The 56,499-nt window shown below is 40.5% G+C and overlaps 3 pseudogenes; all 3 read right to left on the bottom strand.

The window, feature by feature from the left end:
• Positions 1-15,242: 15,242 nt before the first annotated feature.
• On the bottom strand, positions 15,243-41,361 carry LOC133773402 (zinc finger protein 567-like; annotated as a pseudogene).
• Positions 41,362-42,410: 1,049 nt separating this feature from the next.
• Positions 42,411-43,168, bottom strand: LOC133773403 (F-actin-capping protein subunit alpha-2-like; annotated as a pseudogene).
• Positions 43,169-47,368: 4,200 nt separating this feature from the next.
• LOC133773404 (interferon-related developmental regulator 1-like) overlaps positions 47,369-56,499 on the bottom strand; it is a 9,779-nt pseudogene continuing 648 nt past the window's right edge.

Consider the following 56,499-nt stretch of genomic DNA (forward strand, 5'->3'; position numbering starts at 1 on the left):
GTGAGTACATGAATTCTTTCCTCCCTGGAACATGCATGAATGATCTTAAGGCTTCTAAAGCAGCAAGACAGCTGCCACCTGGGCCTCTCCTAACACTGGCTCTATGGGGGTCCAGCTATGGTGGAAGAAATCACACCTACTGCCCATGTTGTGAGCAAGCGGAAGTGAGCCAAGTAGAGACACAACCTGGAGGAAGAAATGGTTACCTTCTCCCAACTTTCAACAGCCTCATGATGAGGGAACCATCAGCCCAGCAACCACCAGACTATACATACAAGGACTCCAAGTAAGAACCCCCCTGCCATCCCCCTAATAGTAGGAAATTAATATGTACCATTTAAACCACAACGTTTGGGATGACTTGTTACACGGGATTAGAAAGTGGGACAAATTTCTTTCTGCACCTAGGACTGCACTGTTTTTCAATATAGAAGCATCTAATTAACTGTGTTTAATGCTAGGCCTGGGGCTTATTCTGTGATTCAATGAGTCTGACAGATGTTTATTCGCACATCCTATGTGCTAGGCACTTCTAACACCCTGTTGAACAAAACAAAATGTTCTGCCTTCTCAGAGAGCTTATGTTCCAACAAAGATTAAAACAATCAGAAATACAAGAGTACTTCATGAAGTTTGTGGAAAATGACATCTACATATTTGGTGCAATTTTTTTTTCACATTTTGAAATATATTGCATGCTTCTGGTTTCATTCCTGAGCAATTCACCTTTTTGATAATCAGCTTTGGAATATGACTTGAGCTTAAATTAAGTCTTTTTCTTCACTTGATTCTCTTGGGAGTTGATGTATTGCTTTTTGTGATGACATTTTGAGTCAAACTTACATCTTGACTCTTCTGGTTGTTCCCAACCAGGTCATCACTTGGGGCAACTTGCAGATGCAATTTTTTTTTTTTTTCAAATCCATGCATGTGAACTTCAGAAAGCTCATAGAAAATCCCCTCATGAAAAACCCTTGCCAACAGACAACATGGAAGGGTTATTCTGTAACAGATGGGGATACTTGCTGTCTGCTAATTCTACTTTCTTGGAGGATAACTTATGGACCTGAGAAACAATCTTCTGATCCCTTGGCTCGATCTTCCTTTTAAACCTTGCATTCTTGAGCTATAGTTCCAAACTGCTTTACAAACACCAATTTATCAGCATTCCCTGAGACATTACTAGTGCAAATTTTGTGTGAAAATGAGATTAATGATCAATAATACAAAGTAGATTCTGTCTGATACTGGATCAATCTGAGTGGATCTGGAGGTGTGGTTCAGAGGGTTAAGCAGTATTTGGGACACCAGCTTCCCATATGGGACTTATGGTTTTGAATCCTGGCTCTTTTGCTTCTGATTCAGGACCTGCTAATGCACCTAGGAGGGCAGAAGACAATCCCAGTGCTTGGACTCCTGCCACCCATGTGGGAGATCTGGAATGGGTCCCTGGCTCCTAGCTTCAGCCTGGCCAGTGAGGTCATCCAGGGAGTGAATCAGTGGATAAAAAACCTTTCTCTATTATTCTCTCTCTCTCTCTCTCTCTCTCTCTCTCTCTCTCTCTCTCTGTCTCACACACGTAATTCAAGAAACCATTCCCGGGGCCCGTGCTGTGGCAAAACTGGTAAAGCCGCCGCCTGCATCCCACATGGGTGCTGGGTTGAGTCCGGGCTGCTCCACTTCCTATCCAGATCTATGCTATGACTTGGGAAAGCAGTAGAAGATGGCCAAAATCCTTGGGCCCCTGCATCCATGTGGGAGACCAGAAGCAGCCCTGGATCCTGGCTTTGGACCAGCAAAGCTCTGGTCATTGCAACCCTTTGGAGAATGAACCAGTGTTCTCACTTTCTCTGCCTCTCTGTAACCCTACCTTTCAAATGAATAAATATTTAACAACAACAAAGAAGCCATTCTTCAGGCATGTCCCCACATATAGCCTCAGACAAGGAATTACAAAAACAGTTACAAACACTTATGCAAACACAAAGACAGGACACATAAATCCTTGTAAGCAAGAAATGAAACCTAGTACATTAGAAAGTTTATTGTACTTGTAAGAAAAGTGCAGATCAAATAAAAGCAGATATAAAAGCTTTATATTACATATTTATTTATTTATTTTGACAGGCAGAGTGGACAGTAGAGAGAGAGACAGAGAGAAAGGTCTTCCTTTTTGCCGTTGGTTCACCCACCAATGGCCGCCGCGGCAGGCGCGCTGCGGCCCGCGCACCGCGCTGATCCAATGGCAGGAGCCAGGTGCTTATCCTGGTCTCCCATGGGATGCAGGGCCCAAGCACTTGGGCCATCCTCCACTGCACTCCCTGGCCACAGCAGAGAGCTGGCCTGGAAGAGTGGCAACCGGGACAGGATCGGTGCCCCGACCGGGACTAGAACCCGGTGTGCCGGCGCTGCAAGGCAGAGGATTAGCCTATTGAGCCGCGGCGCCGGCCTATATTTATTATATAAAGACTGACCAATGGGCAGAGATCTCTGTGCCACCCAAAGATGTGAATATTGAAAGGTTTTCACAATTAAGGTGTTCAGAGATAGAAAGAAAATGATAATTGCAAAAAGCCATAACATTAGATTTAACAAAAGTAGATCTGGGCTAAATAGGAGATGAATTAAAAGCAAAATTACATTTAGGCTTGGATAAAAATTGACAACTCCGCATGAGAATCTATGCAGTCTGAACAAAATAGCAAAGCTTAAAAATTTACATGCTGGCATATATAAAACTAGTCCAGAGCAAATTAAATGGGACAATTCGAGGGCTACAATATTAACTTAATTCATAAATACTGTATTTAAAAAACATGCAAAATCTGAATCATTAATCCTAGAGTTTTAAAAAGGGAAATGTTGTGAATTAACACTTAGTAGCCTTTATCAATTCAGTGTCTCATGATAACAGATTCAGGTATTTGAGTATTCAGTCTTAAACACAAATGGTTTTGATTATCCAAGGACCAAGAGACAGCAGGAACAGAAACCAGCATAAAACCTAGAGAGAAGGCAGAAGGTAACAGAGAACCCTACTCCTTTCAACTTATTTCACTCTACATTCCTACTTCCCTAGCCATCCCAAACCAGAATGCACCTTTTCGCAATCAACAGGTAGATACTTCTATGACCCTGGAAACTGTTTGCAAAACTGCTCCTCACTTGAGCTAGCACTGAGGCACAGCAGATTAACCACCGTGAGGCCAGCATCCCATACGGGCAATGGTTCGAGTTCCAGCTGTTCCACTGCTGATCCAGCCTCCAGCTAATGTGCCCAGCAAGGCAGCAGATCTCTCCATATTCGAGCCCTCCCACCAACACGGAAGACCTCAATGGAGTTCCGGGCTCATAGTTTTTGCTCTGGCGAGCCCTGGCAATGGCAATCATTTAGGGAGTGAACCGGTGGATGGAAGACCCCCAGGCCCCCATCACTCTGTCACTATCTGTACTGTGCCTTTATGTCTTTTAAATAAATAAAAGCAAAAAAAAAATATTTTTCAAAAGTCAACCATTAAGTGCAAAAAATTTTATTCATCACTTTGCATCCTACCCAAAACACCCCAGAGAAACATAATTTTACTGGTATTAGTCTGCTTTTTGACTATCAGCACCCCCCCCCCCACACACACACACACAACAGACTACAGACAGGCCAGAACCTTGCAGAAGCTGCCACGTGTCAGGTTGTTTCTGATATATTGTCGTTCAAACTTTAAAGTAAAGACTATACAGAAAGTCTACTGCTAACTGTAAGGAAAAGGGGTGCGGAGCAGTGCCTCCTCACAGGGCACCAAGTGTAAGGAAAATGGTGCAGGTCAACAGCAGCCAGAATACAAAGACTCACAGATAGATGGAATTTAGCCAAAGAAAAGAAACTCCCAGAGTTGGACTGAACACGTGGCAGAGGGCCCAGACCCCAGTAAGGAAGGGCCTTTTTCTATCTTAGGTGGGCTAAGGGTGGGCGTGGGTGGCAGTTGGTGGAGACAAGCATCTCTGTACAAGTTCTTCAGAATGGCCTTCTGGCTTCCAAACCTGGGGAAGAATGCAGGTGGCGGGGTGAAGAACAATAGGATGTGAGACGAAACTTGTCTCTTGAAAGAAGGCATGAGTAACCAGAACTTTTTTTAAATGGCTGAGGCATCTGTCCTTGTTCCATCAATCCTGATTTTGAGTATAGATAAGGAGGTGGGGCGCTGGTTTCTTTCTGGCTACTTCCTGCTGATACGGGACGTAGACGTGGGGCAGTGTATCTATACACTGGATTGGATTGATTGGAGAAGGAGGGAGCAAGCAGCCTTGTGTTGCTCCTGCAGTCAAACCCTCGTGTGAGGGCTTTTGAAACATGTACATGTTGTACATGGTAGGAATGGCAGCAAATGATTACAAGGATAAAAAGACAAATCAGAAACGTTGCCCATGGGGGGAACGATGCCGAAATGAGGACAATGGGGGATATAGGAGAGCGAGAGTCCTGTCCAGTTAATGCGAAGGCAGGTTTACGTCTGACCGCGCTGTTTTGTGTAGGGTTTCTAACAAGCAGATTAAGTACACAGGGTGTAACCTACAGGACAAAGTCATTGTTACAGGATCTAAGAAAGGAGGGAGTTTTCTCAATGAGACACAAACGGAAACTGACAGAAGGGGTTGAGTAATTATCAGGTGTGTTTTAAGGCCTTTGCTGGCCGGGGAGGAGGGCAGGCCTGAGTAGGAGGCTAGTATGGAATAGGTGGTGTCTGCCTTGACTGGTACTGACCCTAGGCTGTCCTCCTGATGGCGGTGGTTACTTTGGGAGCTGGGCAGAGGGAAAGGCCTTTTAGCCTGGGGCCAACAGGGTCTGCAGTTCTGACCCAGGAGTCCTTCAACCCCGAGGGCAGTTCCGTTGCCAGTGGCCTGGCTCTTGGTAGAGCCGACAGAACTCTTCATGACAGTTACTTGCCCAATGCCCTGACTTCTTCTTCTTTTTTTTTTTTTAATTTGATAGGTAGAGTTAGTGAGAGAGAGAGAGACAGAGAGAAAGGTCTTCCTTCCATTGGTTCATTCCCCAAATGGCCGCCACGGCCGGCACACTGTGCTGATCAGGAGCCAGGAGCCAGGTGCTTCTTCCTGGTCTCCCATGCAGGTGCAGGGCCCAAGCACTTGGGCCATCCTCCACTGCCTTCCTGGGCCACAGCAGAGAGCTGGACTGGAAGAAGAGCAACTGGGACTGGAACTCGGCGCCCATATGGGATGCCGGCACTGCAGGCAGAGGATAAACCAAGTGAGCCACGGCGCCAGCCCCGCCCTGACTTCTCATTTCCTAAACAGGTGCCATCCAAGGGTGGACTGGCCTTTTTGGGTCTCCTTGATGGCAGATCACGGTGTAAAGCGGCCATTAATTGGCCTGCCACCTATCCTTACATTGCTCCTGCTGTCTCACTCACTCCTCTTTCTCTTGGTCTCTGTTAAAGCAGAACACAGAAATAGCCTTTAGGAATGTCAGCCAAGGGGGTGCTCAATCCCATCCCTAATCTTTGGTGGCCTGAGCTAGAAATCTACGGTCACAGGCATGTTACCACAATATTCTTCCTGAGAGGTAAGATGATGCCAATGAGGAGAGCTATGTTCTATGTAAGATCAAAACATTAAGACCACCCTATCCAAACTGTCTAATATAAGGTCTGAAGATCAAACTGTACACCCTGATGGGGAGTTCTGCAGAATAGAATCAGTTTCCCATCTTGAAGAGACTAGAGAAATGAGGGAACAAGTCAGGCTTTCCAGATTGCTTACTGTCAATAACTTAAAATCCCGCGAAAACTTAGCAAACAATTTTAGCTGTCAAATAACTTATGAAAACATTTACTGAAAGGCCCAATGCCTTCCACCAATTTTAAGAGTATCTGTAGTTGGAAATGCTTCTCAAATATCTAACACAAGTGTAACCCAATTGATACAGAGAGCTGTTAATCAATTTTCCCATGTAGACATACAATACGTGCACACATATGACACAGTACAGGAGAGAATGACAAAACAGTTTGTTAAAAGCAGAGAGATTTTTGGCCGGCGCCGTGGCTCAACAGGCTAATCCTCCGCCTTGCGGCGCCGGCACACCGAGTTCTAGTCCCGGTCGGGGCACCGATCCTGTCCCAGTTGCCCCTCTTCCAGGCCAGCTCTCTGCTGTGGCCAGGGAGTGCAGTGGAGGATGGCCCAAGTCCTTGGGTCCTGCACCCCATGGGAGACCAGGATAAGCACCTGGCTCCTGCCATCGGAACAGCGCGGTGCGCCGGCCGCAGCGCGCTACCGTGGCGGCCATTGGAGGGTGAACCAATGGCAAAAGGAAGACCTTTCTCTCTGTCTCTCTCTCTCTCTCTCACTGTCCACTCTGCCTGTCAAAAATAAAAAAAAAAAAGCAGAGAGATTTTTGTCTGCCACTAGACAAGGGAGGGAAAAAGATGGAAGACAACTAGGCATGGAGCATTCTTTGGAACAAATTTGCGCAGGACTTACCCCTGCTCCTCAGGTTTTGTTTTGTTTTGTTTTGTTTTGATAGCTGTGCAAAATATATGATTAGAGATGGCTGGAGCAGAGGTTCTGTCTTTGTGCAAGAGAGAATTTAGATGTGAGAGGAGCAGTGTGACATGCAGCTCCATTACATTAAGTTTTGGGATTTTAGGGTTCATAGGAGGGGGGAAGTGACAGGTAGAGAAGACTGTCCTAGTTATGACAGAAAGGGGGGACTGTAAAGAGAGCAGGGGCTGAGCTTGTGGGACAGAGGGCGGGGTGTGGGAGTGTGCGTGGTGGTGCTGAAGTCAGGCGTCATTGCACCTGAGCAGCAGGCAGAGTCCTTTCTTAAGCTCTTTGTTGGAGGAGATGCTGAGCCCCAAATGGGCCCTGCTAAGGTGGGCAGAAGAGAGAAAGGCCCTAGCTGAAGTTGACAGTGCATTGCCTTTGGAGCTTGGCATGTCTCAGGTGCAGAGCTTTCCAGAGCAATACACATTCTGCCAGCCTTTACACTATCTTTCTACATCCGGTGGCGGGGGGTGGGGGGGGGGTGGGGAGGGGGGAGGACTGGCAGAGGAGACTGGAGAGGAGGGGTCAGAAAGAGAGGAAAGAGGCAGTTTTGGCTGCCGGTGACAGGAGTGGGGAAGAGCCAGGCAGGGGACAAGGGTAAGGAGAGGGTCATGGTCCAGAGGCTGTGGCATCCTTGAGAGAACAGTGGAAGGGAAAGTTGAGGGTTCTAGGGGAGGTTCCAAGTGTTCCTCTGGTTTGTGGGCTTGGAATGAGAAAAAGCTGACCTCAGAGGAGGCTTAATGAAGGGGAATCAGGTGGGTTGGACAGACAGCAATCACCAGATGGACGCATGGGAGGACCCTGGGGTGGGCAGGGAGGAGGGTCACACTCCTGGGCCAGGATCTGAGAGAGGATGGTATGAGGGAGGGGCGGAGAGCTTCCAGAGAGTTTTATCTCCCTCAGGAGAGCAGGATGAAGAGAACTCAGGGGAGAAGAGGCTGGAAGGGTGGTAACTTTCCTTGTTGCCAGTGGAGATGGAAAAAGAGGCGCTAGAGAAAGAGGGGGAATGGAGTGAGCAAAGGGTTGTGTTCCTGAGAGGCCAGCTTACCAGGTGCGGGAGAAAGGAGGGCTGGGCAGGCTGACGATTTAAGGGGTGGCTCCAGGCCTTCTTCCTCCATGAGAAATCAGAGTGAAGAAAGTTGACCCCAATGGAGGAAAAAGGCTTGGAATAGGAGCTTCTGACCATTTGCTGTTTCTCTGTGTGAAGTTATTAAAATCCTGGGAGAAGTTTGAGACAAAATAACCCCAAATTCATGCTGAGGCGGAATAATCACTTCGGATTCGGCTTCCCCTTCAGGCCCAGCTTGTGCAAGTCTTTGCAGAGGCAGGCCAGAGGGAAGTTGACATTTGGAACCCATGGATTAAACAAACTATGGTCTGAGGGAAGAGGTTCTTTTAGCAGGGCTTCCCCGGGAAAGAATCACCTCAACCGAGAACCTAAGTCCTGAGTCCTTTAAGAGGAGACAGCGATAGAAACCAACTAAACACCCAGGCCCTGCGAGGGGGGATGAACCGGTCACGAGCATTGCCCCAGCGTGCATGAGGTGAGAGTGACCTCTCTTACCAATCTGATGGGCTGAGAACTAGGTCTGATGTGGGCATGTAGCGATGAGATCAGGCAAAGGCTCTGGCTGTGAATTCGCTCCAAACGAGAAGTGCAAGCGAGAGTGAGAAAATGTTCTGGAGAGGCGTCTCTCAGGGCCTTCCAGGTCAGAAGGGAAAAAGGAGATTGCAGGAAATAGAAGGTTAGGGGCGGGTGGAGACACTAAAAAGGGGAAGGATTTGTCCAGATGAAGTGGGGGGGGGTCACAGCTCTCACCCAGAGAATACAAGAGTGGCAGCTTGGGCCAGGGTGCTGGCCCCTCCCTCTACTCCTCACATGGGGCACCAAATATAAGCAAAAGGGTGCAGATCAGAAAAAGACAGAATACGAACTCACAGCTGGACAAAACTTATGCAAAGAAAATAAATCCGCAGAGATGGGTGAATGGGCAACCAACTGCCAGCAGGAGCACACACACACAATACACAGCAGAGTGCCCAGACCCCAATAGGCTGGGCCTTTCTATATCTTAGGTGCACTAGGAGTGGGGGGGGGGGCAGTAAATAGAGGTGAGCTTCTCTATACAAGTTTTTCAAGTTTGGCCCCCCTGGCCTCCAAACATGGGGAAGAACGCAGGGGGTGGGGTGGAGAACAACACGTTGTGAGATTAATTGGTCCCTTGAGAGAAGGTAAAGTTAACAGAAACCTAAAATGGCTAAGGCTTCTGTCCTTGTTCCATCACTACCTACCCATGTCAAACATACACACACTGAATGTCTTGCTAACAGCAGGTAGAACTGTCTCTGCTGTCAAGCATTAATCCTTTTTTTTTTTTTTTGACAGGCAGAGTTAGACAGTGAGAGAGAGAGAGACAGAGAGAAAGGTCTTCCTTCCATTGGTTCACCCCCCAAATGGCCGCCACGGCTGGCGCACCGCGCTGATCCGAAGCCAGGAGCCAGGTGCTTCTCCTGGTCTCCCATGCGTGTGCAAGGCCCAAGCACCTGGGCCATCCTCCACTGCCTTCCCAGGCTACAGCAGAGAGCTGGACTGGAAGAGGAGCAACTGGGACAGAATCAGGCGCCCCAACCAGGACTAGAACCCGGGGTGCTGGTGCCACAGGCGGAGGATTAGCCTAGTGGGCCACAGCGCTGGCACAAGCATTAGTTCTACTGCTGGACATTAGATGCTTTGGCCCCAGGATATTAACTCGACTACTCAATGTATATGCAAATCACACTACTTGTGGGTCTAGGGAGATGATGGTGAAGAAAACTAAGATAGGAATTCAAGCCAGGTATACCGCATGTGTGGCAGTGATCCAACCTCACCCAGGATATGGGAGTGGAACCAGAACTTGCAAAACAGGCATTCCAATATTGGGTGCCAGTGTCCTAAATGACTGTTCCTTGACATTGTACATCCAGTTGAATAAGAGTAAATCTAACAATTTATGGCATTAATGACTAAGCATTTAATTAACTGCTTTAAAAGTATTATATATACAGAATTTCAGTCTAATTTGTAACACTCACAAGAAAATATATACAAAAACTCAGGAGTGTGCCCAGTGTCATCCAAGTACAGGTACTCGAACTTAAACCTAACTAAAAGATTACTTCACATATTAGTTAAGGGTAAAGGTAGGTATTACTATTCCATGAACACTGAAAGTACACCTGGTCAGTCCTCCCAGACTGACACTGTCAACATCAACTTTATGTTGAATCCACTATGTAAATACTAAATACAGGTGTATAAAACAAGTTTTGTAAAATGATCTGGAAATGTTTTATAAAACCCTAGTACTTCATGGCATAAAAATTTCCTCCTATGGAAAGTAGCAACTGACTCAACAACAGCATTTGATGTGATTTTATTTTTCTTCCATTCTCTGTCTTGTCTAAATCTTCTATAATGAATGCGCACTTACAAAGAATAAAATTACAATGAGCTGTACTCTAAGCTCAAGGTCCCATCAATCCCGACCTTGCTTTGCATAAATAGAGTACAGCAGAAATCAGGCACATGAAACTTGTTTTATAGAACTACAAGGGAGTGGTTAATCTAGATAGTATACTCCAGAACTGTACTGTCCCAGCCAGCGGCCACTACCAATCATGGGTGACATGCTGGACACACTACATGTGACTAGTCCAAGCTGAAATGGGCTGTAAATGTAAAATATACATTGGATTTTAAACACTTTTGTCCCAAAAAAGTAAAGAAACCCCTTAACAGATTTCAACATATCAATTAAATGTTGAAATGATAGTACTTTGGGTATATTAGGCTAAAAAAACACTGAAGCTAATTTCACATCATTGTTAAATGAGGCTACTAGAAGTGAACACACAGTTTACACTAATTCACATTTTCACTGTAAAGTGCTGCTCTAGGACCAAATTATTCAAGTAAAGACAGCAGCATGGCCATCACCTAGGATCTTGTTCAAAGGCAGATCTTTGGGTCTCAGCCCCGAAGTGCTAAGCAGAATATGCATTTTAACAAGACCCCCAGTTGATCAATATACACACTGAATACTGAGACGCACTGTTAAAGAAAACTTGTATTTTCCCTAAGCATGACAATCTCACTTTTCTTTAATTTATCCATTCATTAAAATGCTACCAGGGTTCATGACAATTCTAGACAACAAGAACACAAGGTGAATAAAAAATGCAAAAACATATTTCACTACCTGTTTTGGTGGAGTTTCTATTTCACAGAAGATAACAAATTTAAAAATAACAATCCAGTTCTACTATGAACACTGTTCCTAAAAGTGCAAATCTGTGCAAAAACAACTGAGGTATCATGGACTTTCAAACCAACATATTAATTCACCAAGAATGTATCATAGTGTCTGCAAAACTGCCAGTATCAATAGAAAAAAAGACTGAAAATCAATTAAAGTACCATAGAGTGTCTACTGAGCCACAAGATGTTAGGAAAATCTTAAGGTGCCCACTTAATAATTTTACGAAAATAAGTAACTTAAAGAATACTAAAAAAATACAAGAAACATTTCAATTTAAAATGTAGCATAACTAGAAAAAACAGCATATAACAAATTACTTTATGCATAAGAATACTGTACTGATACAAACAATGAACACATTTTAGAGGAAGAAGCTGTTCTGGTCTCCAAAGACCTTTCCTGCATTCCACTGCACCTGTTTGATTCTACAGAGATATATTATTCAAAACTAAAACAAGCAATTACTCACGTTCCCATGTTTCTGACTGATTATAATTTAATAAAGGAACTGCGCCCACAAGAAACTGAAAAAAGGACTGATTCTCTCTGCTCCATACTCCCACTTAGTTATCTGCCACCCAAGAGAATTTATACAGAGAATCTGTTACTTATTCATAATACTATACCAAAAACATCCTTATGTGTGATTAACCTCCAAAAATGTGAATTTCTGAAGAGCTCTGAAGAGCTACTAGTGGAAGTGGGGTACTTAGGCCCTCAAATATCTGCTGAATAAATGATAATGAGCCTGTGAGTTCACACAATAAAAGAAAAGCTTTATCTGATTAAATTAAGTGTAGGAAGTGCTGGCTTCTTTTTTTAAATGAAATAAAAAAATACAGCTAATTTGAAGAATAGCTGATGGTAAATAAGATTTTTTTTATTTTTCAAATGCTGTTTGTATATCCTCTGTATTTCTCCCCCATTTTGCACTGTCAAGAACTAAGGTATAGACAAAGGGATTTGTAAGTTATACACAGGCATTAATACTAAAAGTATACAAATACTCATACACTTTGAAAAAATAATCTCATTTCCAAGTAAATATAGAACAGATCCAATATGGCTAAATAGGGTATAGCAACAATAACATGTTGCGGCCATTTGGGGAGTGAACCAGTGGAAAGAAGATCTTTCTCTCTGTCTCTCCCTCTCACTATTTGTAACTCTACCTCTCAAATAAATAAAATATTTTTAAAAGTTCATATGGAATCACAAAAGGCCACAAATAATTGGAGTGATCTGAAACAAGAAAACCCAACCTGGATGAATCATAATACCCGATTTCAAAGCATTCTACAAAGCTATAGTAATTAAAACAGCTTAGTAATGGCATAAAATCCGATGTGTAGCTCAGTGGAATAGAAGAGAGAGCTCAGAATTTAATTAACATACATATAGCCAATTGACTTCTGACAAAAGTGCTCAGACCACACAGTGGAGTTAAGGATAATATTTTCAAAATGGCACTGGCAAAACTGGATGCATATATGTAGAAGAACGAAAGTAGATCTGTATCTCTCTTCACATACAAAAATCAACTGAAGATACATCAAAGACCCAATTTAAGACCTGACATTATGAAGTTGCTAGAAGAAAATGTAGGGGAAACACTCAAAAGACATTGGTATATCGGCCGGCGCCACGGCTCAATAGGCTAATCCTCTGTCTTGCGGCGCCGGCACACTGGGTTCTAGTCCCAGTTGGGGCGCCGGATTCTATCTCGGTTGCCCCTCTTCCAGGCCAGCTCTCTACTATGGCCCAGAAGGATGGCCCAAGTCCTTGGGCCCTGCACCCGCATGGGAGACCAGGAGAAGCACCTGGCTCCTGGCTTAGGATCAGCGAGATGCACTGGCTGCAGCGGCCATTGGAGGGTGAACCAACGGCAAAAAGGAAGACCTTTCTCTCTGTCTCTCTCTCTCTCACTATCCACTCTGCCTGTCAAAAAACAAACAAACAAACAAACAAAAAGACATTGGTATAGAGACAACTTCTTGGATGGGAACCCTGAAGCACAGGCAACAAAAGCAAAACTAAGTAAACAGGACTATATCAAACTCAGAAACAAAGGACATGATAATTAGAGTGAAGAGACATCCAGCAGAATGGAAAAAACAGTTGCAAACCACATATCTGCAAAGGATTAATATCCCAAATATATATGCAACTTAAAAAGTCACAACAACAAAATCAATCCAGTTCAGAAATAGAAAAGGACTTCAACAGATAATTCTCAGAAAGAAGAAATACAAATGGCAAACAAACATATGAAAAAATGCTCATCAAAACCACAATGAGATATCTCCTCACCTATATTAGAATGGCTAAAATCCAAACAACAGAGTAACAAATGCTGCAAAGGACATGGGGAAAGGGGAACACTTAGACACTGCTGGGAGGAATCTCAGGGCATCAAACAGAAAGAAATGTTTGTGTGTGTCAGTAATGCTGCAAATATGGTTTGTAAAACTTTGTTTTATGCCTTTGTGAAACCGATGGTTAAGAATGTTATCCTACCACAGTTTTAATGATCTGTAATTACTTAAAGATTTACCACATAGGGATGAAATGATCATTTTTCTACTCAATTACTGTTTACAGTCATTGTCTATAGTCTCACTAAACTGGTATAATTTTATTTTTTACCCGTTAAACTTATCTGGTAAAGTATGAAGCCTTTTTATTATAATGTAATTTGAAAATTCGCTCAAAATCTAAACCAAAGACAGAAAGAAAAGGGAGAAGGAAACATGGTGGAAAGGAGAAAGGGGGAGGGAGGAAGGCAATATAATTGTGTTCTTACAGTTCTGTCCACAAAGCACACTGAGTCTTCTAAACACTAATTAAAAGAAAAAAAAGAAATACAAAGAAAACCGACGCACATTAATTTGTTCCCTACATCACCCCTTACCCATTTGCCAAACTGCAAAAAGTCAGTATAGAACTAAGAAAATAATGTACATTCAATAAATAACAATTATTGAAAAGTATTAACTATAAACAGGCTATATTAAAACTACGTATAATGTCACAAAACTTCACATAGTACCAAAGCATTTACATAAAATGTGTGTACACATGAAAAAGATGAAGATTATTTGCAGAGAAATAAATATATGAAGGAAATGAAATTAAAACGCATTGTAAATTCTTAATTTCCTTTTAAAACTGTTACTAAACTGTAATGATTTTTAGAATTCAGAGCGAAATCTTGGTTACCAAGCCAATAATGCAGGTCACCTGCATTTCATCTTTGAAGTACCCACCTCCGGCTCCTGACTCTAGCTTCCAATTAGTGTGGATGGAGAAGGCAGTTGTGATGGCTCAAGAAATCGGGTACCTGTTTCTGGCTCCTGAGTCTAGCTTCCTGTAATGCGGACCCGGGGGGAAGTGGTTAAAACTCAAGTATTTGGGTACCCATCACCCATGCTGGAAACACGGAATGAGTTCTCCAATCCTCAACTCAGCCAGGCTCAGACCCACTAGTTGTGAGAATTAGGAAGTCAACCAGCAGATGAGAATCCTCTTTATGTCTGTTTCTTGCACTGTGTGTGCGTGTGTGTGTGCGCGCGCGCGCGCATGTACACGAACGGGTATGAGTATCTGACTGAAATAAATCTTAACAGAGCAGTTTTCCTCCCCAAGCTGTTAATGTGTAATGCCTACCCGACACTGATGCCACTGCCATCTCAAGCCGCCACTGCCGCCCTCTCTTCCACTGCCCAACGCAGAACTGCCACCCCCGCGGCCTGCTTCGCTGCCGCCTCACACATAGCTGAGGCCGCCCATCGTGTCAGCACCGCTGCCCCTACCTACTGCTTCCTCACAGGCCGCCCGACGCTGCTGACTGCCGGACTCTGCACCAGAGTGGCCCCGCCACGGCGTCTTTCCTCGCTGCTGCCACCCACCAACGAACTGTGCTGCCCAGAGCACAACGCTCCACGGGATGCCCACGCCAACAGCCACCGCCGCCGCTGCCACCAGCGAAGACAGAGCCTTCCCGCCCAGGAAACCCCAGGCTTCAGCTAGGCCGAGGCAGAACCACACTTCCCCACCCAGGACACCCAACACGGAGCCGCTACCACCGCCTGTATCCCCGTCACCCCACACAGCTACCGCCCCTACTTACCTGCGCTTCCTCCTTGACGCCAACGGCTGCTCAACCCCTCAGAAGAGTCGTTACCGCTGCCGTTGCATCCTTCCTCGCCGCCGGCCGCTGATTAACTGAGCCCCTCCCCCCGTCACGACGTTCCACGTGACCCTGACGCAGCGTCATAGCGTCGCGTGCGTCAGGTCACCGTTAGCGTCATAGCGTCGTGTGCGGCATTGGGGTCACCGTCAGCGTCATAGCATCGTGTGTGGCGTTGGGGGGGGTCACCGTCAGCGTCATAGCGTCATGTGCAGCGTGGAGGTCACCGTCAGCGTCTGTCGCGTCAGGGTCACGTGGAACGTCGCGATGGGGCGGCTCAGTTCATCAGCGGGCAGTGGCGAGGAAGGATGCAATTGCAGCGATAGCGACTCTTCTGAGAGGACGAGCAGCCGTTGGCGGTCAACGAGGAAGAGCAGGTAGGTAGGGGCGATGGTGGTGTAGCCCTGGGCAGCAGTGGCGAAGGAGGCAGTGGCAGCGACTGTGTAGGGTGGCGGGATACAGGCGGCGGTCGCGGCTCCGTGTCGGGCGTCCTGGGTGGAGAAGTGCAGCTCTGCCTCGGCCTAGCTGAAGCCTGGGGCTTCCTAGGCGGGAAGGCTCTGTCTTCGCTTGCAGCAGCAGCAGGCAGAGAACAGGAAGCGGTGGCTGTCGGCGTGGGCATCCGGTGGGGCGTCGTGCTCTGGGCAGCACAGTTTGTCGGCGGGCTGCGGGGAGGAAAGACGCGGCGGCGGGGCCACTCTGGTGCAGAGTCCTGCGGTCAGCAGCGTCGGGCTGCTGGTGAGGAAGCGGCTGCGGTGCTGACGTGATGGGCAGCGGTGGCGAAGGCAGTGGCCTCAGCTATGCGTGGGGCAGCAGCGAAGCTGGCGGCGGTGGTGGCGGCTCTGCCTTGGGCAATGGAAGAGAGGGCGGCAGTGGCAGCTTGAGTTGGCCCTGGCGTCAGTGTCAGGAAGGCATTACAACTTAACAGCTTGGGGAGGAAAACGGGTCATAATAGTCATAATATTGCTAAATGAAGGGGAAGGCAGATAGGCGGTCGATTGCAAGGGATTTTTTTGCTAAGACCTTATCGATGAACACTCAGATTGTTATGCTTTCCTTATACTTAGTCACATCCTTAATCACATTTGCTAGTTGAAAGAAGGAATGTTGTCTGTTTTATTTGTTGTAGCCCTAGAGTAGAGGAATACCTGGTACATAACAAACATGCATGAAATTTATGTTCAGTGAATGAAAGAGTTTGTATTTCATAAGAAAGAAGAATTTGATTGTACTTTAAAATAAGTCAAGCTGTTTGGCACTTTTATGGTACGTCACCAACTTCCTTGTGTTTACTTTATTTGGGATTGTCCTCCCCTTACTTTCTTTGTACTGTTCTACTTGGGCTCTTATAACCAGTGATCATCCCTTCATGGTTTGTTTCCCTTTGTTGTGAGGTCTAACTATGTTCTGTGAAATCTTTGATTTCCACTTTATATCTCTTCTCTTGAAGTGTAGTATTGCTTCATTCTTTAAATTTTTTAAAAATTTATTGGAAAGGGAGACGGGGACAAAGAGACAGAGATTTCTATCTACTGGTTCACCTCCTAAATGCCTGCAACAGCCATTGCTGGGCCAGGCTAAAGCTAGGAGCCTGGAAATCAAACTGACTTTCCCACATGAGTGATGCGGACCCAAGTACTTGCGCTATCACCTGCTGCCTCTCAGGGTGTATACATTAGCAGGAAGCCAGAATTGGAAGCAGAACTGGTGCTTCAACTCAGGACCGTGATTTGGAGATGTGCTGTGCCAAATACCTGCTCTTATTCTTTAATCTTGGCTTTAGTCATTTCTAGGAATATATGACACCATTTAAAAGCCTTTTTCTACTTAGCCCCCACTATATTATCCTAAGTGTTATATTTAGCATTATTTTAAAATGTCAGCTTTGCTATTACCCATTTTTCTATAGTTTTGAATAAATTATTAAGTGTATAGATCATAAGTATTTAAAAATAAATTATATTAGGCCGGCGCCGCGGCTCAATAGGCTAATCCTCCACCTTGCGGCCCTGGCACACAGGGTTCAAGTCCCAGTCGGGGCGCCGGATTCTGTCCCGGTTGCCCCTCTTCCAGGCCAGCTCTCTGCTGTGGCCCGGGAGTGCAGTGGAGGATGGCCCAAGTGCTTGGGCCCTGCACCCCATGGGAGACCAGGAGAAGCACCTGGCTCCTGCCTTCAGATCAGTGCGGTGCGCCGGCCGCAGCGCGCCAGCCACAGTGGCCATTGGAGGGTGAACCAACGGCAAAAGGAAGACCTTTCTCTCTGTCTCTCTCTCTTACTGTCCACTCTGCCTGTAAAAAATAAATAAATAAAAAATAAAAAAATATAAATTGAGCTATATGTTACCTATGCCTGTTTGTATTATTCTTCAGTGTTTGCTCTAGAGATTATTGTACATATCGTAATTTATATAGTGCCCCTTGAATTAATATAATACTACTTCACATAAAATAAGAAAATCCATTTAATTGTGACAAGTATACTAATATCTAGTAATAGGGGAAGTAAATGATGGGCATATGGGGACTCATAATTTTTTGTTTTATAAATTTAAAACTATAAAGTAAACTTTTTAAAACTAAGACATTTATAATAATTCTGTTTACTTCCCCTTCATTGTGCAGTGGTTGTCATATAACACTTAATGATGCCTATTAGTTATTTTTGTTTTAGACAATTATCTTTTTTGAAAATCTTTTTTCTTAAATTTGAAAGGCAGAGAGACAGAGTTTTATCTTCCATCTGCTGGTTCATTCTGCAAATGGCAACAATAGCCAGGTCCTGGCTAGACTGAAGCCAGGAGCTAGGAGGTCCATCTTGGTCTCCCACATGTCAGGGGCCCAAGCACTGGGACCATCTTCTGTTGCCTTTCCAATTGCATTAGCAGGGGACTGAATTGGGAACAGAATAGCCTGGGTTCCAACTGCCACTCAGATTTGGGATACCAGCATCTCAAGCAGTAGCTTAATCCTCTGTGCCACAATACCCCAGTTACCTCTTCAAGAAATTGAAAAAAGAAAAAAGGCCTTTATGTTTTCTTAAATATTCACCAGAGTTCTCTCTTTGTCTAAATTTTACTTCAGTTAAAGTAGTGTGTCTCTTGTGTGAACTCTCATAGGACATATTCTGGACCATTTATGTGTCCTATATCACCGTAGTTAGTATTGTTCCATGTATATGTCGAACTTTCTCTACCGGTTCTAGGTTATTTTCTGACAAGGATCACCATTTATACATTTTTGAATACTTTAAACACAGTGCCTTATACAAAGTGAACAACTGTACTTGTTCAAAGTATATAATAACTCACTGAAATATTGTTCTTTTATCTGAGAATTTGAATAACCTTCAGTTTGAGTTGCATTATTGCAGTTTACCATTAGATGTCACCTTTAGAACATTTTATATTTTGCCAACAATTTCCTTATTATAAGGTTTATCTAATTCTGACGGCTGACAAACCTGAGAAGTTTCTGTACATGTTAAACAAAAATGTTCATAAATTGTGATTGTAATTTTTCAATCTTAGTAGTATGTCTAAGCGTATATGGAACCACTGATTTTCCTTGTCTTTTTTTTAAAAAAAAAACTTATTTATTATATTTGAAAGTCATAGTTACAGAGAGGGAGAGGCAGAGGCAGAGAAAGAGAGAGGTGTTCCCTCTGCTGGTTTATTCTCCAAATAGCTGCAATGGCCAGGGCTGGGCTAGGTTGAAGCCAGGAGCTTCATCCAGGTGTCCCACATGGGTGCAGGGGCCTAAAGATTTGGGCCAAATTCCACTGCTTTCCCAGGCACATTAACAGGAAGCTGGGACAGAAGTGGAGCAGCCAGGACTGGAACTGGCTCCCCTATGGGATGCTGGTGCTGCAAACAGTGGCTTTACTGCTGTGCCACATCCTAGGCCCCTAAGCCCTTTCTTTCTTTCTTTTTTTTTTTTTAAGATGTATCTATTTATTTGAAAGGCAGAGTTAGAGAGGGAGATAGACACACACACACACACACAGAGTCAGAGAAATCTTCCCTCCACTGATTCACTCCCTAGATGGCTGGCGCTGCAGGTGGTGGCTATACCCACTGTGCCTCAAGGCTGGACCCTTAACTCCTCTTTAAATTGTAAATACTGGTATTATTATTCTTTTCTTTTTTTCTTTACACATTTATTCATTTATTTGAAAGAAAGAGAGGGAGACAAAAACACACATAGGGAAAGAGAGAGAGAGAGAACTTCCATCTGTGGTTCATTCCCCAAATGTCTGCAAATGGCCTGACGTTGGTCCAGGCCAAAGCCTAGAGCCTGGAACTCCATCTGGGTCTCCCACATGGGTGCAGGGGCCCGAGCACTTAGGCCATTTTCCACTGCTTTCCAAAGCCGTCAGCAGAGAGCTGGATCATAAGAGGAGCAGCTGGGTCACAAACCAGCACCCATAAGGATGCCGGTGCTGCAAGCAGAGGCTTAGCTTACTGTGCCACAATACTGGCCCCGCTTGAATGATCCTTTCCCTGTTAAATAGTACATAGAGAAACTTGTCTACAAACTGTAATGGAAAACTGGAAAAAATATTGTTGGCTCACGGAAATGGTGAAACTTTTATTCAGGGCCTAGGATGTGTTCTGTCCTCCACCTCCCCACTGTGTCTGCAGGAATGGAATACAACTTGTATAAGACACCACTTTCATTGTCATGCCACCTGACTTCAATGTCAAAATTTATTTGAATATGAAATCAATGATACTAATTCTGGACCATTGTAATATTGTAGCTATTGGGCCAGGTGAAGTCTGTTGCAACAAGTAAACACTGCAGTTACAGCATAAATGTACACATGAGCAATATGCAGATGTACAGGCATTAGTGTGTTCTAATAAAACTTTAGGTGCAAGACATGTTAATGTAGGCTGGTTTTGTGGTGTAGTAGGTTAAGCTTCCACCTGCAATGCAGGCATCCCATATGGGCACTGGTTCAAGTCCCTGCTGCTCCATTTCTGATCTGGCTCCCTGAGTATGTGTGGTAGATGACCCAATGCTTGGGCCCCTGCCACCTATGTGGGAGACCCAGATGAAGTTCCTGCTTCCTGTCTTTGGCCTGGCCCAGACCCATCCTTTGTAGGCCATTTCAATAGTGAACCAGCACATTTAAGATCTCCCTCTGTCTCTCACACTCTCTTTGTAACTCTGCCTTTCAAATAAATAATTAAAAACTAGGTGATTATCAGATTTCTACAAGGTACTTGTAGAATGTTTTAAAAATTTATTGTTCTGGTTCCAGGAAGCAGCAGCCCTACACCAAGAAGAGGTACAAAATGCGAGGAAGTCACAAGATCACCTTGAATACTATAATGCAAGGTATCATGCAAAATAACTGGAGTCCTTTTATAAAGCAGTGAAACCAAAGAAAATGAGAAATAGAACATGTATTTATCATAAATACATGTATGTGAAGCCTGGCAAAATGTTATCTTTGAGCTTCTTTGAATATGCATATTATGTACATGTTCATTACACTGTATCCATACCAACACTCAAGGAAACATGATAGAGTCACTAAATAGTTTACTTTTTAAATTTTTAAGAATTTACGTAATTATACCTTCAAATGTTTGTTCAAAAATTAATGTGTATATTTAGATTGATGTGTAAGTACATTTTTCAATATTCATTTTAGGTTTAAGTATGAAAACTCAGTATTAAAAGATACCATCAAAGTTGGAGCAAACAGATTGAAGAGCAACAGAAATACCTGATAAGACCAAGTTCAGTAAGTCAGTCTCTTCTCACCACACTGTAAAGGAGTTTTTATTTCTCTGGTAGGAGGTTGTAGAAATATTTTAGCAAATATGAATATCCTCATTGATAAGTATATTTAATGTATTTATACAAACACTACTTGCTACTACCAGTTCAATTCCACTTATTTTTATAAAAGGTAAATTATTTTGGTAGTAAGTTTTTAATTAAACGTTGTGAAACATTGAAAACAATATTTTATATTTAGTATATTTTTGTGTGCTTTCATCAATTATGTATATTTGCATTATGTCTGTCTTTGGTCTACCTTGACTAATTTTGCTATGGCCTTGGGTGTACAGCTGTCACTTGGAGTCCCTGCTAATATTTAGAGTACTTTTAAAATGCAATAATGTTGAATAATTATGTCATTTATAATTGTGAATATTTTTTTAAAAAAGATTTATTTATTTATTTGAAAGAGTTACACAGAGAGAGGAGAGGCAGAGAGAGAGAGAGAGAGGTCTTCCACCCTCTGGTTTACTCCCCCATTGGCTGCAATGGCCAGAGCTGTGCTGATCTGATGCCAGGAGCCCAGAGCTTCTTCGGGGTCTCCCATGTGGATGCAGGGGCCCAAGGACTTGGGCCATCTTGTACAGCTTTCCCAGGCCATTACAGAGAGCTGGATTGGAAGTGGAGCAGCTGGGTCTCAAACTGACACTCATATGGGATGCCAGCACTGCAGGCAGTGGCTTCACGTGCTACACCACAGCGCCAGGCCATGAACATCTTCTTTTTAGATCTAAGCTCTACAGTGAGATTTTGAGAATGAATTATTTTCTAGGGTGTAAGTTGTATTCTTTATCCAAAATGGATACTAGATCATTTTACATCCTTTTTTTACCACAAGGAATATGTTACTTCGACTCTGGATTCCTAAAAGGACATATTGAGAAATGACTACTCCAGCACTGTATTACATAGTGACAGAGCATTCTAAGCACTGCTGGTTCAGAAACAGACATTTCTCCATTAGTCTGTGTTCATCAATCTTTATAAAAACTTAGTTCAGTCTCAAAAAAGATTGAAATATGATCCATGGATTCCAGTTTATAGATGGATAATGAATACTGTATAACTGTGTCCAAGAGAAGCAGGGTTATCATTCATGTCTTTATGTCATAAGAATTGTGATCACAAGATTGCATGTAAACACTGATAACTGAGCAAAGAAGTCACTGATTTTACTAATTAGTTTCCTTAAGTGATGATGAATAGTTACATTATACAGATCCTGTTATCTGGAGATTAAGAACATTTATATTGACTGGTCATGTTCACAAATTAGGAAACATTGAAAGATTATTTTTTCTAGATCTATAATAAATTAGTACAAAATATATGACATGACAAAAAATATGTTGTTAATGGGTCTTTTGTAGATGAGAATGCCAGGAGATGTCTCTTTACTTAATTACCATACAAAAATATGTTAAGGAATTCAGCATTCAAAGTTCAGTTGTAGTACCCAGTAAGTAGAGTTTGTTCAAATAATGAAAAATTTCTTCTAATTTCTTGGAAAAATTAGTAATTTGTCATAGAACTATTATCATTTTGAAATCTATTCCAGGAATCAGCTGTTTAATAAGTTTCTTACCCACTCAATCAGTGACCCCTGAAGTTTTCCAGAATGTTCTCATTTCATGGATTCTCCTACCAGAGAGTTAGGATATCATTTCATGGACACCATTTTGTTATGAAAAGTATGAATTGGTAAGTATTCATAGCTCTGCATGGCTCCAGGTGATCTAGTTGAATGTACATCTGACAGGACTTCAGAAGACTTCCTTAGGATCATAGCTCTATGCAAGAGAGAAGTACTCAAAAGAAAGCAGAGACCATAATCTGAAAGTTTTGCAGTAGAAAAGAAAAGCAAAATGTTTATGCTGGCCAAATTCATAACACTGAGAGTGGTCCCAAATCAGAAAATAACACTATCCTCAAAGACACACACATAAGAATCAGCATAGAATATAGGGGATTAGCTGTCTACAACAGTAATCCACATTAAAAAGTATTCATGAGCATGTATAAGAGAATATAATTTATGTAAATTAAGGTAGAAAAGGGCGATTAAAATTGAAATTAACTTAGTGAAAAGGAAAGGGCTCAAAGCACAGATAGGCAATCTCATATGAAGACTTGGGAGTTAAAAACTGAGAAATTTTTTAAGGAATAGAAGGTGAGACTAAAATTCACAGGTTGTTGCATTTAAAAGTGATTGAAAACTATAAAGCCAAATAGAAGTAATTATCAGGGGAAATGTAATAATTTTAAACTCCCTTAAAGAAAACTCTGTCATACTTGATTTTGGCTAAATAATGAATCTAGGCAAATATAAAACTATATAGGCCACAAATGGACTTTCTTATCTGCTTGAAAATATACCTTGTCTCCAGGAAATAAATCTAGACCTGAGACATACTTTACTTAATGTAAGGAAAAGGTATGCGGAACAGAGAGGAGACAGGGTACAAATTTGCAGTCAGACTGAATTTATTCAGAGAAAATAAATCCATAGAGGTGGGTGACCAACCACTGGCATGCATATTAGGGGAACACATGGCAGGAGGCAGAGCTGGGCTTCTTTATCTTAGGAAGGCTTAGGGTGGGGGTGGGAATAGGCAGTAGGCAGAGGTAAATTCCTCCATACTGGTCTTTAAAGTGGCCACTAGCCTGGGGAAGAATGCAGGGTGTGAAGACATTAGGGTGTGAAACTGGATTGAGATTCAGGGACAGGAATAAATTTTCTGTCTTTTGGGCAATGATTAAGAATGGCTGAGGCTTATGTCTTTGTTCCATCACTTCAGACACTATGTCACCTCTGAAATTTTCAAGTTACTTAAAATTATTATTCATACATATAGACTAATATTAATAATAAATTCTATACTCCTAAAATAATAATTTCAATGTCTTTATCTTGCCATATTTAAGACCATGATGAACTCAACAGAAATGCTCATACCTAAAAGAAATATTTTGAAATGACTTTCAGTTATGTGGATTACCTTGACAGTTCATGCCAGAATTCCAGATGAACAAAAGCAAAGATGCTGCACTACATAAAGCTTTTCCCTTGTAACTTTTTGTCTATTTTAGTTGGTATAATTTTATTGTTATTTAATAAATGCCAATTTGTCTTCAACCGAAGGCATTTCACTATCAACTGATGTGTTCTTATAATCTCTCAGCAATGTTTAGTGGTCCCTCCTTTTTATTAGGTTATAAATGTGAAAATTTTAGCAAAATTAAGTTCCTCACAGCTATTTTTCTTATTTACTTTAACCATTTTTGCAAGTAAGTTGCTTACCATCTATAATTCCTCACTATAGAATTGTACCAGTTTTAGTGTACCAACACACTGATTGCTCTGTGATACTTCAGAGCTTGTTAAGTGTTACAGATTTATCAGGGGAGAAATAGTGAACTGAATCTGTTGGCTAAATAATATAACATGGATTGTGCAGGAAGGTGGCATCTTCTGTTTTATCTCGATTTAAGTCAGTAATGTGTAGGCATGATGGAAAGACTGTGAATTGATGTATGTGGTGATGACATTCAAAGTATTGTTGCTCCTTGATTTTTAAGAGGGTTGCATCATGATAAAATCATCATTAAATGAAAAATATCGTAAGTCAAGAATGCATTTAATACATGCCCACTTCTCAACATTTTAGCCCAGCATCATAGTACACACAAGAGTATGGGCCATTTACCCTTTTGATTGTGTAGTTGACTTGGATATGCAGGCCCAGCATCCTAAGGGAGGACAGATAGCATGGCACAATCCTAGAGTAGGAAAAGATCAAAATTCAAAATATGTGCCCTATGGAATGTATCACTTATGCCCCATCATAAAAATGAAAAGCCATGACTCACAAATATGGAACAGTTTGCATATACCATTGATTAAATAGAACACTCATTATTTAACAGCAAGGTGTTAAATAATAAATAGTAGTAAATATACTTGGTTAAGTGGATGTGAAACTACTTCAAGTGGCTGACACCCAGTAAGCACATTCTGTAGTACAAGTGACACTGGAAATTATGACACATTATTTCATGAAATTAGATGATGAGACAAAGGATTTAAAGATAAATTTGATGAGATCAGCAGAAAAGTATGTATCCTATCCAATGTGTCAATAGGAATTCTAGGGCTGGTTTAATAATACAAGTGTTTTAGGATACAAATGTCAGTAAACACAGATTTGCTGTTAATTTTCGTTGTAGTATTAGCATGGTTTTATCATTATAATGTACTTATTTGTTAAACTCTGACATTCACTGTACTTGGCACTTTTTCTTATGTTCTTTATTAAAATAATAATCATCATTAGAGAAGGTCACAATTAACTATCATTCTTCACAGAAGTTGAGAGACATCCTGTTATATAATATAGTTAGTAATACTCCACTGCCATGGTGAAACAGGGAAGATTAAATTGAAGGATGAAATTCACTACAATTCTCTAGAATCTATTATTTCTTATTTTTACATATGTGACAAGACAAAGAACCTATGAATATTAATTTAATGTATTTCAGGATAAATTGTTCAGAAATTCCATTATACTGTTCCACAAATTGCTGATATTGTATAAAATATACAATATAATTGAAGAATTCGCATTTCTTTCTTTTGAACTTCACCTATATGTGTGTATATAAACAACACACAAACACGTACACACACATAGATGTAGGGAAATGGTCAGGTCATGTATAGTCTATACATCCAAAATAGGTCCTGCCCCTACATTTTTTTTTATTTTTTTTATTTTTTATTTATTTTTTTTTTTGACAGGCAGAGTGGACAGTGAGAGAGAGAGACAGAGAGAAAGGTCTTCCTTTGCCGTTGGTTCACCCTCCAATGGCCGCCGCGGTAGCGCGCTGCGGCCGGCGCACCGCGCTGTTCCGATGGCAGGAGCCAGGTGCTTCTCCTGGTCTCCCATGGGGTGCAGGGCCCAAGCACTTGGGCCATCCTCCACTGCACTCCCGGGCCACAGCAGAGAGCTGGCCTGGAAGAGGGGCAACCGGGACAGGATCGGTGCCCCGACCGGGACTAGAACCCGGTGTGCCGGCGCCGCAAGGCGGAGGATTAGCCTGTTGAGCCACGGCGCCGGCCTGCCCCTACATTTTTAAAAATGAATAACTGAGATGCAGTTTCATTTAGTTCACAGGAAATGTGCACTCTGAGAAAGTGTGTATCAATTTAAAAATTTTTTACAAAAAACTCCCTTACCTCTTAACCCATTTGACAAACTTTTCAAAGAACTCTTATATATTTTGCATATGTAAAGTGACCCAATTAAATTCGTTATTCCAAAGTACATTCCCAGAGTTGGGTAACCATTACCTCAGTCAATTTTGGAATATTTGTAATCACCCTGAAAAGAAACCATGTATCGCTTATCCATCACCCCTTTAGTCCCTCCTTCTTCCTTAGTCCTACACAACCACCAGTCTGTTTTGTCTCCAAAGATTTCCCCGCCCAGGAAGTTTCATTTTAATAGAGACCTACAGTATGTATCCCTTTATGAATGGCTTCTTGCACTTAGTATACTAACTTTCAGGGTCCTTCCGTGTTATAACATCTCTTTATACTTCTTATTTGTTGTGAAACAATGTTTAATGTAGTAGAATACAGTTCTGTTGTATGATGAACATTTAGGTTGTTTTCGCTTAATGTTATCATGAACATTCATTTCCACCATGCCGTATGGACGAAAATTGGATTTAATCAAACTCGGAGTTAATTGGGCCTACTTTTCCATCTCTCCACCTTTCTTCATGTTGTCCTTTCTGGTCTTTTACTTCTACTCATGTAACACCATTTATTGAGACCCAGCCCAATATTTCCCTTTTGTCAATAAGCTTTTCCTTCTGTCACATGTTTGACTCATAGACTTGAGATTTTTTCAATGCATATCATCCAGTTTGTGCAGAGCTGCCCAGCCCTTTATTTCACATGGCTTTTATTTTTATTCATGAGAAATAATCTTATCTAAATATAAGTTTGCTTCAAGGAGATTATCTGAAGTGCGTGTCACCTATCTTTGTATAAATTGAGGATATTTTAGTTTATCATTTTTTCAGATAAATACTTTATACCTTACCTGAAACTTCTTCTTTCAAACATTGACATAGCATTGTGAATAAAGCTTTAGGATGAAACTTTTAATCCAAATACATTTTAAGCAATAAATTATAAAATTAAATGCACTTGTTTGCAATAGAGTAGGATTTTTCTATCAGATACTCAGGCTATATGCCCTGAGGAACAAAAAGGTCTAAATTTTACTTTCTTTCATGCTGTAGCCTGAACTAGGATTTGTAATTTCATAGTTTTTGTGCACTGGTTACAGCTTTTCTGATATACCAAAACATAAAACCTTATGCTATCCTTACAATGCCTATAATGAAGCCCAGGAATGAATTGTTTTGGAAAAGTTGATTTACTCATTGAATCTAATATTTTTAATAGAAAACTTTTATTTAATAAGTATGAATTCCAAAAATACAACTTTTGGATTACAGCGGTTCTTCCCCCCATAACCACTCTCCCACCCACAAACCATCCCATCTCCTACTCCTTCTCCCATCCCATTCTTCATTAAGATTCATTTTTAATTAGCTTTATATACAGAAGATCAACTTAGTATACACTAAGTAAAGATTTCAACAGTTTGCACCCCCACAGACACACAAAGTATAAAGTACTGTTTGAAAATTGGTACTACCGTTAATTCTGATAGTACAAGACATTAAGGACATAGGTCCTACATGGGGAGCAAGTGCACAATGATTCCTGTTGTTGATTTAACAATTGACACTCTTATTTATGATGTCAGTAAGCACCCAAGGCTCTTGTCATGAGCTGCCAAGGCTATGGAAGTGTCTCGAGTTCACAAACTCCAACCTTATTTAGACAAGGCCATAATCAAGTGGAAGTTCTCTCCTCCCTTCAGAGAAAGGTACCTTCTTCTTTGATGGCCCGTTCTTTCCACCAGGATCTCACGCACAGAGATCTTTCATTTAGGTCATTTTTTGCCACAGTGGCTTGGCTTCCCATGCCTAAGATATTCTCATGGGCTTTTTAGCTAGATTCAAATGCCTTAAGGGATGATTGAATCTAATATTTTCAGGTCTGAGGTTTTAGCCCATCTCTGATGGTCAGATAAAGGGTATGTTACCCAATTTGGAGTCCTGTTTGCATTGTGTTTTATGATAATTTCCCTATTAAATAGTACAGAAAGTGATCTACAAACTGTAAGCTGAAAAATACTATTGGCTAGTGGAACCGATGAAGGGATTATTCAGGGCTTGGAGTGTATTGTGGCCTTCATCTTCCTCATTGGATGGCATCTTCAATTGTGGCATCAAGAATTGGGTGTAGCTTGTGTAATAGAGCACTTTCCTTGACATGTCAGTTGTCTCAAAATGTCAAAACTTAAGCAAACATGACAGTGATGTTAATTATTCTTGACCATAGCATTATTGTAGATAGTTTTCCTGGTGATGTCTGTTGCAACAAGGAAACTCTGCACTTTCAGCTAAATGTTGCCATGGGCTATATGCAGATGAGCAGGCATTGCTGTGTTCCACTAAAATGTAACCTGCAAAACCAGGTAATGGAGGCCGGTTTTGTGGCATACCTGGTTAAACCTCAGCCTGCAATGCTGGGGCATCCACTACAGGCACCCACTCAAGTCCCAGCTGCTTCACTTCTAAACCAGTTCCTGTCTGATGCACCGTGGAAGGCAGAAGTAGATGGCTCAAGTGCTTGGGCCCCTGCCACCCATGTGTGAGACCCAGAAGAAGTCCCTGGCTTCTGGATTTTGGCTTCACACTGGCCCAGCTCTACTCATTGCAGCCATTTGTTGAGTGAACCAGCCTTTCAAAGGTATAAATGAATCTGAAAAAAAGGTTAATGAACAGATTTATACCAGATAATAGTAAAACTTTTTTTATTATTCTTTGTTTTAGTTCCAGGAAGCAGAAGCTCTACACCTAGAAGTGGTACCAAAGGTGCAAAAGTCTCAAAATCACCTGGCACACTGTAATTCAAAGTATCATGCAAAGTTGCATCCTTATGGAGTCCAGAGGCCTTGGATCATGAGAAATAAACAATTTGCTTATCGTCATAAATATATCTATGTGAAGCCAGAGGAGGAAGTCAGCTTTGAAATGCATAGTTTTTGCCCTTATTACCTAAATATTCCTCACATATTATATAAAATATGCAAGTGAGCATGATATGTTGTCAAATCATTTAATCATTTTCTTTTCAAATTTTTAAGATCTTTTTTTAAATTTTATTTTATTTATTTTTTTTTTTTGACAGGCAGAGTGGACAGTGAGAGAGAGACAGAGAGAAAGGTCTTCCTTTTGCCGTTGGTTCACCCTCTAATGGCCGCCGTGGTAGGCACGCTGCGGCCGGCGCACCGCGCTGATCCGATGGCAGGAACCAGGTGCTTCTCCTGGTCTCCCATGGGGTGCAGGGCCCAAGCACTTGGGCCATCCTCCACTGCACTCCCTGGCCACAGCAGAGAGCTGGCCTGGAAGAGGGGCAACCGGGACAGGATCAGTGCCCCGACCGGGACTAGAACCCGGTGTCCTGCGCCGCAAGGCGGAGGATTAGCCTAGTGAGCCGCGGCGCCGGCCGAAATTTTTAAGATCTTATATAATTATATCTTCTGATATTTACTCAGAAATTATGTCTATGTTCAGATATGTGAGGCCATTTTTCAATACACGTTTTATTTTAGACTCAAGTCTGAAGTTTTGGATTTAAAAGATACCATCAAACTGCTTGCAGATAGAATCGAAGAGCTGCAGAGAAACCTGATAAAGCCAAGTTCAGTAAATCAATCTCATACCTTCTGTCACACTGAACATGAGTTTTTATTTGTTTGATTGTAAAAATATTTTAGCTAACATGAAAAGTATATTTTGATAAGTATATATTGGTAAGTGTATTCCTGTATTCATACAGAAACTACTTGCTGCTACCAATGCAAGTCTGCTTAGTTTTGTTGGAGCAATTGACTGTATTCATAAAATTAATTACTCTGTTAGTAAGATTTCAATTAGAATTGTTGTACATTGTAAAACAGTATTTAGTTTTACAGTATGTCTTTTGGATCCTTTCATCAATTGATGGTCATTTGCATTATTTTTACATTTGATCTACTGTGAGAAATGTTGCTAAGTTTGTGGGTGCACAGCTATCACTGAGTGTCCCTGCTAATACTCATAAATACTTTTAAAATGGCAAGATGGTTGAATAATGATTTGAGCTAGAATTCTGAATCTCTTTTGTTAAAAAAAATCTAAACTCTTCAGTGGGATTTTGAGAATAAATTATTTGCTAGTGTGTAAGTTGTATTCTTTATCCAGGACAGACATTAATTCTATCCAATTTCACTGAAAATAACATGTTACCTTTCTTCTTTGGATGTTTAAAAAGAAACAGAAATGACTACTCCAGCATTGCTTACAGAGTAACATAGAGCTCTGATCTGCAGGTTCAGAAACAAACTTTACCCTGTTAGTCTATGTTGATCAGCCTTTATAATCACTCAATTCAATATCACAGAAGATTGGCGTGATTCCAGTTTTTGGATGGATAGTGAATACTGTATTTACTGAGAAATAGGTTTTTTCTATCATTCATATTATGATCACTAGATTTTATGTAGGCTGGCGCCGTGGCTTAACAGGCTAATCCTCCGCCTTGCGGCGCCGGCACACCAGGTTCTAGTCCCAGTCGGGGCGCCGGATTCTATCCCGGTTGCCCCTCTTCCAGGCCAGCTCTCTGCTATGGCCCGGGAAGGCAGTGGAGGATGGTCCAAATCCTTGGGCCCTGCACCCGCATGGGAGACCAGGAGAAGCACCTGGCTCCTGGCTTCGGATCAGCGCGATGCCCCGGCCGCAGCGGCCATTGGAGGGTGAACCAACAGCAAAAAGGAAGACCTTTCTCTCTGTCTCTCTCTCTCTCTCTCACTATCCACTCTGCCTGTCAAAAAAAAAAAAAGATTTTATGTAAACAGTAATATGGAGCAATGTGGTAGTTGATTCTAACTAGTTAATATTAAGTCACAGTGATTATAGTGCAGTTGCATTATACAGATGCACATGTCTGGGCAGCTAGAACATTTGTGTTGATGGCCTTTCTCATGACTTAGAAAACATTGAAATATGATTTTTTTCTCTTGAATGATAATAAATTAGTTCCATAAATGTGACAAGTCAGTATGCTGATGCCAGGTCTGTGGATGCGATAAACTGGGAGATATCCCTTTACTTATTTGTCATACAGAAATACATGAAGGAGTTAAACATTCAAAAACAGTTTCACAGTATCCAACTTTACAGTATCATAGTCGTTCAAATAATGAAGGATTTTCTGTAAATTCCCACACAATTTATTTGGGAATTTGCCATAGAATTTTTAGTCACTTGGAAGTCTAGCCTATGAACCAAAAGTTTAATAAGAAATATCTCTCAATCAGCTCATTAGCAATCCCTACCTTTCCAGAAGATTCTCATGTCATGAATCCCTGTGCCATAGATGACCTGGATAAAGACATCCCTGGACACAATTTTGTAGTGAAGAATATATTAGAACATAGAGATAACTCCAGCTGACTGTAATTGATATAGTTAGTTGGGTGTGAATCTGAAAGGTACTCTAGAAGATTTCCCTAAGGCCATATCTCTGTGGGAGAGGGAAGTATTCCATAGAAAGCTAAGGAAGCCATTATTTGACCCCCATGAAACCTTTGTATTAAAAAAAAAAAAAAAAAGGACAAAATACTCTGGTCAACATCCTAAGGGTTAGAGTGCCCCTTCACAATATTAGAAAACAGCACTACACTGAGAGATATACCCATAATAACTGTCAAATGCACAAGACTAACAGCCTACAGGCACATATTGTGGTGCAGTAGGTTAATCCACCATCTGCGAAGCCAGAATCCAACATCAGAGTCCCAGTTCAATTCTGGCTGCTCTGCTCCCAATCCAGCTGCTTGCTATTGTGCCTGGGAAGGCAACAGAAGATGGCCCAAGTGCTTGGGTCCCTGCCACCCATGTTGGAGATCTGAATGGCCTTGTGGCCATTTCTGGAGTGAACTAGCAGATGGAAGATATCTTGGTCTCATGTGCTCATTCACTATTTCTCTTTCCTTCCATCAAATGAATCTTTTGTAAAAGAAATTAAGAGTCTGAGTGTAATCCACATCTAGTAATGATTTATTGGGGGGGATATAATCTGTGAGAAGTAAACAAAAATAGGACTGAAACTCAGATATTGCTGTACTTAGAATCAAGTGGGATTAGAGGAGCATAGGGGAGGGTGTGGCCACTATTTGCAGTTGCTATTGAGAAGGGAAGCAGGGTAAGAACTCAAAATGGTTCCTGGATGATTCTCAAGCGTCTTTTTATGTGATCAGAAATCAGATTTTATTCTAAAAAAGATGAGAAGTTAACCAAAAATAGATCTGTGTCTCAAAGCATAGATTAAGAAGTACTAGAGTGCAGGAGAAACAGGACAGTTGACAGAAAAGCCACATGAAGCAGGGAAGTTATGTTTTTGTAGTATATAGAAAATTAAGCTTTATTTAATGAAAAATTTCCTTGATAAAAAAATGAAACCCATAGAAGAACATGCACAAGGAATGAGACTATTTATCTTACTGTGAAGTCAGGTGAGGATCAAATGTAATGGGAATCAGACATGAATTTTCCAAAAAATTGTCCTAGAAAGATGAGTTTACAAAATCTGGAATATCCTGAATATGGAATATATTTTTTGATCAAAAAGTTTCTAGTGTATCTTCAGAAACTAAAATATAAATTAACTACTCATTAAAAAACTTTTTAAATGACTGATTAACTCAGTAATTTCTGTGTAAAAACCTCTAGGTTTTTTTTTTTTTCTTTTCATTTTTATTTGAAAGACTGAAAGAAAAAGAGAGGGAGAGAGACAAAGTGAATGAGAAAGTGTAAAAAATATTGAGAGAGGCCGGTGCCGTGGCTTAACAGGCTAATTCTCCGCCTTGCGGCGCCGGCACACAGGGTTCCTGTCCCAGTTGGGGCGCTGGATTCTATCCCGGTTGCCCCTCTTCCAGGCCAGCTCTCTGCTATGGCCTGGGGGTGCAGTGGAGGATGGCCCAAGTGCTTGGGCCCTGCACCCGCATGGGAGACCAGGAGAAGCACTTGGCTCCTGTCCTTGGATCAGCGAGATGCGCCGGCCGCAGCGGCCATTGGAGGGTGAACCAACAGCAAAAAGGAAGACCTTTCTCTCTGTCTCTCTTTCTCACTATCCACTCTGCCTGTCAAAAAAATATATATATATATTGAGAGAGATCTTCCATTCTCTGGTTCACTACTGAATTTCTCACAACCACCAGAGGTAGGCCAGGTCACAGTGAGAAGCCCAGAAGTCAATTCTGACCTCTTATGCTGGTGGGCCTGCCTGGGTGTGGATTAGCAGGAATGTAGAGCAAAAGTCAAGGAACCCAGACTCCAGTCGGACACTGCGATGTGGGTTGTAGGCGCTGCAGTCAGTAATGTAACCAAAGTACTAAATGGCTGCCCCAAAACCTCTATTTTTTAACAAACTTTGGCAATTCATGGGAACCAAATCAATTAATTTGTAAATTATAAATCTCTCAGTTCTTTGAGTAGTGAAATAAAGGTTCTTAGTTTAGTAGTCTTGACTCTAGAGGAAAAAAATAGGTTTTTAATGTATCTTCTTGGGGCCAGCACTGATGCAGTGGGTTAAAGCCCTGGCCTGCTGTTCCTGCCTCCCATATGGATGCTGGTTTGAGTCCTGGCTGCTCCATGTCTGATCCAGCTCTCTGCTATGGCCTGGGAAAGCAGTAGAAGATGGCCCACGTCCTGGAACCCCTGCACCCATGTGGGAGACCTGGAAGAAGCTCCTGGCTCCTGGTTTCCAATCAGCTCAGCTCAGGCTGTTGCAGCCATTTGGGGAGTGAGCCAGTGGATGACCTCTCTCTCTGTAACTCTGTTTTTCAAATAAATTCAATGACTCTTTAATGTATCTTCTTCTAAAAAGACAACATGCTTTTTTAAAAATAAAATTTTAATTTATTTGAAAGGCAGAGCTACAGAGAGGTAGAAGCAGAGGCAGAGAGAGAGGTCTTCCATCGCTGGTTCACTCCCCAAATGGCCACAGTGGCCAGAGCTGGGATGATCTGAAGTCAGGAGCTAGGAAATTTTTCTGGGTTTCCCATGAGGATGGAGGGGCCCAAGAACTTGGACCATCTCATACTACTTTCTCAGGCCAAAACAGAGAGCTGGATCAGAAGTGGAATAGGAGGTATTCACACTGGGACCCGTGGGTGCCAGCCAGTGGGCAGTGTCTTTATGCACTATGCCACAGCGCTGGCCCTGACAGCACACTTTGATTCTATGTCTTAAACCCTGGTCTATGATATAAGGCCTAGCCATATTTTTTTTTTTTTGACAGGCAGAGTGGACAGTGAGAGAGAGAGACAGAGAGAAAGGTCTTCCTTTACCGTTGGTTCACCCTCCAATGGCCACTGCAGCCGGCGCACTGCAGCCGGCGCACCGCGCTGATCCGAAGCCAGGAGCCAGGTGCTTTCCAGTGGTCTCCCATGCAGGTGCAGGGCCCAAGCACTTGGGCCATCCTCCACTGCACTCCCGGGCCACAGCAGAGAGCTGGCCTGGAAGAGGGGCAACCAGGACAGAATCCGGCGCCCCGACCGGGACTAGAACCCGGTGTGCCAGCGCCGCAGGTGGAGGATTAGCCTATTGAGCCTCGGCACCGGCCCGTAGCCATATTTTATTAAGTGATTCCAAATCAATAGAACCAAATCACTTGCTTGTAGGCAGGAAGATGAAATTATCCATACGCTTATTCTCTAGTATATCTACTTGATGATGATTGTCATTTTCTGGATCTTTAATTGGGACAAGTAATGGCAACCTAAAACCTGCTCTGGAAAACCTAAGCTCTCTTTGTGGCCTGAGCTTCCTCACAACATGGGGCCTGGCTTCCAAGAGCAAGCAGACTGAGTTAGAGAGAATTCTCTACCAAGTGTTTTGGAAGTCACATGGCATCATGTGCTGTTCATTTGGAGCATATGACTATATTTGGTCCATATTCTACATTGCTTATGGGATGAATATGAAAGAGCTTAGTGGACATATAAAACCAGCAAGATTTACCTCAGGCTGTAATTATTAAATAAAGTAACTCATTCCTACCCAGTATCCCTGCAAAGTCCCTGCTATGGCCCGGGAGTGCAGTGGAGGATGGCCCAAGTGCTTGGGCCCTGCACCCACATGGGAGACAGGAGATGCACCTGGTTCCTGGCTTCGGATCAGCGTGGTGCGCCAGCCGCAGTGGCCATTGGGGGGTGAACCAACAGAAAAAAGCAAGATCTTTCTCTCTGTCTCTCTCTCTCACTGTCCACTCTGCCTGTCAAAAAAAAAAAAGTGCTGAAATTCAATGTAATATTAAAATGCAAATTTTCCTATTTATTGAGTAGAAAAATATCTTACCAATGAGTCATATACTATTTTAAAATACATTATTTGGATATTGCAATTCTTAACTGGTTGTAAATTAGAAAAGCTGAGATTACACACGGTATGCCATTCCAGCCAAATTTTTTTCATCTTCCTATGCATTGTAAGCATGTTTCTACTATTTTAAAGAACAGAATTACTGATGTTATAGGAATTTCAAGTCTATAGTTAACACTTGAATTTACTATGAGAAGTGCAGTGGATTAACGGTGGATTCAGTTAAGTATTGCTAGTTATGCTTCGGTGGAATCCATTCCTCATGTATTCCTGCAGATATTGGCCTGGAAATTTTTTTAAAAAAATACTACTTTTATTATGTACAATAAAATGTTTCATTAGCTTGAAAAATAAATAAATAAATGCTGGTGGGGATGTAGGGGAAAAAGTACCCTAATCCACTTTTGGTGGGAATGTAAACTAGTACAGCCATTGTGGAAAACAGTATGGAGATACCTTAGAAACCTGAAAAACAGGTCTGCCATATGACCCAGCAATCCTACCACTGGGAATTTGCCCAAAGGAAATGAAATCAACATATGAAAGATTTATCTGTACCCTCATGTTTACTGCAGTTCAATTCACAATAGCTAAGATATAGAATCTAACCAGATGTTCATCAGCTGATGACTGGATAAATTATATATATACATACACACACATATATATGTGTGTGTGTGTGTATATATATATATATATATATATATATATATATCATGGAATACTACTCAGCCTGAAAAAGAAAGAAAATGCTGTGTTTTGCAACAAAATGGGTGCAACTGTAAACCATTCTAATTAGTGAAATAAGTCAGTCCCGAAAAGACAAACACCAAAAATATAATGTATGGGAGTGAAAATTGATATCTGGCCATTGATGATTATTAATAGCTCTTGTCTCTACTACTAGGGAGCAGTGTTTTTTTTTTCTTCTTACTATTTGTTGAACTCTTAGTGTACGGTAAATATTTTAGTATAAAGTAGACTGAAAGATCAGTATAAAAGTCAAGAGAGGGATAGGAGAGGAAGGAGAAGGAATGGTGGGGCATGAGCAGAAGGGAGGGTAGGATGGGAAGCATCAGTATGTTCCTAAATCTGTGTACCTGGAATACATTAATTTTGTACACCTAAAATAAAATTTTTAAAATGAATTAAAAAAACTAAATACATTTTTGTAGCTTGCATTAAAGTAGACAGAAATAATTATGAGTAGATAAAGATGTCTGAACCTTGAAGGTTTTATGGAGAGGAAGCAAGCCGAGAAAAGTAGTTAGCAGCAAATTCAGGTCATTTCTTTTGCAAAGAACAGAACAAGGATCTCAGAGGGCATAGCAAAGAGCCATGGCTTCAGGTGTGCCGGCGCCGCTAGGCGGAGGATTAGCCTAGTAAGCCACGGCGCCGGCTTGGACTTTTCAATTCAAGAAAAAAACTGAGAGTTGTGAATTCAGGATTTTTTTTTATAAACAAATAGCAGTATTTTTATTGTAACTGAAAATTATGAAAAATACAAATATCCAGGCCAGCGCTGCGGCTCACTAGGCTAATCCTCCACCTGCAGCGCTGGCACCCCAAGTTCTAGTCCCGGTCAGGGCGCCGGATTCTGTCCCTGTTGCTCCTCTTCCAGTCCAGCTCTCTGCTGTGGCCCGGGAGTGCAGTGGAGGATGGCCCAAGTAGTTGGGCCCTGCACCCGTATGGGAGACCAGGAAGAAGCACTTGGTTCCTGTCTTCGGATTGGCACGGTGCACTGGGTGTGGTGGCCATTTGGGGGGTGAACCAATGGAAGGAAGACCTTTCTCTCTATCTCTCTCTCACTGTCTTAATTCTGCCTATCAAAAAAAAAAGAGAGAGAGAGAGAAAAATACAAATACCCAGCAATAGGATAAATAGCCAATCTATTCTTAAAATGGAATAGCATACAAAATTAAAATGAATACACTACGGCCACATGCAATAATATACAAGTCTTTAAAATGTTGAGTGAAGCAGGATACAATTCATGATGTATGATTATACATAAAACATGCAAAAACTACTTTATGGCATTGTAAGCCAGGGAAGTGGTAATCTTGAGAGAAAAAACTAACTACTCTTTATTACACAGAGTACACTGAGAAAGAGTTCAGAGGTATTTTCTGTCTTTTCAGGAGAGACTGATGTATATAACCACTTTATAATTTGCCTCTGCATGTATTTTTTTAAAATAAAAGTATGAGTTAAAAACTTTAAAAAATAGTTCATAGCTGGTAAGAGTTGACTAACAATGATTACACCCATTTCATATGCTAGTAAACAGTAGTTATGTAATATGGTACTTAATAATCTTGACTATGTTTGTGATTAAAATTACATAAACATGTAAAACATGCTTTCTTTACAAACCCTAAAAGTTAACAATAACTTGGGAATACTTCACAAAATAATCAAATCATTTACTGCATTTCTATCTTTTCTGCTTTATGAGTTCTCTGATGGAAAATGAAATTTATCTTAATGAAAGAACTTACCACACTGATTGCAAACTTAGGACTTCTCACCTGTGTGAGTTCTCTGATGTACAATGAAATTCATCTTCTAGTGGAAGCACTTTCCACATTCATTACATTTATATGGTTTCTCTCCCATGTGAGTTCTTTGATGATGAATGAGATAAGACTTCCTACTAAAAACTTTCCTGCTTTGAGGACATCCATAGGATTTCTGCCCTGTGTGTATTTTATGATGTACAGTGAGAGTTGCTTTCTGGCAAAAGGACTCCCCACATTCATTACAGATACAGAGTTTCTCCCCTAAATGAATTCTCTGATGTAGATTGAGATTTGTCCTCTGACCGAATGACTTCCCATGTTCATTACATTCATACGGTTTTTTCCCCTGAGAGTTCTGTGATGATCAATGAGGTATGACATCATTCTAAAGGCCTTCCCACAGTGAGGACATTCATAAGATTTTTCTCCTGTGTGTGGTCTCTGATGTTACAAGAATTGTCTTTGGGCAGAAAGACTTTCCACATACATTACAAATGTAAGGTTTCTCCTCGTTATGAGTTTTCTCATGAAGCGCGAGGGTTGTCTTTTGGGAGAAGGGTTTCCCATATTCTTTACAAATATATGGCTTCTCCCCTGTGTGAGTTCTCTGAGGGACAGCAAGGTTTGCTTTTTGGTGAAAGGACTTCCCACATTGTTTACAAATGTTGAGTTTCTCCTCAGTATGAATCCTCTGACGTAGATACAGTGTGGTCTTCATTACTTTCATATGGTTTCTCTCCTGTATGAGTTCTCTGAATGAGGTATGACTTCCATCTGAAGGCATTCCTACATTATGAACATTCATATGCTCTCTCCCCTGTATGTGTTCTCTGATGGTCAGTGAGGGCTGTCTTTAAATGGAAAGACTTACCACATTCATTGCAAACAAAGGGTTTCTCTCCTGTGTGAGTTCTTTGGTGATCAATGAGCTATGACTTCCTTCTAAATGCATTCCCACATGGATGGCACTGATAAGGTTTTTCCTCTGAGGGAATTCCCTGATGCAGAATCAATACTGACTTCCTGCAGAAGGATTTCCCATATTCAGAGCATGTGCTCTTTTTATGGTACACAGATGAGCTTTTCCCCTCTGTATGCTCTGCTATGTGTAATTGTAATTAAACCTCCCGTTTTAAGGAATTATTTCTACTGCCGTCATATCCAAATGACTGACTGGAGTTCCCATCTTCTGATATTGCATAAGCCCTTCATTATGACTGAAAGCTCTGACACTTTGAGTATTGGATTTGACTTGAGGTTGAGTTTTCTCTTGCTTTGTACTGAGGAGTGATTTCCCATATCCGTTATACTCACTGAGTCTCTTTCTTGCTGGACTTAGATTAGTGATGATCAGTTTTGAAACACTTTACAAAATCTTTCCATGAGTATCATGTTCAGGAGGTAAGATTTTTGAATTAACAGAGTTTTTTCCTAGAGTGATTGACTTTGACTTTTCATATATGTGACTCTTCTCTTTAATTGGTTTCTTATGGTTGATGCATACAGTTGATCTAGAATACTTATCGTTATCTTCCTTGAATCTCACTGAAAAGTCTTTGGTTTTCTGGTTCTCTTCTAAGGTGTGACCTACAAATGGTGTCCATGGCTCTTCTCCTCATTCCAAGTTGAGGATCACGTCAAGCTTGGTTATGTGACACTCCACAGAGATGAAGTGCCAATAGTTCTCCAACATGTCCATGTAAAGAGTCTGCTGAGCAGGATCTAGGTGCTGCCACTCTTCTTGAGTAAAGTCCACAGTCACATCTTTGAATGACAATCATCCCTGTTCCACAATGTTGAGATTTTCAAGAGATTGCCAGTCTTTCCTTTGGGGTCCTCTTTAGAAAAGGGGTGGTTCCTAAGCACTCGATGAGGATTCCTTGGATGGAGGATGCCTGGGTTGCCTTGGATCCTCTCCAACTGGACAAACAAGACCCACCAGTGTGTGTGGGCCACAACATGCCTACAGGAAGAGCTGAGGAGGCAACTAGAGAAGAAGTGTCCCAGCAGCAACTGTCTCAGAAGAGATGACTTACACTGAATTATAACGTTACCAGTCTTGTTAGCCTCCTCTTGTTCCTGACTTTTGTCTTGTCTTCCCTTTCCCAATTCCCAATCCATCTGAGCTGGAGATAGCCCACCTTTGGCCAGGCGCCAGCGGACTGCACCTGTGTACTCTTGTGTGGACGGTACTTCTGTGTTCAGGATTATATGTATTACAGTTTGCCTTGTTATAACACATTGGTGCCTTTATGATAAAAATAACTCAGAGACCCTTGGAATTCAAGCTAATTTACATAGCTGTCACAAGAAAGAAAGCACTAAATGAATTTCTGAAATAATTATTTTCATTTAATTTCAGAATCTTAAAACAGAATTAGACCTTGACCTTGTTTAACGAAAGTTTAATTAAACACTTAAGTAGCTAAATAACCTTCTCAAAAGGTTTAAACACAATGTATATAGAAAAATGCTTTCCCTCTGATCATGTTACAGAAATGGAAGAGGTGAAGGCAAACAATTTCTCCAGTAGTATATATGGCTAAATCCATTGACCACCTTAAACTAGAACTTTTATTATTGACCCCATTTAAAAATAATTGTGCAAATATCAAAAATTACCCATTTTCTAAACTGAAAACAATTGTAGAATTACAGTAAAATATTTTTTAAACACCTCAAAAATTGATAACCATAAACTTCATTTTAAGAAAGGCCTAACAGGCTGGCGCCACGACTCACTAGGCTAATCCTCTGCCTGTGGTGCCAGCACCCCAGGTTCTAGTCCCATTCGGGGCACCGGGTTCTGTCTCGGTTGCTCCTCTTCCAGTCCAGCTCTCTGCTGTGGCCCAGGAAGGCAGTGGAGGATGGCTTAGGTCCTTGGGCCCTGCACCTGCATGGGAGACCAGGAGGAAGCACCTGGCTCCTGGCTTCGGATCGGTGCAGTGTACCGGCCATAGCGGCCACTTGAGGGATGAGCCAACGGAAAGGAAGACCTTTCTCTCTGTCTCTTTCTCTCACTGTCTAACTCTGCCTGTGAAAAGAAAAAAGAAAGAAAGGCCTAACAGAAATAAGTACAAAACAGAAAGTAAAGTGCATTTTGTTGCATGTGACCAGATCCTGTTTTCTTTACTGCTGTGTAGTATTCCATGGTGTACATATCCCATAATTTCTTTATTCAGTCTTCAGTTGATAGGCATTTGGGTTGATTCCGTGTTTATGCTACTGTGAATTGAGCTGTGGTAAACATGGAAGTACAGATAGCTCTTTCATATGCTGATTGTATTTCCTTGGGTAAATTCCCTGGAGTGGGATGGCTGGGTCATATGGTAGCTCTATATTCATGTTTCTGAGATATATCTATACTGACTTTATCAGTTTACATTCCCGCCAACAGTGGGTAAGAGTATCTTTTCCCCCGCATCCTCGCCAGCATTTATTGTTTGTTGATTTCTGTATGAACGCCATTCTAATTGGGATGAAGTGAAACCTCATTGTGGTTTTGATTTGCATTTCCCTGAGACGGCTAGCGGTCATGAGCATTTTTTCATGTGTCTGTTGGCCATTTGGATTTCCTCTTTTGAAAAATGTTTAAGTCCTTTTCCCATTTCTTAACTGGTTTGTTTTGTTGTTGTTGAGTTTCTTGATCTCTTTATATATTCTGGTTATTAATCCTTTATCAGTTGTATATTGTTCAAGAAACAACAGGAGTCACTGTGCACTAACTTCCCATGCAGGACCTCTGTCCTCAAAGAGTTGTATTATGAGAGTTAACAGTAAAACTTGTTCTCAAAGATTTCATTTTAGCATATTAAGTGAAGGCTATTCTTATGTCACACAAATTATAGTTATGTCTAAGTGCTCACAAAGATGTATCACTCCTAGCTTCCTCTTTAAAGATAATTAAGTCTCAAAAAAGAAACGAAATTACCATGGAGATGCAATGATTTTGAACAGCCCTTGTCTGGACTGTTGAGGAACAGCTTTTGTTCTTATTTTTTAGATTTTTGCTTGTTTGTTTTGATTTTTTTCTTTCTTTTTATACCTCATACAAAGTGCCGAACTCTAAGAATAGAGTTAATCTTCTGCGTATGAAGTTAAATTAAAATAGATCTTAGTAAGAAAACAAGACAGGGAATGGGAGAGGGAAGGGGAAGAGGGCTAGGAGTCTGGGTAGAAGGGTGGGTATGGTGGGAAGAATCACTAGGTTCCTAAAGTTGTACTTACGAAATGTATGCAAATAAAAAAAGAGCAATAATCCACTAAATTTTTTTAAAAAGTAAATTAAAGCCATTTTCAATACTTTCTGAAATGAAAAATAATGGTTGGCTAGCTAAGCTATGTGCTGTAATCAAACTATTTAACTACAGTGATTTTAAATGGCAACAGCCCATCTGGGCATCTTGGCAGTTCTGAATACTTTTGCAAAAATTTTCTTTTTTTTAATGCAAAAGACACTAAAGTGTGATGTGGTTATGCAGTGTTCATCTGTGAATTCTCCATCTCTTTGCTAATCTTGTAGCTAAGGATCTTGTTCCAGTCAATCTTACTGCATGTAACTGGCAACTGCATGCAACTGGCTTTAAAAGTAGTGTCTGACATTATCTGATAACTCACTCATGGCAGTCTCATATTCATTTCCCACAGTTTCTATAATTTTTGTAAGTTATTTTGCCATTTGTGCCTCATTAGATTCATTGTGGAATCTTGTAGCTCTTTATTACTCACTAGCTGAACATTGCCATCTTCATAGCAATGAGCCTGAATTTTCAAGATAACAACCACCTGAATGATTGAAGGTGTGACTGTAAACTTCCACTCTGATCTCCAGTGACCATTCCAAAAGTTTTTTTGCTTAAAACTGATGGTTTTCTATGCATGCAATAATGGTGCTGTCCATCTATCTTTTTACATATACAGTGCAGACCCCCTTTGGATAATGTTCTTTTACATAAGCACAAAGATCAGTCTCTACTGAACTTCTCCCTGATTCGATCACATTTTCTTTTTCCTGGATCTCAGATCAATTGCTTACTTTTTTTTTTTTTTTACTTTTATTCATTCATGTTAAGTCGCCTGAAATGATCTGTTTTAAATGCTCATTAATGTAAATGGCTGAACAAATCCATTTCAATGGATACTCAATATCCCACATAGTTAAGTCACTTCAACACAGCCTCATGACAACTTCCACACCAAAACAGTACCTTATTTTGTAAATTTTGACCCATTATCACTCCCAAGTTATGTTTTTATCAGCTGTCAAGTGTACAAGGTGAAGATAAGTTTTAGTTAGATGGGGCTGCACCTGGAAAATATCAATTGGTTACTTTCTAAAGTGACCAAATTTGAAACAAAGTCTGTTTACGTATACAAATTCTGTTATCAATATGCAAATACATGTGCTGCTCCTTCTCTGAGATTATAATTATTAAGCAGTAACAGAACATCATTAAATACCCCATTAAGTTCTCCAGGAGGGGCATGGATGATGAATTTTGCTGCTATAAGCACTGTCTCCTCATCAGACAACTGCTCCTCAGATCTGCCATCTAACATTTATTATTTCTTGATTTCTGTATGTGAGCCATTCTAACCAGATGAGGTGAAACCTCATTATGGTTTTGATTTGCATTTCCTTGATGGCTAGTGATTCTGAGCATTTTTTCGTGTGTCTGTTGGCCATTTGAATTTCCCTTTTGAAAAATGCCTGTGAGAGTCTTTTGCCCATTTCTTTACTGCATTGTTTGTTTTGTTGTTGTTGAGTTTCTTGAGCTCTTTATAGAGTCTGAATGTTAATCCTTTATCAGTGTCATAGTTTGTAAATAATTTCTACCACTCTGTCCATTGGTTCTCAGTTTGCTGAAGTTTCTTTTTCAGTTCAGAAGCTTCTCAGCTTCCTGTAATCCCATTTGTAAACTTGGCGTTGATCGCCTGGGCATGTGGGGTCTATTCCAAGAAGTCTTTGCCTTTGCCAATGTCTATCAGAATTTCCACTATATTCTCCTCTAGTTATTGGATGTTATCAGGTCATAAATTTATATCCTTGATCCATTTTGAGTTGGTTTTTATAGAAGGTGTAAGGTAGGGATCTTGTTTCATAGTTCTGCATGCAGAGATCCAATATTTCCAGCACCCTTTGTTGAAGAGACTCTCCTTACTTCAGGGGTTGTTTTTAGCTCCTTTGTCAACGATTGCTTGGTTGTACATGTGTGGACTGATTTCTGGAGTTTTTGTTCTTCACTTGATCTTAGCCAAAAGGCTGAGAAGTGATGAAGTTTCTATTCTTGTCCATTGGTCTACATGTCTATTTTTGTCAAATAAATAAATATATATATATGGTTTTCCAAAATTCTAATGTTAATATGCATATCTTAAGATTGTTTTTAAGTAAATTGAAGAATTTAGTATTTTATTAACACAGTTTCTAAAACATAAAGACCCTGTATTTGGTAAATAGAATTAACTTTTCAAAGCCCATGATAAAATCATACAAAATCTACTCTCCTCTGGAGTTGGGCCCTTTCATTGGTCCTGTTTAAATAAAAAAAATTTTTCCTTTTAACAATGTTTAAACTGTTATTGCTTTAATTATTTCCATCTGCTTACTAGCATTGCCTTAGAACATATTCCAGTTGTGGTATTTTGTTCTTATATTATTATAAAGCCGGGAATTGTCTGTAAAACATTATGGTTAGCATAACTGGTAAAGCCGCCGCCTGCAGTGCCAGCATCCTATATGGGCACTGGTTCAAGTCCTAGCTGCTCCACATTTAATCCAGCTCTCTGCTATGGCCAGGGAAAGCAGTAGAAGATGGCCCAGGTCCTTGGGCCCATGCACCCATATGGGAGACCCTGAAGAAGCTCCTGGCTCCTTGATCCGGATCAGCACAGCTCCAGCCATTGCATCCATCTGGGGAGTGAACCAGAGAATGAAAGACCTCGCGCGCTCGCGCGCTCTCTCTCTCTCTCTCTCTCTCTCTGCTTCTCCTTCTCTCTGTATAACTGACTTTCAAATAAATAAATAAATCTTTAAAAAAAAACAGTATTGTGGTATTTGTTGCAGGTATAAAATGCTTATAATATGATCTACATTTTTTATATATTCAGAACTTAAGTTTGCCTTGTCACCACAGGCAGTGTAGCTATGATTAATAACAGCAATTGCTGATTAATAAAGCTGTAGGATAACATAGAGGTTGGGACTAGTGCTGTGGCACAATAGGTTAATCCTCCACCTGCAGCATCCCCTATGGGTGCCGTTTCTAGTTCTGGGTGCTCCTCTTCCAATTCAGCTCTCTGCTGTGGCCTGGGCAAGCAGTGGAAGATGGCCCAAGTGCCTGGGCCCCTGTACCCATGTGGAGGACCCAGAAGAGGCTCCAGGCTCCTGGCTTCAGATCGGCCCAGCACCTACCATTGTGGCCATTTGCGGAGTGAATCGGCAGAGGGAAGACCTTTCTCCCTGCTCTTCTTCTCACTGCCTGTAACTCTGCCTGTCAAATAAATAATTTTTTGACAGGCAGAGTGGACAGTGAGAGAGAGAGACAGAGAGAAAGGTCTTCCTTTTCCATTGGTTCACCCCCCAAATGGCCGCTACCACCGAATCATTGTAAATAATGAATATACTAAGAGAGAGAGAGAGACCAGGGTAGTCAGAAGGCTACTGCATGCAGAAAGCTGAGTATAATAATGCTATCCATCTGTTCTCTATCAACTCCTGATTTGAAGAGAGATTTAGAGAAGAAATGAGAACCAAAACCCATGATTGTCACTGAGAACCAGGACTATTGCTATGAACCTGAGAGGAAATTCCATAATTAAAAGACTGAAGGAACCAACCCCAGCAGTAGGAGCCCTACCTTACTTATGGTTTTCTCCTTGAAACAGTAATTTTGCTGGTCTGAAGGAGAATTAGGGGATGTTAAACCTCCCCTACTATATGGCCCAAGAAATAGAAAAACTACAGCAGTCATTTCTCCACTCCGATACTTTAAAAAAAAAAGAGAGAGAGAATAGTATACCTGCATTCCCTTTGATTTTAAGTGCCCATGTCCTACGATTAATTTATCTGGCCAATAAATAGGAAAGGAGGCTTGAACATTACAGTGCTTCTCAATATTTTTCATGTTGTGGAACCCATATAAAGAGATATTGATAAACACTAGACAAAGTAGAAGGGATTTGCTTGTGTCTGCCAGCAAGTCTTCATTTTTCTGACCAAAATTATAGTTATATAAGAGGTTACATACTGAATTTAAATGCAATGAATGTTTTTTTTTAAATAAAGTGGAACTTAAATACTACTGCTAAAATAAATCTTTTGGGGTGAGATTCTGATGCTGTGGGTAAGATGCTTGATAGATACCAGCATCCCCACACTGGACTGCCTGGCTTTGAGTGTCCATTTCTAACTCCAGCTTCCTGTTAGTATGTATCAAGGGAGACAGCAGATTATGGCTCAAGAACTTGGGTCTCTGCCATCCATGTGAGAGACCCAGATGGAGTTCCAAGCTCCTGGGTTTTGCCTGGCTCAGCCTGGCTATTACAGGCATTTGGTGAGTGAACCAGTGGATAGAAGATAAATACTGTGTTTGAAAATCTAGAATTCCCCAAAATCTGTTCCCTGTCTCAATATTTGCTTCAAACTTTTATTCAATCTTTAAACAATGCACTTACATAAATACCTTTCAACATGAGGAATTCTGGGACTTGCACTGTAGTATAGTAGGCTAAGTCTCTGCCTACAATACCAGCATCTCATTTGATTCTGCTTCATGTCCTAGCTGCTCCTCTTCTGATCCAGCTCTCTGCTTATGGCCTGAGAAAGCAGTGGAAGATGGCACAAGCACTTGGACCCCTGTACCCACATGGGAGACAGGAAGAAGATCCTGGCTCCTGGCTTCAGATCCACCCAGCTCCAACTATTGCAGCCAGTTGGGGAGTGTACCAGCAGGTGGTAAATCTCTCTAATTATGCCTCTCAAACAAATAAATAGAATCTTTTTTAAAATGAAAATGAAAGACTTTAATAAATATGGCTTTCTTTTTTTTCTTAAAAATTGATTTATTTTTGTTTGAAAGTCAGAGTTACACAGAAAAGGAGAGGCAGAGAGAGAGAGGGAGAGGTCTTCCATCCGCTGGTTCACTCGCCATTTGGCCACAACAGCCAGAGCTGCACCAATCTGAAGCCAGGAGCCAGGAGCTCCCTCCAGTCTCCCATGTAGGTGCAGGACCCAAACACTGGGGTCATTTTCTATAGATTTCCCAGGCCACAGCAAAAAGTTTAATGGGAAGTGGAGCAGCTGGGAATTGAACCAGTGCCCATATGGGATGCCAGTACTGGAGGCAGTGTTTTACCTGCTATGCTACAGCTCCAGCCCCATAAAAATCTTTTTTTTTTAAAAAAAAAAAAAAAAGAAGAATATTTATCATTTTAAGCGTTGCAGCATCGAGCATCAAAAGGGGTTCAAGTTCAAATATCTTGCAAAGGCGTTTAGTTGGCTGCAAGTGATATTACATGCTCTGATCCAAGAACCTCCTTAAAGATATCATCGATGTGTTTTTTGACACATCTCCCAATATACATGCATTCAAGACCAAATGTAGCAGTTTCTATGGAAAAATCACATTCCTCTACAGCCCTTAGGTTGTCTCAAATCCTACTCCTACTTTGCCTTCTCCATCTTGGCTCAGTGTTTATTTTCATCTGTGGCCAATGCCCTAAGCATCTGAAGCAGACTCCCAAGTCCTTAGTTATAAAAAACAAAAAAGTTAGCCTCAATCGCTCTGGCCAATTCAAAGAGAAGTGCCAAAGAATCACCAATATCACAGGAGCAGGTTTGGGAGTTTATGGAAATGCATTTTTTCTTGACTTCTCTTATTGGGCATAAGGTCAGTAACAATCTCTAGGTGAGAAGTGAGCTGATACGAAGCATTGTGGTAAGGCCACAAATAACATTATCATCTTTCCTTTGAGATAGGATACAGTGAAGATATTTATTTTCCAAACATTCTAGGGTTAACTGCAACTTGGTAATGTCATCTGTGACAATAAAATGGCAAACACCAAAGCAGGTCACATGGGTTTACCTCTCCTGGACACTAGCTGTCCAATCAAAAACTATTTTCTCTAGAGCTGGTCCAAGAATTTTTTAAAAATCTCTTTACTTTCAGGGCCCAAGTGACTACAAAGAACAGATGCTAATGCTGTAGCTGCACGTTGCTCCTCAATCTTCCCTTTTTTTCAGAGCATGTTCATTGCTATCAACAAAAATTATTCTTGTTTCCAGAATAAATTTATACAGCAATTTTGAAACCAGCACATTTTTAATATCTTCAAAAGCTGTCTTTGTACTCTTACCCAGGGTTAGGTCAGTTAATCCCTTCAGCTTGTACTCTGAGGCATCTTGAGGTCCTTCCTCATGAAGGACTTCTTGTCCATCTTCGGCGACACTGGGAGGATCATTTGAACCACCGCTCATAGTCTCTGTCAATGCATCAGCATCCCTAAAAGATTGACTATTTTGCTGCTGGCCACTTGCAGCTGTTACATTCACTGCAGCTGCTCTTGAGCCTCTGTCATCACTGCTACCATGGTGGGATTGTGAAATTATGTAACCTCAAAATGGCAGAGGCAGACTTTAAACACAGGCAGCCACCCATAGTCCAAATAGTCTACAATCCAAATGCTTGCTATATTTCCTGCCAAATTTTATAAAAATATTTGACCCTGATTTTGTTCTACTTGAAAAAAAAGATGCATCATATTTTTAAAAAATTAATCATGTTCAGCATTGAAGTGCATGGAATCCCAACCAACATTCTATGGAGCATTCAGATAGGAGTGGCAGTTTGATCATTTGGGCATGACAGGTGGCTAAGTTTGTGCTTATAGGATAGCAGACAGTTCAGTGAAACATTCTTGAGTCAAGTAGTGAGACTATCCAGTAGTAGAATATCTTGTCCATGTATATAACATTTTTTTCTCAAAGACTAATTTATCTTGTAAAAAAGTCATGGTCCTCTATTTTTTCTAGTTTCACATCTTCGTTACTTCCAAGTACTTCATCTTCTTACAAATTTCTTTCTTTTTCAGCTCATCTGCTGTGAATAATTATTTATTTTATGTAAATTCAACATATAAAAACATATTTTTAGATAATGTGAGTGGCATAATTTTAGCTACTCTATGCTGTCACTTTAAGTAATGTATCCTAATTCATAGTAGCATAACAGTGTACCTCATCTGAAGGAAAATGTAAAATTCCTTGTTTCACCAAAAATAGTTATTTAGAATTGATCAAATGGCATTTTGGAGCTTGGAAGTAGTAAATATTTTATAAGAAATCATTGAGGTAAATCTGTACCTTTCTTATATTTCTTTAAAGTGTATCAATATTAATTATTTATATACCTATGTAGATCATAATGGAATACAGGGACACTGAATTAATTTCACTTAGAAATATGAATCAAAATAATGAAACTTCTTATGCTCTGTGGAATTGTGTTTTCTGTTATTCCAAGTGGTGGTATCACTCAAACTAAAACAGTTTTTTAAAAAACTTCAGCAACTCTGATTATTTTGTATCACTTCTACCAAAGTCCATGTTAGTGAGAAATTGTAGTCAGACAGGACGTGTGAGGATTCTGTTTACCATGTACATTAATCAAAGACCATGAAAATCATTTCAATTTCAAAAATTTGCCCCCCCACAAAAAAATCTCATGGTATTTAGGTTTAATAGCTTTTAGCTTTCAAATCATTGGGGTGGATATAGAACTGAGGAATAAAAAAGAACTGGGAGAAATAAAAGATGTTCTTGTACCTTTCTTCTGTCTCTACATCAACTGATTGAGGTACCTCTATGTGTGATGAAGTTCTACAGAGTAAACAAGTCTTGTTCTGGGTCTAGAGCTAGCAGAGGCAACAGTAGTGGTTTGGAGACTCCTGCTGATTTTCTTAAAAATCTAGACATTGAGGCAGTTGTGTTGCCACTCTCATTTTTGTTGAGAATGGTGCACAACTTAGACCCTTACATTTCCTTGATGATCTTGATAATTAGTGTTTGTTCTAAGTTTTGAACTTCTTGATTGACAGCTTCACCTATAATTGACTTTTCCATTTTTTTCTTAGATTGTTTTCAGGACAAAATGTGGCATTAGCTCTATAGACAGCATAGCAGTGGATGACATTTCCTTTCTAGACTGTTCCCCCTTTCTTAACCCAGACAGAAAGTACACCGCTCAGAAATTCCTGTATGCTAACAAGCACTGCATTACAGAGGATGAACTGTGAATGACCGTGCTGATAATACAGATTACTTTCATTTGCAGTAAGTGGAAGTGCCCTGCTCCCTCACTGTTGTCTTTATCTCCAACAAACTTATGCAATGTGGTGTGTTCACTTTTGAAACATACAGGATTCATATATCTCAGTAACAGAGGAAGGTGAGATGATTGGACTATTTAATTACATTCCTTTATGCTTATCAATACTCAGGACCATAATTCATTTAAAATTAGTTGATGGCTTTGGAATTTGTAAAGTAATTGGAAAACAAGTGTCTTCAAAGATAGAATGGAAACAAGTATTTACCACATGGAAACATTTTTCTAAAGATCAACAAAATGTTGATCAAAGTTAATTTATGTGGGGCTGGCGAGCCTCCATTTGAGAGGGTTGATTTTACTTTGTGAAAATAATCATATGACAAGCAGCTAAAAAAGAAAAATAAAAGCAAAAGTTTGATAAAACATCAAGTAAAGTGATCTTCCAAGGAAAATAAACATGGATGTAAAATTGTTGTAGGAGATCAATTCATAAAAACAGCACCTATTAAAACATACTTAGCTTAATGAGCCATGTGTGGTCATTTGGGTAAACCTTTAAAATTATGCAACATGGTTCAATTGTTGCCTCATTTCACTGTAAATGAGGTGAATATAGATTGTCAGGATAAAGTTTGACAAATTGTAAACCTTAGCATAGTTTCAGAGCTACAGTATTATGGTTGGATATTATTTGTTTCTTGAAACCAAACTTGTAATATCAAGAACAGTTTTCCAAAAGAAAAAAAAATTTTTTTTTTTGACAGGCAGAGTGGATAGTGAGAGAGACAGAGAGAAAGGTCTTCCTTTGCCATTGGTTCACCCTCCAATGGCCGCTGCGGCCGGCACATCGTGCCGATCCGAAGCCAGGAGCCAGGTGCTTCTCCTGGTCTCCCATGCGGGAGCAGGGCCCAAGGACTTGGGCCATCCTCCACTGCCTTCCCGGGCCATAGCAGAGAGCTGGCCTGGAAGAGGGGCAACCAGGATAGAATCTGGTGCCCCAACCGGGACTAGAACCTGGTGTGCCAGAGCCACAAGGCGGAGGATTAGCCTGTTGAGCCACGGCGCCAGCCCAAAAGAAAATTTTAAGTGCTCATATTTGAGAACCTCTGACTTTCAAAACTATTTTTATTTACTAATTTCCATTTTTTAAAGATATATTTATTTAATTGAAAGTCAGAGTTTACACAGAGAGAGAAGGAGAGGCAGAAAGAGAGAGACTGTCCTTAATGTGCTGTACATTGTGATTTAATGCTATAACTAGTACTCCAACAGTATTTTTCATTTGGTGTTGCTATGTGAGGGCAAACTGTTGAAATCTTTACTTAATATATACTAAACTGATCTTCTGTATAAAAAGAGAATTGAAAATGAATCTTGATGTGAATGGAAGGGGAGAGGGAGCGGGAAAGGGGAGGGTTGCGGGAGGGAGGGAAGTTATGGGGGGGGGGGAGCCACTGTAATCCATAAGCTGTACTTTGGAAATTTATATTCATTAAATAAAAGTTTAAAAAAAAAAAGAGGGGGGGGAGGGGTCTTCCATCTGCTGGTTCACTCACCAGTTGGCCGCAATAGCTGGAGCTGGGCCGATCCGAAGCCAGGAGCCAGGAGCTTCTTTTGGCTCTCCCACGCAGGTGCAGGGGCCCAAGTACTTGGGCTATCTTTTACTGCTTTCCTAGGCCATAACAGGGAGTTGGATTGGAAGTGGAGCAGCCAGGACTCAAACCGGCACCTATATGGCATGCTAGCACTGCAGGCAGCGGCTTTATCCACTAAGCCACTGCACCAGCCCCCTACTAATTTCCATTTGATCCTCACTGAAACCCTGAGAGGTAAGTATGCTGGGACAGATACTGTTAGTGCTTTCCCTGTTTGAAACTATCAGCAAGAGTGGTTAAGATTTTGTCTTAAGTTCATAAAAGTATTACTGACATAGTTGGTCTTAGAATCCAGTAACATTGATTTTTGATCTGTTGCTTTGCCCAAGATACAGTAACACTTATATGTGAAACTGAATTTTAACAAAGGTTGTAGAAGTCTTCTATTACATGTTTATTTGGTTTTTATGGATTATTTTCAATAATATCCATTTTCTTTTTTTTTTTTTTGACAGGCAGAGTGGATAGTGAGAGAGGATTTTCAATAATATCCATTTTCATCACAGAAGTCAAAGATAATTGGCTAATATTGAAATTGTGTTTATTATTTATCTTTACATTATGAATATTTTCTGCTACATTTTAGTTATATTTTTTCATTAAATATTTGCACAGTTTCTTCATTGGTACTTTCATTTGAATAGTACATAAATCTGTCAGGTTGCCGGCGCCGCGGCTCACTAGGATAAAACTCCGCCTTGCGGCGCCGGCACACCGGGTTCTAGTCCAGGTCGGGGTGCCGGATTCTGCCCCGGTTGCCCCTCTTCCAGGCCAGCTCTCTGCTGTGGCTGGGGAGTGCAGTGGAGGATGGCCCAAGTCCTTGGGCCCTGCACCCCATGGGAGACCAGGAGAAGCACCTGGCTCCTGCCATCGGAACAGCGCGGTGCGCCGGCCGCAGCGCGCTACCGCGGCGGCCATTGGAGGGTGAACCAACAGCAAAAGGAAGACCTTTCTGTCTCCCTCTACTGTCCACTCTGTCAAAAATAAAAAAAAAAATAAAAAATGAAAAAATAAAAAAAAGATTTAAAAAAATCTGTCAGGTTATCAGTTAAATAAGGCAGGCATTATAGTTTTGAATTTTATTTTTTACATTAAAATGTATCTTTTCTCCAGAAACAAATATTTCATGTGTTTTTAGGACATGGACATCTATTTCTAGGTAAATTTTTCCTGAACACTTTGTATCCAGGCTCTAAGTTTCTGAATGTTTGCATGACTTTCTTTGTGCTTAGGAAAAGTTTCTGATATATTAAGGGGGGGGGGGGGATCAGAAATACATTGGAAATTTACAGTCTTGATATTTATTTTAGCATAAAGCTCATCGACCTTTGGGAGAGTGAGTGGTAGTAGAGGGTGCTTTTTGGTGATTTAATTGCCAGATTGCTCTAAGTTTTGAATGATCCTCTCCGAGTAGTAACACTACAGCTAGAAGGCCAGATTAGTTCCAGATACTACATATAGAAAACACTTTCTGCTGCTTCGAACAAATACCCAACCAAAAAATCTTGGATTAAGCCCTAAATGTAACCTGCATTTTGACATTGGTTCTAATTACATAAAAATGAATTGTTTTATATGTCATTGCATATTTTTATTATGCATGTTAAGAAATTCAACTGTATTCTTGGTCTAAAGATTTCAAATGGTATGTTTCAATTATAGAGTGGCTAGAATATTCTCTATGAATTATGAGTGGTGCTATTATCCTGCATATGTTATAAACTTTAATTTGGTTTTAACTAGACTGAGAAGAATAGGAAGAAAAAAATTAAGGCAATCACCTTAGCAACTGATTTCAGTAGTTTGGCTGGCAAACAACCAAGTCTATGGGGTTATTTTTTTAATTTTTTGAAAAATTCTAGTTGAACATGTATTACAACTATAGAAAACCTTTGAATTTTATTATGTAGAAAAGTACCTTCCAGGAGTAGCAGAAATAATGAAAAAAAGGCAAATATTTTTAAAGGCATGGAACACTGCTAAAGGAAAGGAAAACATCTATTAAAGCACAGATTCCTACTGTTTTACTCTTGAAGACTAATTATCAGAAAAATGACAATTTTATTTTCTTTATAATTTGAATATTATTATTAATATATACAGAATAGTAAAAATGATTTGAATATTTAAGCACTAAAAAAACCTTGCTTGAACATAACTTGATATTCAGGCTCCTTTGGGAAACAATATTTTTGTTTCTCTATACTTTTAATTACTGTTATTTATGAGTATTGTTGACACACAATTGAGAATATCTGAGGGCCTCTCATAATTTCATTCTGTACTGTAATTAAAGATACAGAATATTTGATCAACATAATTAGACAATACCTTGAACCTAAAGAATATATGTAACAGCAGTTACCTACTGCAGGTGTCTTCTTTTCAAGTACACAGAGAACATTTTTTTAAAAATACGGTTTTAAACATAAGCAAAATTTAAAGTTTTTAATGTGTTAAAGTCTCCGGGTATGTCTTCTTATTAGGCTAGAAATTAATTACAAGCCAATACTTAGAAAATGCCTATTGATTATGACAAATATAATTTTAATATTTTTGCCTTCTGTCCCCAAATGTATGTTAAAAAATGTTTTGAACCAAAAAGTATTATAATACCACATAACAAAACTTTGAGATCTCTGTTAAGCCAATACTTAAAGAATAATTTATAGTCTTAAATCTTCATGAAGTAATTGAGTGTAAATTAATGATAGAGCACAAATCTTAGAGACGATTTGAAAGATGTAAAAATTTCAAAATATTCTATCAACAGAAATGGATAAGACAGAAATATTAATTTATGTTCATTGAGCAATTATGTCAGACAATGTTTGAAACATGTATACATCATAAAATGAAACAATCCTATTTCTGATGAGAATATATCATTAACTTCTGTGTTAAACTGAAAACATCACTTCTCCATGTGTTCTCTCTCTCTCTCTCTCTCTCTCTCTCTCTCTCTCTCTCTCTCGTATATATGGAGAGATACACATATATAAGAGTACTTTAAAAGTTCATGGAAAAATGGAAATGAAAAGATGAGCTTATTTTGGTACAAGATTTCTGAAAGCAATCATTGATTTTCATATTTTCCATGGAGTTTTGGAACATACATCATGTGGGTATGTCTGTATATGTGTATATACACACATACATATAAAGATGTATGTGTTTGTAAGTAAATTACAGTTTTCTTAAAGGTGGTAGTGATAGGAAAAAAATACAAAAGACAATCATAGATGAAAGTCAAATTGAAATATTACTTAGCAAGACAAGGATAGACATAAAAGAAAGCTTATTTAAGCAGCTAGTTGCAGAGTGTCTGGGGCTTGTTAATTTCCCTTTTAATTTTTTAATTATAGCCATCCTAGGGGTATGAATTGAAATATTGCTATTTCAATTAACATTTCCTTAATGACTAATGATGTTGAGCATCTATTCTTGAACTTATTGGTCATTTGTGTGTCCTCCTGGGAGAAATACCTGTTGAAGTCTTTTGCCTTTTTTTTAAATAGGGCTGTGTGTTTTTATTATAGGAGTTCTTTATTCTGGATATTAAATCTTTATCAAATAAATAATTTGAAAATATATTTATGCTCTAGATTTTCTTTTAAAATTTTGTTTTAAAACTTTATATTACATAAAGATTTTAAATTCACGACAAAACTGAGTGGAAAATACTGAGCGTTCCTATATACCCCTTTCCCTTAAACAGACACACAGCCTGCCCTGCCATCAGCGTCACATGACAGAGTGACTTGCTACAGTTGGTGAATGTACATTTGCAGCTCATTATCACCCAGTGTCCAGTTTGTTTCATTCCTGGTGTTAATCATTCTATGAGTGTTGACAGATGTACACGTTAGTACATATAACGCCGCATAGTTTCATTCTCTTAAATATTTGGGTTTTTCCTACGCATTCTTCCTTCCCCTGAGACCCTGACAGTTACTAATTTTTTTCTTTTACTGTCCTCATAATTTGTCTTTTCAGAATGGCATGTGGTCAGAGTCAGAAAGTATGTAGTCTTTTCAGATTTCCTTCTTTTACTTATTAATAGGCATTTAAGTTTCCTCCTTGTATTTTCTTGTCTCAACAGTTCATTACTTTTTAGAACTGAATGATACTCTATTTTATGAACATGCCACAGTATGCTTACACATTCACCCACTGAAGAGCATCGCGCCTGATTCTGAATTTGGCAATTAAAAAAGCTGGTATAAACTGCAAGTGCAGGGTGTGTATATGTGTGTGTGTGAGAGAGAGTCTGTGTGTGTGTGTGTGTGTGTTTCTTATAGCTTTTCAACTCCTTTAGGTATATAGTAGAGTATGACTTCTTGGTTTAGATCGGTAAAAACTACCTGGCTATCTTCCAAGGTGACTACCAACTGTACACACACTAGTAATGAATCAAACTTCTTCTTAATTCACATCCATACCACCATTTGATGTTTGCAGTATTTGAATTCTAGCATCTTAATATATATCCTATCGTAATTCTTCCTTTTTTAAAATTTGCAATTTCCGGTAACATGTGACCTTGAACTTTTTTTTTGTACGCTTACTTTCCAT

Source organism: Lepus europaeus, chromosome 14 (genome assembly GCF_033115175.1).
Source record: "Lepus europaeus isolate LE1 chromosome 14, mLepTim1.pri, whole genome shotgun sequence".
Taxonomy (NCBI): Eukaryota; Metazoa; Chordata; class Mammalia; order Lagomorpha; family Leporidae; genus Lepus; species Lepus europaeus.